The sequence below is a fragment of the Delphinus delphis genome, chromosome 2, assembly GCF_949987515.2.
Source record: "Delphinus delphis chromosome 2, mDelDel1.2, whole genome shotgun sequence".
In the NCBI taxonomy this organism is placed as follows: Eukaryota; Metazoa; Chordata; class Mammalia; order Artiodactyla; family Delphinidae; genus Delphinus; species Delphinus delphis.
Genome location: NC_082684.1, coordinates 178,199,856 through 178,271,944, shown reverse-complemented (window position 1 = coordinate 178,271,944; position 72,089 = coordinate 178,199,856). Strand labels below are relative to the sequence as shown.

At 38.1% G+C, this 72,089-nt stretch overlaps 1 protein-coding gene across 1 annotated transcript; it reads left to right on the top strand.

Annotated features, from left to right (window-relative positions):
* Positions 1-22,288: 22,288 nt before the first annotated feature.
* RAB18 (RAB18, member RAS oncogene family) lies at positions 22,289-53,724 on the top strand. The gene is made up of 7 exons (XM_060006384.1): positions 22,289-22,511; positions 27,054-27,109; positions 44,716-44,777; positions 48,661-48,733; positions 50,049-50,167; positions 50,241-50,307; positions 53,474-53,724. The coding sequence occupies exons 1-7, from the start codon at positions 22,444-22,446 to the stop codon at positions 53,647-53,649; spliced, it is 621 nt and encodes a 206-aa protein (XP_059862367.1). The 5' UTR covers positions 22,289-22,443; the 3' UTR covers positions 53,650-53,724.
* The last annotated feature ends 18,365 nt before the right edge of the window (positions 53,725-72,089 follow it).

Sequence of the window (72,089 nt, the reverse complement as noted above, 5' to 3'; positions counted from 1 at the left end):
TATGGAAGGGACAAATTTAACATTAGAAAATCAATAGGGCTTCCCTGGTGGCGCAGTGGTTGAGAGTCCACGTGCTGATGCAGGGGACACGGGTTCATGCCCCGGTCCGGGAAGACCCCACATGCCGCGGAGCGGCTGGGCCCGTGAGCCATGGCCGCTGAGCCTGCGCGCCCGGAGCCTGTGCTCCGCAACGGGAGAGGCCGCAACAGTGAGAGGCCCGCGTACCACAAAAAAAAAAAAAAAAAAAAAAAAATCTATAAATGTAATTAATTGACAAATGAAAGAAATCCTATAATAACCTCAACAGATCCAGAAAAATGTATTTGATAAAATTCATTTCCATTTATGATTCAAAACTCCCAGCAATTGTGGAATAGAAGGAAAATTATTTGTAGACCCAAAAACTTTCCATAAGCTTCAGATATAATGGTCAGTCACTGGAAGTTTCCCTTGAGTTCAAGAAAAGACAACGATGTTCATTATCACCTCTTCAGTTCAGCATTTTAGTAGTGCTCCTAGGCAGAGCAATAAAGCAAGGGAAAGACACAAAAGTCTGATGGTTGGAAAGGAAGAAATAAAATTGGCATAATTCACATATGACATGGTTGTGTTTGTAGATAAAACAATATAATAAGCAAATAAAATATTAGAGTTAATAAGAGAGTTTAGCAAGGTAGCTCTATTTAAAATCAATACACAAACTCCAATTGTATTTCCATAAAGCAGCAAATTCTTAAAATCATGATTTACAATAGCATCAAACAAAGTCAATTATCTAGGAATAAATCTCACTAAGGATATACAAAACCTTTAGAGGAAGAAATGAAAAAGTTAAGAGACATTTATAGATTTAAATGAATGAAGAGAAATACCATGTTCATGGATTAAAAGATTCAATAATGCAAAAATTTTAATGTTCACAAATTGATTTGTAGATTCAAAACAATCTCAATAATATTTTTTTCAGTGAAATCTCATGAAAAGTTCCAACAGGTTGTTGTGTGTGTGTGTCTGTGAAAATTGACAAGTTGATTCCAAAATTTACACAAAAAAAGAAAAAAGCCTAAACTTAAAATGTATATGAAATTTTAAAAGGCCAAAAGTAGCCAAATATTCTTGCAGTAGAAGTGTAAGGTGTCAGGATTTCCTCTGCTAGATATCAGGACCATTTCCAAAGCTCTACTAGTTAAGAAGCCTGCTATTAGTGCAGCAATAGATGAATAGTAATTGAATCAAAATAGAGAGCTCGTGGACAGTCCTATGCATATGTGGACCTTGCTGTATGAAAGTGGTAGGCAGAATAGAAGGAAAGGAAAGTTCTTTCAATGAAAGTGCTGAGGTAATTGGATATCCATATGGAATAGAATGAAATGAAGCTGAATCTCTAACCTCACATCATATACTAAAATTGAACTCAATCTGATTAAGACCAAAATGGGAAAGGTAAAACTATAGTTTTAGAAGACAGTAAAGGAGACTGTCTTCACTGCCTCAGGAAAGGGAAGAATTTCTTTTTTTGTTGTTATTGTTTAATTTTAAATTTTTTAATTGACATATAGTTGATTTACAATGTTGTGTTTGTTTTTGGCATACAGCAAAGTGATATATATAGATATATAGATACTCTTTTTCAGATTCTTTTCCATTATAGGTTATTACAAGATATCAAATATAGTTCCCTGTGCTATACAGTAGAACCTTGTTATTTATCTAGGGAAGAATTTCTTAAACATGAGAAATAACAACAAAGCACCTAAAGTAAAATATTTATAAGTTCAATTATATTGAAATTAAGAATTTCATTAAAATAAAAAATAAAAGAAGTGAAAAACAAGCCACAGTGTGGGAGAAGACTTTTTAAAAACGATACAACTGACCAAGAACTAGTATTCAGAACATTTAGAGAACTTCTACCATGAGAAAAGGACAGAAAGCCCTAAAAATGGACTTATCCCTTTTAAGTATCTAGACACATGGTATGTGGAGCTCCACTGGTTGAACATGTGAGCTGGGATTGAGCATAGACAGCTTTTTAATAAAAACTTTGAATTTCCAGAAAAGTTGCTAGAATGGTACCCCTCCCTTCCAACTTTGTTTTTCCTTGAACCTCCTGGCTGCAATATATAAGTTGCTACATGATTGAAAATTTTTTAGTCTCACAATACCAAGAGTTGGCAAGGCTGTGGACCTACAAGAACTCACACGTAGAATGAAGGAGTGTTTAAACCGGTACAACAATTTGGGAGATGGTTTAACGCTGTATGGTTACGGTCAGGATATGCCTACCAGGTATGACTCAGAAATTTCACTCCTAGCTATGTCCTGGATACATATTCAAGAATGTTCACAACAGTGTTCATAAAATTACCCCAAACTGGAAACAACACAAATGGTCATCACTGAGAGAAAGGAGTAAGAAATTGTGGGATTTTATGAAGTAAAATATTCATAGCAATGAAATGGGATGAATTACAGCTGCACACAATATAGGTGCATCTTATTTTAAAAATTAAGAAAAGAGCAAGACAAAATATATCATCCCACTTAAGAAATTTAAAAACAAGCAAAAGTAAACATTATTTATGGATGCATTCATGTACGATAACAATATAACAGAAAGCAGGAGATGATTAGCATAAAAGTCTGGATAAATGGTGTCCTCTCATGGAAAGGAGGGGTTGGGGATAGGAAAGACTACACAGGTGGGTTGCTGCTGTGTTAGAACATTTCTGTTTCCCTGCGTGATGGTTGCACCGGCATATGGTTTTTAAGTATTTGTTAAAATATACATGTACATTTTAGATGTAGGTAATAGTTCACAATAAAATGTCTGTGTGTGTGTGTGTGTGTGTGTGTGTGTGTGTGTGTGTGTGTGTGTGTGTGTGAAAGAGGGAGAGAAAAAGAGAGAGAGAGAAAGAGGAGAGAGAGATTGATTGATTCTTGGTTTGGTTTATGTGGTCCCAAGAAACTTACTGTTCACTGAAGCCGCATCTGCCAGCAACAATAAAATTTTTGCTGTCTTAAAAAATGGATTGAAGATGAGAAAAGAAACATTCAGTTATAAGAAAAGCAGTGCATATTTCAAAGATAGACAAGGATTAAAATGCTAAAAAGCTGATGAACTTAAGCAAATCAGTTTCATCCGGTGACATTCTTGTCCCTCTTGATCTGTGCTATTTCTAAGTTCATAGTGACTCTTAAAATAACTGTCTCCCTAGGGCTTCCCTGGTGGCGCAGTGGTTGAGAGTCCACCTGCCAATGCAGGGGACACGGGCTCGTGCCCCGGTCCGGGAAGACCCCACATGCCGCGGAGCGGCTGGGCTCGTGAACCATGGCCGCTGAGCCTGCGCGTCCGGAGCCTGTGCTCAGCAACGGGAGAGGCCACAACAGTGAGAGGCCCGCGTACCACAAAAACAAAAAACAAAAAACAAAAAACAAAACTGTCTCCCTGTGTTCTCCTAGAAGCTGTTGACTGGAAAAATAAAAGCACAATCTAAAAGTTGAGAGTTGTTTTATTTGATGGATATTCTGAGGACTTCAAGCCTGGGAGACAGGACTCTCCCATAGCTCCGAGGGACCACTCTCAAGAGGTAAGGGAAGAGCCAGGATATATAGGAGGTTTTGCAACAAAGACCAGGTAGTTGGAACTTCAAAGGATGGCCATCAATTAAAGACAACAAGACATCTCAAGTTAAAATTCAGCACTTTTCCATTCATGGGAAGCTGCAAGAGTCTGGGCTCGCTGAAATCATTCCTTTGAGGTGCACAATTGTCCTGTGCTCTCTCATGCGGGGGGGTTGGGGGCGTGCAGCAGGTGACTGCTGGATGGCAGCTTCCTGTTTCCCTTCTGAGCTCCCTCGGGGCGCACTGTCATTGGCTGTAATGTGATGGCTGTGATACCCCTTGTTTACTGATATGGCAGGCAACACCTTTTTCACGGACAAGGTAGATGATACTAGAACAGAATAGTTCTGTTTTCTCCCCAGCTGAAGCCTCTCTCATTATGGATGTAGTGAATGAATCATATCTATTTACTCAGACTTTTGGTGTATCTTTGAAGCTATGAGTCTTCAAAGTACAGTAGCAAAAAGGAGTAACAGGATAACTCTGAGATGTGTTTCTAGAAGTTAGAAAGTACATATTTTTAATTCACGGCCTCTCCACTGCTGCAGGAATACTACATTCTTGGTTTTGTTCTTCATAGTTATAAAGACAACCTATAATTTTGTAGCTATATAAAACAATTCATAACTTTAAATAGCACTAGGAGTTCACTGTGAAACTTTTAACCCCTCTGAAAACAAACAAAAAATAAAAACTAAAACTACCTTTGAACACATGAACACAAAAGAACCCTCATCAAAATGACTTCCTATAACTGGAACACGTGTGACTCCACATTCTCAGAAAGAAAGACAGATCTGTACGTTCTCTATGAAAACAATCATATTGAGTAAGAGGAAGTTAAGGGGACTAAATATCCTTTCAGGGCAGAATAAATAGCTAAGAGAGTTAATGAAGGGAATAAGTCTATGCATTCAGGCCATGGCATTGCTAATTTAGAACAAGCCATCTTCAAATGTTTAAAATCATCGTCCTGAAGGGAAACATATTAAATCACAGGAATATGGTTTAAATTAGAGTAATGGAGTAAAATTAGGCAAGAACAAAGTTATTTATTATTTTATTTAAAGGCTAACTTTGAAAAATCTTTCCAGGATGATTGATTATGATATGAAAATGACTTTTTAGGAAACAAACGATTTTCTCAAAGATTTTTGTAAGGCTGCTCCTTTTCTGGTTTGGAGAACACCAGCGAGTTAACATATATTTGCTCTAGTGAAGGATTTCTGCCCCATTTCTGCACCCTGCAGGCCCTGCTCTGCCAACCTCGTACCTCCAGTTCTCCTTCACAACTAGGATAAGCAAATCAAATCAAGAGAACTGAAAGGAAAGGACCATAAGGTTGAACTTTAAATTTTTGTGTACAGAAGTCTAGAGTAAGAGCTGGAAGATCTAGACACTTAAGAGCTGCATGATCTAGAATAAGACACTCAAACTTTATAGGTCTGTTACTTTGATCTGTAAGCTAGGGATAAAATTACTTACCTTGCCTACATCATTGGGTTGTTAAAAGCATCCAATAAGTAAAGCGTTGTGAAAATACAAAGTAAAGGAGAGGGTCATTATTACTCTAGGACAACCCCGTGATGCTTGTTCCAGTGCACTTTCCTAGGAAGCTTTTCCCCGACCCAGCTCTGGTCTTGCTGTTGGACCGCCAAGCTCTGTCACTGAGCCAGTGATAGGGCAGAAGCAGTAGTGGTCTTGAAACCACACTCTTAGGATGGGATTCGAACCCAGTCGCACCTCATATGGGACTTGAACCCGCAATCCTGGCTTAGGAGGGGACTCAAACCCACAGTCTTCTGATTGAAACTGCACACCTGGTCTCAGGACTTATTGAAGCTCAGGTTCTTTGTGTCTTCACGAAGAAAGAATTCATCGAGAGGCAAAGTGATTGAGAGGTAAGAAGTGGATTTAATAGTATAGGATGCTTGTGAGAGATACAAGTGGGCAGGCAAGAGGGTGCTGCCCCAAGAGCTGGGTGAACTATATTTTTATAATCAAGGAAAAGTGGGGAGGGGTAGAAAACCACCTTCTTCCTCATTCTGGGAGTCTTCAGTCATTAGCTCCTCCTACATGTTGGGCAGAGGAGTTTTCCACCCTATATGGCTCAACCAAGACTGTCATGGCACTATGGAAATGAGCAAAAAGGTGTAACTTATACTAAAATATGGTAAACAATCTCAGGTTTCAGTATAATGTCACCTTTCCCCTATATTTCTGCTCTTAATGCACGTAGAAAAAAGCCCCTTCTGAAGGATCATTAACTTGCAGACTTCAGTGGGCTGGCTGTAGGTCTCATTCCACCATTGTTTTATTGTTTGAGGGCATGTCTCCTGCTTCTACTGCATGGTTTTGTTGCCAAGCAAGCCTGCTTTCTTGAGTGACCATTATACAGGGTCTCCCATGCTTCTCTCTCTACTTACGATTCGCTAGTGGGATTAACGCTATTTAATCACCTACTTTGTCCCTTTACTCTGTCCCTGTCAGCCTGGACAAGGGGAGGTGAAGAAGCTACACAGAGCGGTCCTAATGGCTACGCCCTCTGTTATAGTCATAGCCAGGAAGAACATTCCTGACAACTATTCTGTAATAGAAATGTTTCTGAACAATTTTTTTCTACCTTAGAGTCATCTCATTCTGATCTCTAAAATGAAGATTTGAATTGGTATGAATAACAGATCTTACTCTGAAGCGATCACCTTCTCTACCAAGAAGAGCTCCATCCTCGTTGTTGAATCATGAAATGAGTGGAGGATGGTGGAATTTGGTTTACTAAGTATTGTTTGAGATAGGCAGCACTGTTCAGGTCTACAAAAAGGTGACACTCTACAAAATAAAATATATCTTTTAGTGGGTCGTGAAGAAGAATGTCTAATGGCAGTGTTTTCTAGACTTTTCTGGGCACAACACAAGCTTTGCATTGATATTACAGGTGCATAATTTATGTGTCTAAATACATAATCATAGGGGTCAATTTAGAAAGGAATTTTCCCATTCATTATGAGAGTTCACAGGCTAAGGAAGGAATGCGCTAAGTTTAAGGAATGCTAATATGTATGTGGGCATCAACAAAGTTGAAACCAAGACTAACCAGACTCACTTGCCTTACCACAAAAACAGGGTTTCTCAACAGTGGTGTCATCCACATTTTGAGCTGGATATTTCCTTGTTGTAGGACACTGTCCTGTGCATCGCAGGATGTTCAGCAGCATCCCTGGCCTCCACTCACTAGATACCAGTAGCACCTCTCCCACTTAAGACAACCAAAAATGCCTCCGGACACTGCCAAAGTCTGCTGGGGTGCAAAATCAATCCTGGTTGAAAATCACTGTACTAAAACTATTAATTTAATTTACTGCATAAAAATACTGTGTCTGGGCTTTGCTGGTGGCGCAGTGGTTGGGAGTCCGCCTGCCGATGCAGGGGACGCGAGTTCGTGCCCCGGTCCGGGAGGATCCCACATGCCGCGGAGCGGCTGGGCCCGTGAGCCATGGCCGCTGAGCCTGCGTGTCCGGAGCCTGTGCTCCGCAACGGGAGAGGCCACAGCAGTGAGAGGCCCGTGTACTGCACACACACAAAAAATATACTGTTTCCACTTCTGGAAATTTTCTCTTATAAAGTAATATGCTTTCCAAATAATCAACAAATTTTAGTTCCCACTAATTTTACCAACAATGTTTTTATGGCTTTATGAGTTACAAAATAGTTCTACATACAATATTATGGAAGTGGAAGAAGGAAAGGAGGTAATATTTATTGAGTATTTACTATATGCCATTTGCTAAAGGACTTGCTTCAAATACATTCTTCTATTTAGATCTTGGATAATGTCTACAGGAGAGTTATTTCCCTCCATTTATAGATGAGGAAACAAACTTACAGATGTTCAGTATCTTTCCCAAGAAATCTAGCTTTTACCATCTTGACTTCCAGTTTTACCTGCTCTTGTCCCACATAACAGCTGCCAGTGAGACACTGATCTTTTATACTTGGAGGTAAAAATAGCAACTATAATCTATGTGTCAGAATTAGTTATCTCCTTAGGGGCCCAGGTCATTTCTTATGGGGTGTCACACTTTTCCATTTTACAATTTAAGATTCTGGCCCCAAAGCACCAAGTTGCAGGCATGTAGCATCATTAAAAGAAAATTCAATGCAGTGTTCTGCACCAGGCCAGTTAAAATAACCAAATCAACCCACACTCTCTCTGGGTTGGTAAGTTACATTACCCTTCCATGCGGCTGGTTTGTAATATTAGACGGCAGGTGTAGCTAGGGTAGCAGATGCTAGTGGGGATTTGCAACAGTGGAGGGAGTTTTCATTGCAGCCACATGAACAATTGGGCATTAAATATTAGATACCTCTTATCTTAAAAGTCCTTTGCCCACTGCATCTCAGAATTCATCCCATTCTTTCTGGTCATCTCTTCCCCAGGCTTCAATCTGTCATCACACAGGTTAATCAGTCCTATCCCTCAGGTATCCCCTCTTATTCCCTGATTCTCTAGGTCCCTTCACCTTTGGCTCTCCCCTAAATTAGATTCCCTTCATTTACAGAGCAATTAGCTTTCCACTCTCTCAGGTTGGGGTCCACCTCTGCGTATTCAAAGATGCATCTATCATTTTGCCAAACGAAAATCCATCTTCTCCGGAGCTCACCCCTGTGCAGCTCTGAAGAAATGGCAGACCTTGCAGTTTCTGTCTTTCCTATGTCCCCACTCCACCCCCATTTTCCTCATCCCAAGCTCTGTGAGCGGAAGAGTTCAACACAGACATTTGTTTTCCCATTGATAAGAAATATCAAGCCACCCTGATACACATCATGAAAGGAAGCAGTGGTTAGTCGGTTTTTTATTTTTTTAATACTTTGTATTGAAGTATAAAATACATACTGAAAAAAGCACACAATTTATACGTGTACATCTCTATTAATTCTTATAAGCTGAACACTCCTGTGTAACCAACATCCAGAACAAGAAACACAACATCACAAGCTTTCCAGAAACCTCTTTGTTCCCTCTACCAATTAGGGTAACATTTTCTAATGACAGCGTTTGTATATGCCAGCATATGCTCTCTAACCAAGAGCACTGCAGTGAGTAACTTGGTTTTATTACTGTGTTGCATTCAATCAGAAGTTCACCACATGAAGCAGAATTGTTCACATTATTTGTACACAAGTCATTGAACATGTAGTGACTGTTTTAATATTGTGGTTTAAAGGTTCAAGAGGAGAGAGAAACCTCCCAGGTCCTCTTCCTGGGATTTCCTAGAGCCCGTGAGCCCTCCCTAGGTGAGGTTCTCTCCTAGTCACCCAAGAACTCCCAAATTTCTTTGTGTTCCATGGGTATTATCTATTCTGATAAGTGATTACAGCTCTCCCAGCAGAGCTCACACTAATTCCATGTGAAGCTATTGCTCCCAGAATCACCAAAACCACCACTTTACACTGTCTCAATGCACACGAGACCTTGAACTCAGAGAATTCTCTACCCCAGTGGAACTCATCCCTGGTAGCATGTGAGAATTATCTGAAGAATTACAACCCTCCCCAAACCACCAAAACAAACAAAAAATACGCCCACCCTAAACCAATGACATCAGAATCTCTTGAGGGGTAAGTAAGGTCCAGCATTGATAGTTTAAAAGTTCCATGTGTTTCTAGAGGGTTGAAAAGCATTGCAACTTCCCAACCTCTCCTTGGAGCTCCCTTCCATTTCAGTTTTAGGCATCTCAGAAACTCCAATAATGTTCTGAATGTGTCCAAAAATACAGTCCAGGGCTTCCCTGGTGGCACAGTGGTTGAGAGTCCGCCTGCCGATGCAGGGGACACGGGTTCGTGCCCCGGTCCGGGAAGATCCCACATGCCGTGGAGCGGCTGGGCCCATGAGCCATGGCTGCTGAGCCTGCGCGTCCGGAGCCTGTGCTCCGCAACGGGAGAGGCCACGACAGTGAGAGGCCCGCGTACCAAAAAAAAAAAAAAAAAGAATGATGAATACATAGCTTTATGGAATTTAGAATACAGCACTTTAAGTGAACTAGAGCTACATCTCATAACACAGTTAGATTTCCAAAACATAACATGGAATGAAAATGTCAAGTTGAAGAAGTATCTGTATAATTTGATAAAATTATGAAGTTTAAAAATATGTAAAAAAGTTTAAGGATAGATAGGTAGTAAAAATATAATGTCATGTATGGACATGATAAACCCTGAATTTATGACAGTAATTGTCTCTGGGTTGAGAGGAGGGATCAGGGTATCTCAAATCTGTCTTTAATGTTTAATGCTTTCTTTTAAAAACATCTAAAGTATGGATGCTTAACAGATTTGATAGAACTGGGTTTCACTGTATTATTCACTACTCTGATCTATATGTTTAAAATACTGCCTAATTTTCTTTAAAAGGGGAAACTTCTGGCTTACGTAACAGAAAGATCTGTGCGTAACTGGCTCAATCAGGTTGATCAGGAGCCCTCTGGCTCCACATCTTGGCCCTACTTTCTTCCTCTGGGTTCTGGGTTCTATTCCATTCAGGTTCCTTATCCATGATAGCTACAGGGCTCCCAATAGCTCCACTCCCATGTTCTAACCTCTCAGCAGCTCTTGTAAAATGCAATTCTCTCTTCCGACAATTTCAATAAGAGTGTTAGAATTTCATCCCATTGAATCATGTGTCCATCCATGAATTAAATCACTTTGACTAGGGGACTGAGCTGATGAGCCAGGCCTTGGCCGTGTGCCTCTTCCTAAAATTAGTGATATGGAGATCGCTTCCCAAATGACACTGAGGGAGGCATTTCCCGAGGAAATTAGGAGAGTGCTAGCAAGATGAAGGGGAAGTAGAAGAAACAGCAGATGCCACCACAATAAGCCCTTCCACAAAGAATTGCCTGTATGTACACTCTACCTGTGATCATCTTAGAGCGATGCTGTTGTGCTCTTTCATCTCTAAGTGAAAGTAAATCAGTCTCACTTAGGAATATATTTATATAAGCCAACTCATAAGTGAAATACCAGAAAATATCATTGAACAGTATGTAAAGGAATAATTCACCAAAATCAGTCAAGATTTATCTTGGCATAGGATAATATAACAAAATCCATTATTATATTACATTAATAAGTTATAACAAACAATAGGTGAAACTCTATAGGTAGTCCCATTAAAATTAAGAACTAGAAAAAAGTGATGCACATTATTATCATTATTATTTAATATTTTTTTCCGAAATGCTAGTCAGTGCAATAAGACACAAAGCAGATATAAAAATATCATAAATAGAAGGTGGGAGGATTTTTCTAGCAATAAAAGACCAAAACTAACAAAAGTGGACAGATTCAGTCCAGTTTATCAACAAGGAGAACCTGATCTAAAGGACAAGGGACACAAACCTGCTCTGGAATGAGGCCAGTGGGAGCATAGATACAGAGCCAGGTTGTTCTCAGAACTAGCGAAAACCAAGAACAAGACCCAGCCTCCAGGAAATAGGGCTGGCAGGGATGAAGTGGGAAGCAGTTTCCAGCCAGCTGGCTAGATGTCCAGAAGACACTGACACCCTAGCATTGACAGTAGGGAAGACCTGTGCTCTCAAGAGCTCCAGGTAGACAAGAGTCAGGTAGGGGCCCAGACTTGCCATGTTCTGTATTTGACAGTGCCTCTTGGTATACTGGAACTATAGACATACTTAACACAAGCACACTGAGGTGAGAGCAAAGGGCAAGAGGCTTTGAAGTGGTGCTGGGCTGGCAGCCTATTCCTAAATAGACACTCCTTTGACACTACAACTGGGTTGAGAAGTTATATTCTCGTGGGACAAGTCCTGACATCTTCCATGTGTATCAAGGATGTGAATTGCAGGTAGGAAGTGATATTGTGTGGGTTTTAGAGTCAATTACAGCACAAGGCCCTCTTCCCAGTCTGAGCTTTCCCGTCCCGTGGGCCTTGAGACAGCACTGTTTGTGTCAAGCAACAAAGCCTCTTCTGGCTACTCCAGCTCTTGACCTTGACCTCTCTTATCCTAGGGTGAAATCCCACCCACGGAGCCAAGAGGGCAGGCCAGCTACCTCCTCCAGAGACTTTCCCTCTCACCCATCTCTCCCAAGTCCCTGGGGCCTTAGTAAAACAGCCACACAAGGGAACAACTCCTCCTGGACTGCAAACCCAGGCTCCTGTGCATATCTGCAGAAGCTGGAGATGTCTGGAAGGTGGGGGTTGTTGGAGCCTCTGCTCAGCCGGGGCAAATGGGCTCGGGTGGAGGGAGGAGAGGGATACTGTATGGCTCTTCTCACCAGGAGCACCCGAGCTGTAGCCACAAAGGCCTCTTACGCTCGGATACAATTAGCCCCATATAAGCCATGAGTCACAACGCTCGTGTTGGTGCCTGTTCAGAGCATGTGAATTCTGCCAGCAGCATTTCTAGTCTTCTCTGCACTGATGCTGAGAGAAACAGCAAAAAGGTGCAGAAAAATCAAAGGTCCAAATTTGATCTTTTTTCTCCCTTGCTGTCCTGTCCCTTTCTGGGGCTGCTGCTGTGGGCATGTTGCAGACAGCACAGACTCCAGAAGCCCTCCCATCACACCTCCAGGTCATTTCTTAATTACAATCCCTACCTCCATACTGGGCTTGCTCATAGGTCATCCCAAGCTTCAGGTCGTAAAAATATTCCCTTAGATGTACCTTTATGAGCTGATCATATCTTCTCAATATGGCAGAAAGACTTAATACTAGAAGATGGATCCATAAAGAAAAGGACAATGTCTGAAGCCTGAGAAAAAATGACTATTTTTTTTCTAGGGATTTAAGGATAATAGTGCATATGAGGCCCCCTCCCCCCTACCTCAGCCCTTCGTACCGGGACATTGGGGAGGGAGTTGTGCCAGGCGGAGAGAACTCAGCAAGGATTCTGAGCAGTGTGGCTGACAGGGTCTTAGTTCTCCAGCCGGGCACCAGGCCTGAACCTCTGAGGTGGGAGAGCCAAGTTCAGGACATTGGACCACAAGAAACCTCCCAGCCCCATGTAATATCAACTGGCGAGAGTTCTCCTAGAGATCTCCGTCTCAATGCTAAGACCCAGTTCCACTCAACAGCCAGTGAGCTCCACTGCTGGACACCCTATGCCCAACACCTAGCAAGACAGGAACACAACACCACCCATTAGCAGAGAGGCTGCCTAAAATCATAATAATGTCACAGACACCCCAAAACATACCACCAGACACGGTCCTTCCCACCAGAAAGACAAGATCCAGCCTCAACCACCAGAACACAGGCACCAGTCCCCTCCACCAGGAAGCCTACACAACCCACTGAACCAACCTTACCCACTGGGGGCAGATGCCAAAAACAACAGGAACTACAAACCTGTAGCCTGTGAAAAGGAGACCCCAAACACAGTAAGTTAAGCAAAATGAGAAGACAGAGAAACACACAGCAGACGAAGGAGCAAGGTAAGAACCTACCAGACCAAACAAATGAAGAGGAAATAGGCAGTCTACCTGAAAAAGAATTCAGCGTAATGATAGTAAAGGTGATCCAAAAACTTGGAAATAGAATGGGGAAAATACAAGAAACGTTTAACAAGAAACTAGAAGAACCAAAGAGCAAACAAACACTGATGAACAACACAAAAAATGAAATTAAAAATTCTCTAGAAGGAATCAATAGCAGAATAACTGAGTCAGAAGAACGGATAAGTGATCTGGAAGATAAAATACTGGAAATAGCTACTGCAGAGCAGAATAAAGAAAAAAGAATGGAAAGAAGTGAGGACAGTGTCAGAGACCTCTGCGACAACATTAAACACACCAACATTCGAATTATAGCGGTCCCAGAAGAAGAACAGTAAAAGAAAGGGTCTGAGAAAATATTTGAAGAGATTATAGTTGAAAACTTCCCTAACATGGGAAAGGAAATAGTCAGTCAAGCCCAGGAAGTGCAGAGAGTCCCATACAGGATAAATCCAAGCAGAAACACACAAAGACACATATTAATCAAACTATCAAAAATTAAATACAAAGAAAAGATATGAAAAGCAGCAAGGAAAAAGCGACAAATAACATACAAGGGAACACCCATAAGGTTAACAGCTGATCTTTCATCAGAAACTCTGCAAGCCAGAAGGGAGTGGCAGGACATATTCGAAGTGATGAAAGGGGAGAACCTACAACCAAGATGACTCTACCCAGCAAGGATCTCATTCAGATTTGATGGAGAAATTAAAACCTTTACAGACAAGCAAAAGGTAAAAGAATTCAGCACCACCAAACCAGCTTTATAACAAATGCTAAAGGAACTTCTCTAGGCAGGAAACACAAGAGAAGGAAAAGACCTACAATAACAAACCCAAAACAATTAAGAAAATGTTAATAGGAATATACGTATCGATAATTACCTTAAATGTAAATGGATTAAATCCTCCAACCAAAAGACATAGACTGGCTGAATGGATACAAAAACAAGACCTGTACGTATGCTGTGCACAAGAGACCCACTTCAGACCTAGGGACACATACAGACTAAAAGTGAGGGGATGGAAAAAGATATTCCATGCAAATGGAAATCAAAAGAAAGATGGAGTAGCAATTCTCATATCAGACAAACTAGACTTTAAAATAAAGACTATTACAAGAGACAGAGAAGGACACTACATAATGATCAAGGGATCAATCCAAGAAGAAGATACAACAATTGTAAATATTTATGCACCCAATATAGGAGCATCTCAATATATAAGGCAAATGCTAACAGCCATAAAAGGGGAAATTGACAGAAACACAATAATAGTAGGGGACTTTAACACCTCACTTTCACCAATGGACAGATCATCCAAAATGAAAATTAATAGGAAAACACAAGCTTTAAATGACACATTAAACAAGATGGACTTAATTGATATTTATAGGCCATTCCATCCATAAACAACAGAATACACTTTCTTCTCAAGTGCTCATGGAACATTCTCCAGGATAGAGCATATCTTGGGTCACAAATCAAGCCTTGGTAAATTTAAGAAAACTGAAATCATATCAAGTGTCTTTTCCGACCACAACACTATGAGACTAGATATCAATTACAAGAAAAAAAACTGTAAAAAATGCAAACACATGGAGGCTAAACTATACGCTACTAAATAACCAAGAGATCACTGAAGAAAGCAAAGAGGAAATAAAACAATACCTAGAAACAAATGACAAAGAAAACATGATGACCCAGAACCTATGGGATGCAGCAAAAGTAGTTCTAAGAGGGAAGTTTATAGCAATACAATCCTACCTCAAGAAACAAGAAAAATCTCAGATAAACAACCTAACCTTACATCTAAAGCAATTAGAGAAAGAACAACAACAAAAACACCCCAGAGTTAGCGTAAGGAAAAAAATCATAAAGATCAGATCAGAAATAAATGAAAAAGAAACAAAGGAAACAATAGCAAAGATCAATAAAACTAAAAGCTGGTTCTTTGAGAAGATAAACAAAATTGATAAACCATTAGGCAGACTCATCACGGAAAAAAGGGAGAAGACTCAAATCAACAGACTTACAAATGAAAAAGGAGAAGTAACAACTGACACTGCAGAAATACAAAGGATCATGAGAGATTATTACAAGCAACTATATGCCAATAAAATGGACAACCTGGAAGAAACAGACAAATTCTTAGAAAAGCACTACCTTCTGAGACTGAACCAGGAAGAAATAGAAAATATAAACAGACCAATCACAAGCACTGAAATGGAAACTGTGATTAAAAATCTTCCAACAAACAAAAGCCCAGAACCAGATGGCTTCACAGGCAAATTCTATCAAACATTTAGAAAAGAGCTAACACCTATCCTTCTCAAACTCTTCCAAAATATAGCAGAGAGAGGAACACTCCCAAACTCATTCTACTAGGCCACCATCACCCTGATACCAAAACCAGACACAGATGTCACAAAAAAAGAAAACTACAGGACAATATCACAGATGAATATAGATGCAAAAATCCTCAACAAAATACTAGCAAACAGAATCCAACACATTATAAGGATCATACACCATGATCAAGAGGGGTTTATCCCAGGAATACAAGGATTCTTCAGTATATGCAAATTAATCAATGTGATACACCATATTAAAAAATTGAAGGGTAAGAAACATATGATAATCTCAATAGATGCAGAAAAAGCTTTCGACAAAATTCAACCCCCCCCCCCATTTATGATAAAAACTCTCCAGAAAGTAGGCATAGAGGGAACTTACCTCAACATAATAAAGGCCATATATGACAAACCCACAGCCAACATTGTTCTCAATGGTGAAAAACTGAAACCATTTCCTCTAAGATCAGAAACAAGACAAGGTTGCCCACTCTCACCACTATTATTCAACATAGTTTTGGAAGTTTTAGCCACTGCAATCAAAGAAGAAAAAGAAATAAAAGGAATCCAAATTGCAAAAGAAGAAGTAAAGCTGTCACTGTTTGCAGATGACATTATACTATACATAGAGAATCCTAAAGATGCTTCCAGAAAACTACTAGAGCTAATCAATGAATTTGGTAAAGTAGCAGGATACAAAATTATTGCGCAGAAATCTCTTGCATTCCTATACACTAATGATGAAAAATCTGAAAGAGAAATTAAGGAAACACTCCCATTTACCATTGCAACAAAAAGAATATAATACCTAGGAATAAACCTACCCAAGGAGACAAACGACCTGTATGCAGAAAACTATAAGACACTGATGAAAGAAATTAAAGATGATACAAATAGATGGAGAGATATACCATGCTCTTGGATTGGAAGAATCAACATTGTGAAAATGACTATACTACCTGAAGCAATCTACAGATTCAATGCAATCCCTATAAAACTACCAAGGGCATTTTTCACAGACTAGAACAAAAAATTTCACATTTTGTATGGAAACACAAAAGACCCCGAATAGCCAAAGCAACCTTGAGAAAGAAAAATGGAGCTGGAGGAATCAGACTCCCTGACTTCAGACTATACTACAAAGGTACAGTAATCAAGACAGTATGGTACTGGCACAAAAACAGAAATATAGATCAGTGGAACAGGATAGAAAGCCCAGAGATAAACCCACACACATATGGTCACCTTATCTTTGATAAAGGATGCAAGAATATACAATGGAGAAAAGACAGCTTCTTCAATAAGTGGTGCTGGGAAAACTGGACAGCTACATGTAAAAGAATGAAATGAGAACATTTCCTAACATCATACACAAAAATAAGCTCAAAATGGATTAGAGACCTAAATGAAAGGCCAGACACTATAAAACTCTTAGAGGAAAGCATAGGAAGAACACTCTTCGACATAAATCACAGCAAGATCCTTTTTGACCCACCTCCTAGAGAAATGGAAATAAAAACAAAAATAAACAAATGGGACCTAATGAAACTTAAAAGCTTTTGCACAGCAAAGGAAACCATAAACAAGACGAAAAGACTATCTTCAGAATGGGAGAAAATATTTGCAAAGGAAACAACTGACAAAGAATTAGTCTCCAAAATATACAAGCAGATCATGCAGCTCAATATCAAAAAAACAAACAACCCAATCCAAAAATGGGCAGAAGACCTAAATAGACATTTCTCCAAAGAAGATACACAGATTGCCAACAAACACATGAAAGGATGCTCAACATCACTAATCATTAGAGAAATGCAAATCAAAACTACAATAAGGTATCACCTCACACCTGTCAGAATGGCCATCATCAAAAAATCTACAAATAATAAATGCTGGAGAGGGTGTGGAGAAAAGGGAGTCCTCTTGCACTGTTGGTGGGAATGTAAATTGGTACAGCCACTACGGAGAACAGTATGGAGGTTCCTTAAAAAACTAAAAATGGAATTACCATATGACCCAGCTATCCCACTACTGGGCATATACCTTGAGAAAACCATAATTCAAAAAGAGTCATGTACCGCAATGTTCACTGCAGCACTATTTACAATAGCCAGGACATGGAAGCAATGTCAGTGTCCATCGGCAGATGAATGGATAAAGAAGATGTGGCACATATATACAATGGAATGTTACTCAGCCATAAAAAGAAACGAAATTGAGTTTTTTGTGTGAGGTGGATGGACCTAGAGTCTGTCATACAGTGTGAAGTAAGTCAGAAAGAGAAAAACAAATACCATATTCTAACACATATATATGGAATCTAAAAGAAAAAAATGGATCTGAAGAACCTAGGGGCAGGACACGAATAAAGACGCAGACATGCAGAACGGACTTGAGGACACGGGGAGGGGGAAGGGTCAGCTGGGACGAAGTGAGAGAGTGGTATGGACATATATACACTACCAAATGTAAAATAGATAGCTAGTGGGAAGCAACCGCATAGCACAGGGAGATCAGCTCAGTGCTTTGTGACCATCTAGAGGAGTGGGGTAGGGAGGGTGGGAGGGAGACTCAGGAGGGAGGGGATATGGGGATATATGTATACGTATTGCTGATTCACTTTGTTATACAGCAGAAACTAACACGACATTGTAAAGCAATTATCCTCCCATAAAGATGTTAAAAACAAAACAAAACAGTGCATATGGGAAACAGATCCCCCAGGCCAGACTGTTGGCCAGGAATGTCATCTTCCTGAAACTTCTGTTTTGGTGTCTTGCTATCTGGCCTGAATTTCAGAAGCACAGCTCTAAAAGGGTTCTGAAAAATTTTGCCTCCAGGGTGTACCTTCACATAAAATTCAACATGGTTGAAATGTAACCCATTTTCGTCACCATTTCTGTCATAAGTTTGCCTGCTTATTGGTGGCACTGAGACTTACAATAGTAGAGAAATTCTTGATACTTTTCTCACCGTTTTCTTCTCCTCATCCTTCACTGGGCATGGGGCAATTGTTCCTTGCGTCGTTTGTATATATGCCTCCATTTCCAGTCCCCAACCCCCATCACCACAACATTCAGGTCTTCCCCTAATTTCCTATGAGGTCTCCATGCTGTGGACTAAAAACAAAATGCACAACCTAAAAGTTGAGAATTATATTTTATTTGGTTGACTTACCAGAGGAGTTAAGCCAGGGATACAGTCTCTCAGATAGCTCTGAGGGACTGTTCCAAAGAGGTAAGCAAAGAGCCAGCATATATATGAGTTTTTGGAAAAAAACATAAAACAGGTGGTCAAACATCAAAAGATTACTGCTAATTAAAGAAACAGACATCTCAATTTAATGGATTTAGCATTTTTTCTATGCACGGGAAGATGCAGGAGTCTGGGCTTATTGAAATCATTCCTTTGATATGCATCTTCACTGTCTACTGCCAGTATCCTATTCTTCCATTTTGAGCCCCCTCAGGGTACACCTCTGGGTGCGGCTGCAGTAGCTGACAGCTTGGTGGTGGCATCCTTTGTTTACTGATATGGCAGGTGACATTCTTTGTCCACAATGTCTTTACTCCTGTCTGTTCCCTAATTCTTCCTGTACATAGCCAGATTTATCCATCTGAAAGGTTATATTTTACATAGAGTCCTGATGCCTTTGTTTATGCTAGATTCATTCTGCCTGAAGCGGTACCCCCTTTCTTGCACTTGTCTAAACTGTACCCCTTTTCAAGTCCTGCTTCCTTCCTGAAGCCTTTTCTGGTGGCCCTAAGCCTCAGTGATCAATTACTCTTGTCTGAATTTTCAGAGCATTTACTTTCTGTGTCACCTGTTTAGCACAAACAATACTCCCCTGCCTTACCTGTGCACGATGCTTGCTTCCTTTCTGGCAATACCTGGTAATGGTTGTGCATTAAGAGTTACCGAGGCTTTTCTTCCCCTAATGTTCAAGACAGAGATTCAAGAGACACTCCAACCCATATAAGCAACAAATAAAAAAGAAGACCTCACTGTTCCAAATTTCTGAAGTTGATTTGAGGTTTTTATATTTACAAATATTTTTTGAGCAGCTACTCTACGCTTGGCATTATACTGCATGCTGGAGACAGAAGAGTGAACAGGACACTAATCAATTCTGCTTTCAAGAAGCACACATTCTGGTAGGAGAACAAGCAATTATAATACTGTGGAGTACATACCACAATAGACGCATAGGACACTATCGGAACACAATGTAATGCTGACCTGGGAGGCCTGAGAAATCATTCCAGAGAAATAGATCCAAAAGCTGGAACATGGAGTATGAGTAGGAGCTGCCCAAGCAAAAGTGTGTGTATGTGCAGGGACTCGGGGCAGAGGAAAGAAGAGGACTCCAGGCGGAAGGGATGACAAGGTCCTGGAGACTGGCAAACACAGCTCACTGGAAATATGAAAGGAGTTTAATTTGGCCAGAACACAGAGTGCAAGGCGTGAGATAGCAAGAGATGAGGTTGGAGGGATAACCAGGGCCTATGATAAAATAATAAATACTTGGAAGGGCAGTGAGCAACAAAAAGAAGGTGGGATGACTGGACTGGGTTTGCACTTCAGCAGCGCCACTTTGGCTGCAGGGTAGAGAAGAGCCTGAGGGGAGAGAAGAATGAAGGCAGGAAGGCCAGCGGGGCAGCTAACAGGGCAGGTGATCCAGCAAGAAACTGAGGTGCTGACCTGACATTAGCAGTGATGGTAGAAGTGAAGAAAGTGGATACATTTCAGGATGCTTAAGGGATGTGGGTAGTGAGGCTGAGGAAGGTGAGTGGCTGTTAATGTCATTCCTTAAAAAGGAAATCAGGAGGAAAAGCTAGTATAGAGGAGAAGACGATGACATCAGCATGATTCATGTTTAGCTTGGTTTTCTGCACCTGGACAGACCCACGTGGAGACATCTTGGCAGCTGTGCCATGCAACAGTTCTCAGAGTTTTCGGTTGTACAGATTATTGTTCACTGTTACAAATTATTGAGGACTTGAAAGAGCTGATGACTATTCATATTTACTATTCAAATTAGAACTGAGAAAATTTTAAACATATGTATTAAACCATCTTAAAACATAATAAACCTATTACTAGTTAGTATAAATGTTTATGAAAATAATTATTTTAAAACAAAAAAATAGTGAAAAAGTGGCACTGTTTTACGTTTTTGCAAATCTCTTTAATGTCTGGCTTAATAGAAAATAGCTGAATTCTAAGATCTGGTTCTGCCTTCAATCTGTTTTGCTATCACACTGTATATAGCCTCTGGAAAACTCCACTGTCGTATCAAAGAACCAGAGTGAAAAAAGTAAACAGCATCTTGAATAACTGTGAACATAGTTTGATCTTGTGTTCGCCCCTGAAGGGGATCTCTAGGGATCTGGGGACTACACTTTTAGAATCACTGCCCCAGAGCAGGAGAACTTGACAATATTGTGAGTCTCACTAATAAGCTCTTGATGCCATGGCCAAAAGTAGGCTGGATAGTCTTGATTGAGGTTTCAAGTGCTATTTTGAGAGGTTGAGGTTGCCTGGTTGACATCACCTTCCAAAGTTAGGAATGGAAGAACGTTCATTCAATTAATTCATTTAACAAATATTTATTTAGCACATATTATATGTCAGGAACTACTCTAGACACAGAGGGTAGAACGAACAAAACAAAACAAAATCCTTGCCTTCATGAAGCTTCCCTTTTCTTTGGGGAAGATTAGACAGTGAACAAAGTAGTAGAATATATATCGGAGAGCAGTAAATACATGCAGAAAAACAATGGAAAGAGGTATAGGGAATGTTGGAAGGATTTGCAGATTTCGAGTAGTGTGTACAGGGAAGCCTTCATTAAGAAGGCAACATTAGAGCAAAGACCTGAAGGAGGAGAAGGGTATCGGCGGGTGGGATACCATTTGGTTATCTAACACAAGAGCTTTTCTGGGTATTTAAAAAGATTATTCCTTAATTTACTTTAACTTTTATTAACATGTATTCTTTAATTAAATATCTATTGTATCTGGCATTAGCTGCAGGTAAAAGAAGATAAGATGGGAGGCTAATGTTTATTTAGTGTCTGCCACGTACCAGGCACTTTGTTAGTTACTATACATGAGGTTTGGCGCCCTCACTAAGGTTTACAGCTTGCCAAGAAGACAAAGCATGTACATACATTCCTGCAGTTGTGGTGTAGCAGCTCTTATGAGTAACAGTTGGCTTGAGTTGCACCACCAGAGATCTGTATGCACCTGATCTATGTGAGGTTTACATCTCTCTGAATATGAAATGAGGTGTGAAGGGTATTTGTCAAACAGCCAGGAAGTTAATAATACCAGATCACACCTTTTATAGAGCACTTGAGTTTACAAAGTGCCATCAGAAATTAACTCATTTAATCTTCATAATAATTCTAAGACGCCGGTCTTGTTCTTAGAAGTATAATTGTGCCGACTGAGGGGAACAGGCTCAGAAGTCTAGGTAATGCAAAGCGGTTATACGGTGGCTGGGACCTAAAACTAAGATAATCTGCCTTCGCGCACAAGACTCTTGCCACTGCAATGCAGCTGTTTTGAGCAGCTATTGAAATCAAAGAGAACCATACTCCCCTGACTCAGTCCTCTTCCGAGTACGTGCACCAAGGAAGGACGGTTAAATGAGGGCTGGAGAAAGGGAAGAGCCTGCGAACCGGGTGAAATCACACCCGGCGCTCTCCCTCTGCGCTTGCGCAAGGGAGGAGTTGCCCTCCCCGGAAGGACACCTGGGACTTGGGTTTGCGCCGACGCAGAGCTACCTCCAGGCGGAACCCGGGCGTGCGGGGCTCCTGCAACCTAAACACCCGGTGTGAAAGGAAGGTGGCCCCGGCGGGGCGGGGCGCATGCGCGGCAGCTCCCCCTGGGGAAGGGCTGAGAGGCGGAGCGGGGCGGCCAGCTGTGAGCCGAGCGGAGCAGGGTCAGGATGGACGAAGACGTGCTGACCACCCTGAAGATCCTCATCATCGGCGAGAGTGGCGTGGGCAAGTCCAGGTGAGGCGGCTCTGCGAGCCGTGACGAGGGTGACAGGGCCCTTTCCGTCTCGGTGGCCGCTGTCCCCTGGGCCGCGGCGGGAACGGTAAACGGCGACGGCCGGGCGCGGCCCGAGCTGGGGCGGCCTCCGCCCGCGGCCTCCGGGCCTTCTCGCTGCGCGGCCCCGCGGCCCCGCCACCCCGCCGCCCGGTCCACGGCCTCTGCCAGGCCCGGCTCCCTGGATCGCTTCGCCTCCTGTCGCACCCAGAGGAAAACAGTTCCGGGGCCGCCGCCCGGCCGGCGGTTTGCTGTAGAGGAGCCTAGGGCGCGGCGGGCGGGCTTGGGCCCGAGTTCGGCCGAGGGCGAGGCCTCTGGGCCCCCGGGCCAGGCTCCCTGCACCCCGCGAGTTGAGAGGTGTAGCTCTACCGCTGGGGTTTCGGCCGGCCTGCCTCGTAATACGTCAAGTTCTGCACGGGAAGTTTCGCGACGCCGTAGGTCGCATTCCTGGCCTATTACGGTGCACCCATCAACCGCTTTCTTTTTCTTTTTTCTTTTTTTTTAAATGAGTCAGCTGTGAAAGAACTCTTCAGTTTTCTGATTGCTTAAATAATTCACTTTAGCCTGAGAAGGTAGAGCTTAAGCTGTGGGCCGCTTTTGAAAATCAAGTGTGATTGTTACTTGTCATTGTGCCGCATCATATAGAGGTAAAAGAACACATTAGCATGTGTCTCTTCTTTCTTGGGGGAAAGTAACGTTGACAGTAGTTAGAGTTGAGTACAAGGGAAGACGTGGAGCCTGGGGCGTATCGCAAGAGGGCTGTCATTTCATCCACATCCTGGAACAAAGTTCTCCAGGTGAAGGTATCCTCGCCGTATGATTACGAGCTCCTTGTATTCTACGCTGCTTTGATCTTCAAATAATATACAAATTCCAGGAGCTGCAAGCAATTTCATATTTTAGCTATACCTCCTGATAAACTTATCTTTCACATTACTTCGTGAAGTCTTACTTTTTTTTTTTTAAATACTTGAGGGCTTCCCTGGTGGCGCAGTGGTTGAGAGTCCGCCTGTCAATGCAGGGGACACGGGTTCGTGCCCCGGTCCGGGAAGATCCCACATGCCGCGGAGCGGCTGGGCCCGTGAGCCATGGCCGCTGAGCCTGCGCGTCCGGAGCCTGTGCTCCGCAACGGGAGAGGCCACAACAGTGAGAGGCCCGCGTACCGCAAAAAAAAAAAAAAAAAAAGAAAAATAAATAAAATACTTGAGTATTTGAAACCTTACTCTGTAAATATATTCTGAAACTATGTGTTTTTAAAGCATGACAGTACATTTTCATAGTTTCTCTCATTTAATGTACTCTGTATGTTAGAGTGAGGGATTTGTACCTAAGAAGGAATAACTTAATGAAACACTATGGGCTAAAAAGATAAGTATGATTTGTGTGTGTGTGTGTGTGTGTGTGTGTGTTACTTAAAGGGCTGAATAAAATCATTTTCATGATCACCATCTATTGTATTTGAGGGTTAAAAAGCTAGGTAATATATAAACATTGTCTTAATAGGAATTCCTTGGCCTTGTGACCGTTTTCTTCTTGAGATGTGACCCTCATTTAGGTTAAGACATATGAAATTGCTGATTTTGAAGTTAGGAATGGTTGAATGTCCTTTCATGTGGTTCAGCCCCAAACATGGTGGATTGGCACCTTTTCTAAATGTGTTAGATGGGTGATTACTTGAAAGCTAACTGCAGTGCAGTGTTCACATAACTGAAGTTCTTCCTCTAGAGTAAAATCTGTTAAGTGGATTTACTGGTTTCCTTGGTTCCCTCCCCTCAAACAAATTTATTTGGATCTAATATGCTCCAGACTTTTTCTCAATAGTTAGTGGTGAATTATCAACTACTCACTGCAAAATTTTAACACCTTTACCTCTTTCAAGAAAGGATTGCATTTAAGGAGAAAGTTGGCTTATTTTTCTGGCTAGATATACATTTTTGGTGTATGTCATATGCTATGGAAAACACTTTGAACACTTTCTGGATAAGATGAGAATAAATGACTTTAGAAGCCTATCTTTTTAAGGTAAGTACAAAAACACTTGTCATGGATATAATCTTACAGGGTTGTTCTAACCAATGGTTTCTATTTCTTTATAAATCTAGAGTTAGTGGAAGTGATGTATCACTTGTGTTGTTGAGAAATCATTGCACAACAAAGGACATCTTAACTAATTCAAACTAGTGGGTTATTTTTCCAGTTTATTCCGTACTTGGAGTGTAATGAGCATGTGTGAGAGGAGCCAGGAGATGAGAATGATGAAACTGGTGCTGCCACTTGTGTGACCTTTGTCACTCAGACACTCCAGGCCTTCATTTCTTTGTTCAAAAAGTGAGGTTGGGTAGAAATCTCTCAGACCCTATCAAGTGTTAAATGTGTAATGGTCTTTGATTCCGTGGCTAGCCATAGGGAAGTGAAGAAGTAGCCAGGTGTTTCAGAAACTGGGAGGGATTATAGAGACCTTCTGTTATTTAAGTTGCTGTCCCTCCTGTGCCCCTTATATCCCATCCTTTTTGACCAATTTCATTTGTAAATTGAGAAATGCGTGTTAGTTATAATCGCACTGATTAATGACAGATTTGGTCTCCAAGTGGATTGGTGGTCTCCTTCCATCTGTAGCTCTGCGTGGAGAGTATTTTGCTCCTTTAACTTTGAAAATATGAAGGCTTAAACGTACATCCTTTAGAGCAGTGGCTCTTAATCATTTTCGGGTTGTGGGTTCCTGTCAAATCTAATAGAGAAATAGACTCCCTGCCTAGAAAAATGTACACATAGAATTTAGAATACATTTCGAGCTAATAGTTTACCCCTGGCTAAGATCTGCTGCCTTATACTCGAAGTCTGTATTAAAATTTGTTGCTTTACACCTTTGTCTTTCCTGACAAAATACCATTAATGACAAGCAAAGAAAAATGGCTGGCTCAGTGTCCGCCACATTGTCGATGTTTAATAAATAATAGCCAATACCATTGTTATTATTTATGTTATTATGGTGTTATTATTACTACTCAACAAGGTTCTACGTTTTTGTAATAATATTTTCTTTGGTGACTGAGTATAGATGCACAACCTTTCTATTCTTAAATTGTGAGTAACTGAAATTTTCAGCGAAATCTTCACTTTTATTGATTTGAAGTTTAATGCTGGGCAGAGAAGAAAATTCTTATGAGTAGTGTTTTAAGATTCTTATTAGTGCTGTCACCTAATTCATGTTGGAGGTAAGTAAAATGAGTTATAGTCAAGAGTGTTCAATGTTAAGTAGAAAAATCTACAATATGATTCTTTTTACTTTGCTTTTGTGGTGCTGGTTTTATGATCAACAAAAAGCAAAACCAGGAAACGGAGAGTTAATCCTTCAAATAGAATTAATGACACTGGGTTCGGGAACTACCAAGAGGCCATTACGTTTTGCAACCCTGTGGGCAAAAAAAAATCTTAAGCAGCAATAATTATAATCTATAGAAATATTCATACATTTTTTTGCTGCAATTCAGACATGAGATAGGGCTTGTCTTGATTTTATTAATGCAAATAGGTCAATAGAATGGTCTCGTCCTACTTAGGAGATAACGTGAGGGGCAGTTGATTAATTTTATATATCTAGGGCTTTAACAAAAGCTTAGATTTTATTTTGAAGAGCTAATAACTGACACTTCTGCCTTATGTTAAACAAAATAATTCTGGGAGACAAAATCTTGGAGTACTCTTACGGTATCTTTTCATTTCATGCCTTCCTTTCTAGTTTCTTTACCATTTCCTAGGTTTAGTCCTTCATGATCTCTTACTATAATCATGGCAGTTGTCTTCTGTTGTTTTTCTTGCATTTTATTGCTGGCATTAAGTTTTCAAGATAAAGAGAAGTTCCTGCCATTCCTTTCGGTGAAAGCTTTTGGTAGCTCCATGTTGCCTCCTTGATTTCATACACCCCACCCAGCATTTGCCAGAGGCTACCTGCTCTGGCCATCATGTGACCTTTCTGCCTTCACTTTTTATTATATCTCTTTCCACTTGGGTAATAGTCTTAACTACTTGTTTCAAAATGCTAGACTTTACACCTTTCTGTTTTTACCTGAATTCAGAGTGAATTATGCATTAGATTTTTTAAAAAATTAATTTGTTGCATTCCAAAAGACTTACTTTTCCCCTTTTTGTCCATGTCAGTTAAAGTGTCACATGTTTGCTAATATCATTTTCTCAGAAGCACATACCAATACAGTTATAAAAAAGCAAAAAACACAGTCGTTTTCACACGTGGGGAATTGAGCAGGGGAGCATAGGGAACATATTTTCTACTAAAAACTACTTTGCTTTTGGGACTCTTTAATTGCCGTTCCAATAATTTAATTCCTCTGTGTATACCTGCCCTGAGGCTGTATTTCTGGGAGCGGACTACATCAGCTATTCTTATCTGCATCTAACTAGTGACGAAATAAAACAATCAGGAAGATTTATCAAGTGATTAGAAAGAAAAGACAAATTACTAATCTGTCTTTTTAACATCTCTTTTAGCCTGCTCTTGAGGTTCACAGATGATACTTTTGATCCAGAGCTTGCAGCAACAATAGGTAAGCCTATGTTTAAAAATTCAGTAGAAATGCCAAATATTTTCTTGCTTCAGGCTGTTTCATCTAACTCCCCCTACCCATCCTCTCACCACCCCATTGCTTCCATGTCTGTCAAAATCTTATTTGTCTTTCAAGTCTTAACTTTGGTAGTCATTAAATTTCTGAAGCCTTTGTAGATCTCACCAAGCAAAAAAACGTCCTTTTCTGTTGTCTCATGGTACTTTTTTGACACTGTGGATATTACGATTATCTGTATACACATTCCTGTGCTATGGGTTGTCTGTTATTTAGCAGCATACAGTCATTTGAATGTTTATTGCATGCCAGGCACTGTCCTGAGAGGTGGGTTATAATGTTCAATAATGCAGACTTGGTCTCTGTCATAATGGACCTAGCAGTATCACCCAGCAGTAGAGTGTGTTAATTTTGTATTTTTAGCACTCAGTACAGTATCTGGCATGTATTCTGGCAGCATATTTATTGATATTAGTTATTTAAGACTGTTAGAAGCAGTAATACATAACTGCCTTTTAAAAATGAAATTTAGATTGCCTGAAAGTGGTTTATTAGGATATAAGCTTATTAGATAGATATAAGGATATAAGGATATAAGGATATAAGGATATTAGGATATAAGCTTATTAGGATAGAAAGCTTATTAGGATATATGAGAAGATAGAGCTAAATATTCTGGTGTCACATGTTTAGGGAGTAGGTGACAATGTAAAGGAACAAGAGACAGCTTGCAGCACTAGGAAGAGCTGAGTCAGAGCAGGATAATAGTCTTGGCTCTGCCTTGAACGTTGTCATCTTGAGCAAGTCATTCACTTCCTTCCTTGTCTTCTGTAAGTTGAGGAATTTTGGTGAGAGAATACATTTTTCTTCCAGCTCTAAAATTTCATGATCTGATGAGTAGAATGTAGTAAAGATGATCCTTGTGTTTCTATTAACTGGGTTGATTTTTTTTCCTTTTTATTGTTAAATAATTTCATACTTAGAGAAAAGTTGTAAAAATAGTTCAAAGAATTCCTGTATATCTTAATCAAATTCCCCAAATGTTAACATTTATCACATATGCCTTATCATTCACTGTCTACATACACATACACAGTATTCTTGCTTTTTTCAAATTGTTTGAGAGAAAATTGCAGAGTGTCTTCAATGTCTTTAACCTCTGAGTACTTTAATGTGTATTTTCTAGATGAACATGGATAGTGTTCTCCTGTATACAGACAGATTTCATCAGTTGTCCCACTAATGTCTTATATACCAAAGAAAAAGAATTGTTTCTGGTCCAGAATCCAGTCCAGCATCACATATTGAATTTTTTTTTTTTTTTTGCGGTACGCGGGCCTCTCACTGTTGTGGCCTCTCCCGTTGCGGAGCACAGGCTCCGGACGCGCAGGCCCAGTGGCCATGGCTCATGGGCCCAGCCGCTCCACGGCATGTGGGATCTTCCCAGACTGGGGCACGAACCCGTGTCCCTGCACCGGCAGGCGGACTCTCAACCGCTGTGCCACCAGGGAAGCCCACATATTGAATTTTGTTGTCATTTTTCCTTAGTCTCTTTTAATCTGAACAGTTCTTCACTCTTTCTATGTCTTTCATGGCCTTGACATTTTTGAAGAGCACATACAGGCCAGTTATTGTAGAATATCCTTCAATTGCATTTGTCCGTGTGTCCTCCTGGTTAGACTCAGGTTATGCATTTTGGTCAGGAATTCCTCAGAAGTGCTTGTCAGAGCATGATGTATATTTGTGCCATTACTGGTGATGGGACTTGCTTCCTTAAGATGATGTACACCAAGTCTCTCCACTGTAAACTGTCATCCTGTCATTCCAACTATGGTGGTTTTTCAAATTCCATCCTTCCATTTCCATTTCTTATTTAGAATTCTGTAAAGGAGAATTCTTTGTTTCTTTCTATCAGTATGAGCTCACAGTGCCTCTAAATGTTTAACAAATTATATCAGGCATTACTTAGCTTTTGGATGATATGTTAACATTGACAGATTTACTGTTATGTGTGTAAAAGGGAATCATTTAAAACACTAGTAATTCAAAATCTATTTAATTTGGTTTTGGTATATCATTTGCTCCTTTAAAAAATCAGTTATTAATAAAACTTGATTTTGTTCAGAACATACCTGTTATTGGATAAGCGAGGAGTAGAAGAATAATAACTGGCAGTAAAATAAACTTGCCTAGAGTTAAAATTTTCCTAAGGGAGTGATCTTATATAAACTATAAATTATCTGTCTTCATTTCAAACCCAAATGTAACTGGGGACTTGCAGATTGACAGATCGTTCGTTGTCTTTATTACTAAAAAGGCTTTGCTTTAAAAGCAAATACCAAGATTGTAGCATACTGATGAGAATATACATAATTTGTTCCCCTTATGGGCCTTGGGTCTTGAAAAGTATCTTTTGCATTTTGGCATCAGATAATTTTCTGCCTTAGGTTATAACCAATATACATGAGTTTTTGAAATAAAAATAATTAGCCCAGTTGTTACTGGCCATATGAAAATTAGTATTTACCTCACAGTATAATAGTAAGGAAAGCACACCTTTATCTTTCAGTAATACAGTGAGACACTCAAGTTTCTGTCTTGTATAACATACTCTATTAAGGTAATTATTGGATTTGGGGCTTGAAGATGGTACTATAGAGTTGGCATTTTCATCTTTTGCTTTCTGGCAATTGACTAATAACAAAGAGAGGGAGAAACTAAAACCCCAGCCCCGTAGACCATTATACTAGAAGGCAGCTAAAACACCAAGCCACAAAACAGGTGGAATGGCTGCCAAGAGCAGTGGGGACAGACAGGCCGCCTGCAGGAGAAAGTAGGCGATGCCAGGGCTGCAGAGCTCGGAGCCAGCAAGAGGTGCTTCGTGAGGTTGAGAGGCCCACTGTGAGGTGCAAAACCTATAACCCTTGTTTGTGAAAGCGAAATGGCTTCTTAAGCTAATGGCAGGAGTTGCCCTGCATCTGGTTTGGTTTTAAGAAGTTGGGAAGGTGAAGCCAAACAAGGAGTCATACAAACCAGCCATTTTTGCATTTTGTCTGTCTCTGTAGCAGTCGGGGAGGAGATAGATGCCTTTGAAAAACCTCAAGGTTGCCTATCTCCTCTGAATGTTGAGAAATAAAAAACTAACTGATTCTCATGTAAAACCCTGAATCAAGACAAAATTTTTCCAGTGCAGAACTGATCCACTATGGCTTTCTGCATGAACCTCCTGCAAATAGCTTGTCCAGGAAAACCTCACCACTTTCAACTATGACTTAGTAAAAAAGAATCCAGCTCAAGGCCACTACCACCATTCAAGAATCGAAAAGGAAGAAAGGAATGGAAAAACAAAGGACAGTTGAAGAATCCTCACCAGAAAAAAATATTGCTGTAAAGAAGATGAAAATAATGACCAAACATTTTGCCATGAATTTAAAAGGCTTAATGGAAATATTTATCAGTGAGAGCACAAAACAGTGATATAAGAGGTCGGGGAAGAGATAGTGCGACTACATGAGAAAATGCAGTGTGAGCTGACTGAGTGGAAAGAAAGAAAAGATAAGAAAATAAAACCATCACTGAAATGAAGGTGAGATTGGAAGGATCACAAGGGACAGTAGAAACTGGGAAACACAATAAAGAACATAGAAGCTAGGAATGGAAAAGTGGGTAGAATTTACCAAAATGAATAAGAATATTAAATTAGAGTGAGAAAATGATAGATATGGAAATCAGAAAAGGAGATTTTACATAGTATGTTTGAGTCTTAAAAGAAGAAACATAATGAAACACAACCAATATTTAATGATATATAATCCAAGGTAACGTATCTGACATAAAAATAAACACACAGACAAAATTGTAAGAATATTTTGACCAGGTTTTTGTTTGTTACATGGGAATATTTGGGGGGGAAATAATAAGCATTAGATTTCTCTTTGCTATGGTCAGGCCATAAGATGGTGCTTAATCAGGTCTTTACCTGAGGTATTTAATCAACTGCATAGATACAATTGGTTGAAATTTAAGCATGGATATAGAAAGTAGTTACATTAACTTTATATAGTATGATCAAATAGGCAAAATTTGCTTTTTGTTTTTTTAATTTACCCTATTTTAGGTAACCTTTGAATACAAAAAGAGCACTTTAAGTAAAAATTTTCAAGTAAAAAAATTAGAAAATTTAAAACTGGCTCTCTACTTAAGACAGGCTCACAAACTATTTCTTAATCTTTAAGACTTATAATTGTTACAATATGTGAAAGTGTTTTTTGAGGGTTGATACATTTCAACTAAAGTTAGACAAATTTTACTTGTTGTTGGTTGACTTTAGATCAGTGATTCTTATCACTCCCTTGGTAAGTTTTTAGAAATACCCATGACTGTTTGGCTTCTAAGGGCAGGTGTCAGATAGATTTCATATACAAGTTACCTTATAGTTTGGGCTTACTTAACAGAAAGATAATTTAATTAAAATGCAAAGTAGTTTATACATCTTGTTTAATGCCACAACATAAACTTGTTAAAATACTTGGGAATATGAGATAATTCAGAAAGTAAAGTAGAACTATTCTATTTCATAATATTTCATTCAATTAAACATGTTAAAGTAATAAAAATGGCTCTGACATTTCTTTCTTTAGAATAATGACAAATGGTCTTGATCATATATAGATTGTTTCTTTCTTCCATTCTACTTACAGGCTTTATTAGGAAAGGTTGTGATGTTCTTTGTATGCCTTTTCAGCACTGACTAATGGTTGATAGACCTTTTTATACTGAAATGTCCTTGCTTTCCTAGATAAGCCTTCACTCATTTTGTTTGATGTATTTCTGGATTCTGTTGACTAATTTAGAATTTTTACATCTATTTTTATATGTAAGATGGACTCTCCTTTTTTGTATTTTTAAAAAATCAGAATTTGGTATTAAAGTTGTATTAGTTTATACAATGAAGGAGCTTTCCGTCTTTTTAAATTGTCCTTACTTGCTTAAATACTACTGGAATTATCTGTTCTATGAAGGTTATATTTCATCTGAGTCAGTCTGATCCAGCTTCTTCCTCACTGTTACAACCTCTTCATGTTCTCTGTTTCTTAGGACAGTCTTAGGAGTGCAGCTAGGAAGGAAAATCCCAACTCACTTGTTAAGTTAGTTGCATGTAGTATCTTTTTTTTTTTGGCCAGAATCTTAGTTCTTGGTTCCCGAGCAGGGGTGGAGCCCGTTCCCCCTGCAGTGGGAGCACCAGGCCACCAGGGAAGTCCCTGTCGTATTCGTTTAAACTCTTCATTATCTGTGTTCACGTTCCCTCATTTCTAAACTTGTACATTTTTTTGGTCTGTCTTTTCCTTAAGGAATGTATCTATTTTATTGTTTGAGGAATTGCTTTATTTTTCCCCTCTTTCTCCTTCCTACTTTTATTTTGGTTTATTTTGTTAGTTTCTTAAGATGAGTATTAAGTTCCCTTCTTTTTAGTCTTTATTCTTTAATAAAGATGTCCTCTAAGAACAAGTTTTACTGTGTCCCATAGGTTGTGATAGGCTGTTTGTTTTTCATTGCTCTCTGCATAGTTTAAATTTTCAGTTTTGCTTTCCTCTTTGAATATTTGAAATCTTTGATTTAGGAATGTGTTTCCTAATTTCCAGGCTTGTTTTGGTCATTTTATTTCTTATTTATTGGATAATGACTTCCATTTGGAGTAAAGCCACCCACCCCTCTGCCAGCCTCATGTCCATCAGCAAGAGTCAGGTTAGCCTCAGAATTTAGCCTACTTCTGACAAGACCTTCCTCCACACTCCTCTTTCCCCTCCAGATGTTCTTATCTTGCTACTGCTAGCCGCCATAAGACCATCAGGCACCATAACCATTTTTCCCTCTAAGTAGTCTTCACGGAAAGCCCTGGTGTCTCTTCATTTCCCAGACTTGGATCTTTGTAACCTTGTTCACCGTCTTTCCTCGCCTCCAGTGCTCACTCCTTCTCAGCTCTGTCTTCTGGGGGAGCAGAGCACTTAGCACATTTCATTGTTAATACTTTTTAGGTTGTTTGTAAACTGAGACTTGGGGATCTAGGTCCTCCTAATCTTGTTCTCCTTGGATCCTTAAAGGTTTTATCGTATCTGTCTTGATGCCCCCTCTCCTGTTATCCTCTACCCCCTCCCCCAAAATAACTAAATAGCAGATAAACCAGGAATTTTTATATTCTTTCATGAGAAGGGGGAAATTGACTTAAAGAGATTAATTAATAAGCTGTTGGCTATCGAGACCTTAGTAAGAGGGCTGAGACTAAATCCAGCCTCCTGACTTGGTATTCTTTTAATTACAGCACAGAATTACAACTCAGCAATGAAAAAGATCAAACACAGATTTGAACAGAATGTCAGAAATGCTAAACATAAGAGGGAAGCAGCAAAATTAGATTTATCAGTTAATTAAATGTAAATGGGTCCAATTCTCCTAATAATTCACATTGCCAGATTGGAGCTGAAAAGTACTTAAAAGAAATATGGAAAGGTTGAAATAAAGGGATGCACCAGTATAGAAGCAGAGGTGGTAATATAACATGATTTAAGGTAGAATTCAGGGCTAATGCACTGGACAAAATCAAATAGGATATTATGTAATGATGAAAAGCCAAATTAATTAACAAAACAGCTATAATAGTCATAAACAAGTAGGCACCAAACACAGAAATGATATATAAAAGCAAATCTGTTTAAAACACAAGAGAAGAATTTGATGAAAATACATTTATATTAGGAAATTTGTTATGTCTCTTTCATAATTAGATAGATCCAAAAGATACAGATAAGGTCATGGGAAATAGAATAACACAGTCAAGAAATATTTTGAATGAAGAACTAATTATTTTAAAAGCCCATGGAACAGTTTTACAAAATCCATCTTTACTTCGGCAGCAAAATAAATTGGAAAGAAGCAGAAATTTTACATGTTCTCTGATAATTTATTCTTTCAGAAAGTATTTTTGATCTATTATGTTCCAAGTAGATAGCCATTTTTTTTTAATTATGATATAGTAAAATTGACTTCTTTGGGGCTATAGAGTTCTTTGAATTTAACATGTGTTATAACAAATGTATATGGTTATGTAATCGCTACCACAATCAGGATACCAAACAGTTCCAACATCCAAAAGAGTTCCCCTAGTGCCATCTTTTTTCAGGCACACTTTTTCCCCGTCTCTATTCCCTGGCAGCCACTGCTAGGTCTTTATCACTATAGTTTTGTGTTTTTGAGAATGTCATATAGATGGAGTAGCGTGTGTAACCTCCAACCTGAGTTTTTTCACTTAGCATGATGCCTTTGAACTGCCTCTGAGTTTTTGCGTGTCAATAGTTTGTTCCTTTTTATTGGTGGGTTGTATTCCATTTCGGAGCTGGTTAAGTCATCTGCCCATTGTAGGACATTTGGGTTGTTTCCAGTTTTTGGTGATAATAAATAGACGTGTTAAAAACATTTAAGTACAGGATTTTACATGAAAATTAATTTTTATTTCTCTAGAGTAATTACCCAATAATGGAATTGCTGGATCATATGGTAAATGCATATTTAACTTTGGAAAACAGTCTGTCCATTTTTTTATAAAGTGGTTGTGTCATTTTACATTCCCACTAGCAGTATATATATATATATATATATATATATATATTTATTTATTTATTTATTTTTTGCGATACGCAGGCCTCTCACTGTTGTGGCCTCTGCCGTCGCGGAGCACAGGCTCCAGACGCGCAGGCTCAGCGGCCATGGCTCACGGGCCCGGCCGCTCCGCGGCATGTGGGATCTTCCCAGACCGGGGCACGAACCCGTGTCCCCTGCATCGGCAGGCGGACTCAACCACTGCGCCAAAAGGGAAGCCCCTTTCCTGTTCTTCTGTAGCCCCATCCATTATACTTAGTATGGTCAGACTTTTACATCGTAATCATTCTAATAGGTGTGTATTGGTAATCTCATTGTGATTTACTTTGCATTCTCTAATGACTTATGATGTTGAGCATCTTTTAAAGTTCTTATTTGCTATCCATATGTATATATTGTGTGTGTGTGTGTGAAGTGTCCAAGTCTTGTTCAGTTTTCAGTTGGTTTTTTCTTATTGTTGAGCTTTGAGTTCTTTATATATTCTGCATATAAGTCCATTATTAGATGAAATATGCTTTGTAAATGTGTTTTTCTTAGTCTGTGGCTCCTCCTGTCATTCTCTAAACAGGTTATTTCTAAAAGCAGAAGTTGTTTATTGTGATGAAATCCAACTTACCAATTTTTTTCTTTTATGGATGATGATTTCAGTGTTATATCTTGTGCTCAACAGATGATTGCAATGATTTTCTCCCGCATTTTCCTCTAGAAGTTTTATAGTTTTTTATTTTACACTAGGTGTATGGCTCATTTTTTTTTAAATTTTCACTTATAATGTTCTTTTTTAAAAAAAATTTTATTGGAGTATATTTGATTTACAATGTTGTGTTAGTTTCAGGTATATAGCATAATGATTCAGTTATACATATACTTACATTCATTCTTTTTCAAATTCTTTTCCCATGTAGGTTATTACAGAATATTGAGTAGAGTTCCCTGTGCTATACAGTAGGTCCTTGTTGGTTATCTATTTTATATATAGTAGTGTGTATATGTTAACTCCAAGCTCCTAATTTATCCTTCCCCACTCTATGTTTCCCCATTGGTAACCATAAGTTTGTTTTCGAAATCTGTAAGTCTGTTTATGTTTTGTAAATAAATTCACTTGTATCATTTTTTAAAAATGAGATTTCACATATGAGTGATATGATATTCGTTTTTCTCTGTCTGACTTACTTCACTCAGTATGATAATCTCTAGGTCCATCCATGTTGCTGCAGATGGCATTATTTCGTTCTTTTTTATGGCCAAGTAATATTCCATTGTATATATCTACTACATCTTCTTTATCTGTTCCGCTGTTGATGGACATTTAGGTTGCTTCCATGTCTTGGCTATTGTAAATAGTGCTGAAGTGAACCTTGGGGTGCATGTATCTTTTCAAATTATGGTTTTCTCCAGATATATGCCCAGGAGTGGGACTGCTGGATCATGTGGTAGTTCTATTTTTAGTTTTTTAAGGAACCTCCATACTGGTGAGCTTTCCCATTCATAATTTTCTTGTTTCTAGCTGTGGCCTTTTCTTTTCTGCCTAGAGAAGTTCCTTTAGAATTTTTTGTAAAGCTGGTTTTGTGGTGCTGAATTCTCTGACCCTTTGCTTGTCTGTAAAGCTTTTGATTTCTCCATCAAATCTGAACAAGAGCCTTGCTCAGTAGAGTATTCTTGGTTGTAGGTTTTTTCCCTTTCATCACTTTAAGTATATCATGCCACTCCCTTCTGGCCTACAGAGTTTCTGCTGAAAAATCAGCTGATAACCTTATGGGGATTCTTTTATATATTAATTCTTGCTTTTCCCTTGTTGCCTTTAATATTTTTTCTTTCTGTTTAATTTTTGATAGTTTGATTAATATGTGTCTCAGCAAGTTCCTCCTTGGGTTTATCTTGTATGGGACTCTCTGTGCTTCCTGGACTTGAGTGTTTCCTTTCTCATGTTAGGGAAATTTTTGGCTATAATCTCTTCAATTATTTTCTCAGGCCCTTTCTCTCTCTCTTCTCCTTCTGGCACCCTATAATGCAAATGTTGGTGGGTTTAATGTTGTCCCAGAGGTCTCTAAGACTGTCCTCATTTCTTTTCATTCTTTTTTCTTTTTTATGTTCCACAGCAGTGATTTCCACTACTTTATCTTCCAGTTCTCTTGTTGTTCTTCTGCCTCATTTTTTCTGCTATGGATTCCTTCTAATGTATTTTTCATTTCAGTTATTGTATGGTTTATCTCTGTTTGTTCCTTAAATCTTCTAGCTCTTTGTTAAACATTTCTTATATCTTCTTGGTCTGTGCCTCCATTCTTTTTCTGTGATCTTGGATCATCTTTATTATTGTTACTCTAAATTCTTCTTCAGGTAGATTGCCTATCTCCACTTCATTTAATAGTCCTTCAGGTTTTTATATTGTTCCTTTGAAACATATTTCTCTGCCACCTCATTTTGTCTGACTTTCTGTGTTTGTGGTCTCCATTCTGCAAGCTTCAGGATCGTAGCTCTGCTTGCTTTTGGTGTCTGCCCCTGATGGGTGAGGCTGGTCATGGGGTTTGTGCAGGCTTCCTGGTGGGAGGGACTGGTGCCTGTCCACTGGTGGGTGGAGCTGGGTCTTGTCCCTCTGGTGGGCAGGGCCGTGTCAAGAGGGTGTATTTAGAGGTGGCTGTGGGCTCAGTATGACTTTAGACGCCATCTGCTGATGGGTGGGGCTGTGTTCCTGTCTTTCCAGTTGTTTGGTCTGAGGTGTTCCAGCATGGGAGCCTGTAGGCAGTTGGGTGGAGCTGGGTCTTGGGGTCGAGCTGGACATCTCCAAGAGAGAACACACCGATTAATATTCCCTGGGCACAGGAATTCTCTGGTGGTCCAGCATCCTGGACTCAGTGCTCCCACCCCAGAGGCCCAGGCCTGACCCTATTTCCTGGCTTCTGGGGTCTCCTGAGGCCACAGTGCTGTAGGTGCTGCAGCAAAAACACCTGAGACCTTTAGGTGCAGGTAAAATGCCTCAGAGTGCCTCATACCTTTCACATCTTTTGTGAGATTTAGCCCTAAGTATTTTATAGGTTTTTATGTACAATGGTAGTAAATTTTTAAAAAATATTGTTTCTTTTCATTACTATTATATAGAAATAATGTTGATTTTTTAAATGTTTATTTAGTGTCCTCCAACCTTGCTAAACTTGCTTATTCGTTCTAGGTGCTTTTTTAATCCCATAGATTCCATTGGGTTGCTACATTCTTCCTTTCCAATCTGGATGCCTTTTATTTCTTGTTTTATTGCCTTGGCTGAAGATCTCCAGTGCAGTGTTGTGATGAGAGCTGATATCCTTCTTTTGTTCCTGATATTAAGGGGAAAACATTCAGTCTCTACCACTGAGTGTGCTGTTAGTTGTATCTTTTCATAGATGCTGTTTATCAGGTTGAGGAAGTTTCCTTCTATTTCTGGTTTGCTGAGAGGTTTCATTAGGAATGCATGTTGGATTTTGTTAAATTCCTTTTCCACATTTGTTGAGATGTTCATATGAAGTTTCTTTTTTGGTTTAAAATAGTAAAATCCACATTGATTTTTTTTATCCCCATGTTATTATCAACCTTTCATTTCTGAAATAACGTCACTTGGTTGTGCTGTACTGTTCTTTTCACCTATTTGGATGACTTATGGTAAAATTTTGTTTAGGATTTTCATCTATGTTCATGAGGGATAGTAATCCGTAGTTTTCTTTAATTATAGTGTCTTTGTCTGGTTTTGGTATCATGGTACTATAGAACTCATAGACTGACTAAGGAAGTATTCATTCCTCTTCAGTTTCCTGCAAGAGTTTGTTTGTAATGGATTATTATTTAAATGTTCAGTAGAATTCATTTGGGGCCTGGAGTTTTTTCATGGAAAGGTTTTATCCACAGATTTAAATTCTTTCATAGATATAAGATTCTCTGGTTATCTATTTTTTATTGTGAAAATATATATAAGATAAAATTTACCATTTTAACCATTTTTAAGTGTATGATTCAGTGGCACTAACTATGTTCACATTGTTTTGCAACCATCAATACTATCCATTTCCAGAACTTTTTCATAACCTCAAACAGGAACTCCACCAATTAAGCAATAACTCCCACTCCACATTTCCTCTCAGTCCCTGGTAACTTGTTCTACCTTCCGTCTCTATGAATTTGCCTGTTCTAGATACCTTGTATTAGTAGACTTATACAATATTTGTCCTTTTGTAATTTGCTTATTTCACTTAGCATAATGTGTTTAAGGTTCATCCATGTTGTAGCATATATCAGAATTTCATTCCATTTTATAGCTGTATGTATTGGAATTTCATTCTATTTTATGGCTAATAATGTTCCATTATATGTACATACCACATTTTGTTTATCCATTCATCTGTCCATGGACACTTGAGTTGCTTCCACCTTTTGCCTTTTGTGAATAATGCTGCTGTGAACATTGTTGTACAATTATTTGTTTGAGTTCCTGTTGTCAGTTCTTTTGGGTATGTACCTGAGTGGAATTGCTACATTATATGGTAATTCTATTTTTAGTTTTTTGAGGAACTGCCAAACTATTTTTCACAGTGACTGTGCCATTTTACATTCCTACCAGCAATGCACAAGCATCCTAATTTCTTAATGTCCTTGTTAACACTTGTTATTTTTCACTTTTTTCTTTAATTGTAGCTGTTTTAATGGATATGAAGTAGTGTCTCATTGTGGTTTTGATTTGCATTTCCCTAATGGATAATGATGTTGAGCATCTTTTCCTGTGCTTGTTGGCCATTTGTGTATATTATTTGGAGAAGTGTCTATTCAAATCCTTTTCCCCATTTTTGAATAAGGCTTTCTGTTGTTAAGTTATAGGCATTCTTCATATATTCCAAATACTAATCCCTTATCAGATAACTGGCTTGCAAATATTTTTTTCCCATTTTGTGAGGGTTTTTTTCCCACTCCCTTGACGTTGCCCTTTGATGCATGTAAGTTTTTAATTTTGATAAAGTCCAGTTTATTTTTCTTCTGTTGCCTGTGCTCTTGGTGTTATATCCAAAAAATCTTTGCCAAATCCCATGTCATGAAAAATTTTTCCTATCCTTCTAAGAGTTTTTAAGATTTAGTTTTTACATTTACATCTTTGATCCATTTTGGGCTAACTTTTGTATATGGTGTAAGGTTAGGGTCCAACTTCATTCTTTTGCATCTGGATGTCTAGTTTTCTGAGCATCATTTGTTGAAAGGACTGGCCTTTTCCTATTGAATGGTCTTGGCTTCCTTGTTGAAACTCAGTTGGCTATATATGTGAGGGTTTATTTCTGGGTTCTCTATTTATTACATTGGTTTCAATGTCTGTACTTAATGCTAGTACCATTGTTTTAATTATTGTAGTTTTGTAGTAAGTTTTGAAGTTTGAGTCCTCCAACTATTCTTTTTTTTCAATATTGTTTTGTTATTTAGTGCCTCTTGTAATTCTATACGAATTTGAGTGTCAGCTTTTCCATTCTGCAAAAAAAGCTCTTAGAATTTTTATTGGATTGTGTTGGATCTGTAGATAGCTTTGGGTAGTATTGTCATCTTCACAATATTAAGCCTTCCAACTCATGAACACAGCATGTCTTTCCACTTATTTGTGTCTTCTTTAATTTCTTTCAGCAGTGTTTTGTAGTTTTCAGTGTATAAATATTAAAGCTCCTTGGTTAAATTTATTCCTGAATACTATTATTATTATTATCATTGTCATCTATTTTAAAAGCATTTTATTCTTTTTGATGCTATTGTAAATGAAATGATATTTAAAATTTTTCTTTTTGGATTGTTCATTACTAGGGTATAGAAATGCAACTGAGTTTTGCATGTTGATTTTATATCCTGCAACTTTGCTGAATTCACTTATTAGTTCTAACAATATTTTTGTATGTGTATGGAATATAATCATTAGGATTTTCTACATATAAGAAATGTTGTCTGTGAACAGAGATAATTTTACTTCTTCCTTCCCAATATGGATGCCTTTTATTTCCTTTTCTTGCCTAATTGCTCTGGCTAGGACTTCCAGTACTCTGAGCATAGAAGTGGTGAGAGTATGCATCCTTATCTTGTTCTGATCTGTGGGGAAAAGCTTTCAGTTCTTCACCAATGAGTATGTGATGTTAGTTACAGGTTTTTCTTATGTATTCACTTGTGTTTTCTTCTGCATTCTCTAATCTGCTGTTAATCCCATCCTGTGTATTTTTTTTTTTAATCTCAGACATTGTCGTTTTCATCTCTAGATGTTTGGTATGGGTTTTTAAAATCTCTCTCACGTCAGCTTAACTTTCTGAACATGTGATATACAGTTATGTGTTTTTAATATCCTTTTTTGCTAGTTTTAACATCTTTGCTAGTTCTGAGTCAGTTTCTCTTGATTGCTGGTTTTTCTTTTGATAAGGCAGATGATTCCATTGATATGTTCTGGTTTCCCATTCATTGGTATTTCTTTACAGTGTAGTTGATATTACTTCTGGTAAATTTTCATGTCTCACTTATTGCTTGTTTCAAAGGCTTTATTGGTTATATTATCTAGTTTTAACTAACTTAACCTTCATAAAATAGGCGTGTGCCTATAAAAAGATTCCTGCAGAGGAACAGAATTGAATATTGTATTAAAAATGCAAGCCCAAATGAACAACTAGAGAAAAGCTGAAGTGACAGTTCTTCTATGATTTTGTTATTTATGATAAGAAATATATGTTTGGTTCCTAGCACTGAACTCCGAAAACCCTTGGATTTTCTTAAGTGATAAGAATCATTAAAGATGTCTTTTGTTTTTTTCTTTTTTTTTTTCTTTTTTGGCTGCACCACGTGGCTTATGGGATCTTAGTTCCCCGACCAGGGACTGAATGAACCTGGCACCCAGCAGTGAAAGCACCGAGTCCTAACCACTGGACGACCAGGGAATTCCCAGCATGTCTTTTGTATTTTCATAACAAGCCTTTTTCAACCACACCTGAGTTTATGTTAATGATGTGACTTCTAGAAAGCCCCTAAGCATAGAGGCTGGTTGCCAGGAGAACCAACCATGTATTGGGTTGGCCCAAAATTTCGTTCAGGTTTTTCTGTAAGATGCTATGGAAAACCCAAACAAACTTTTTGGCCAACCCAATAATTAGAGGGTTGGAACTTTTCAGCCCTATCTTACCTCCCTCACTTCCAGGGTGCGGAGAGGGGCTGGAGGTTTTGTTTAATGACCAAAGGCAAATGATTTAATCAGTCCAGCCTCCATAAAAAAACCCCAGCGGTTCAGAGAGCTCTGTGTTGGTGAACATGTGGAGGTACTGGAAGGATGGCATGCTTGGAGAGGGCATGAAAACTCTGTGTCCCTTCCCCATACCTTGCCCTGTGCCCAGATCTCTTCCCTCTGGCTGTTCCTGGGTTGTATCCTTTTATAATAAAATGATAATCTAGTAAGTAAACTGTTTTCTTGAGTTCTTTGAGCTACTATATCAAATTAATCTAATTGAGGAGGGATTATGGGAACCTCTGATTTATAGCCAGTTGGTCAGAAGCACAGGTAACAACGTGGACTTCAGATTGGACTCTGAAATGGGGGTGTGGCAGTCTTGTGGGACTTCGCCCTTACCCTGTGGGATCTATCTCTTAACTTCAGGTAGATCGTGTCAGAACTGAATTGAATCGTGGGACACCCAGCTGGTGTCCCTGGAAAGTCAAAGAATTGGTAGTTGTGGGAAAAACCCTACGTATTGGGTCACAGAAGCGTTCAATGTTGTAGAGGAGAAACACAGGAGTGTTTTTTCCTGAACAGTCTGCTTCTATTATGAGCTCCTTGTTTGTCATCCACATGAGAAGGTTGAAAAGATAGTTTAATCAAACGTAGTGAGAAGTTGGCAAAATAAAATTTATCAGAAATATTCCCACTGCTGCCACCAATAAGGCAAATTAACAGCCACTTGCAAAACAGAAGACCCAGACTTGGTGAAGAAGCAGTTTGAGCATCTAAGAGCTAAAGAGATCAATGTCTGCACACGAGATCCACCAGAGGAACCAAGGGAGGATGAATGAGAACTGAAGGTCCTGTGTCCAGGAGAGGTACCCTTTCAGGTTGCCTGTCTCTTGACTTTGATGGTAGGACTCCAGGGGCAGTGTTTCCTGAGGGTGTTATCTGTAGCTTTCAAATCTAACATGTCAGAAGAGTAACTTGGAGACAGTTATTGACATGCAAATTATACGTATGACAGAGAAAGTCATTAGACTGCCAAGAAATATATGCAGGAAATTATAAAAGAGAAAGAGGATATTGGGGGAGGGAAGGAGAACACAAACATTCCGGGAACATTGAGTTTCTTTTCCTGGGTAGACTAGCTGGTAGCAGTCTGCCCTTGAGCAGATTTGTCTTAGGTGTTTAAGAATAGAAAAGTTCTTTCTATCTTCTCTGAAGAACCTTGAGAATTTAACTGTGGAGCATGTGTGACAGGCCGTCTCTTTGCGATGTCTACCAGTGGCCTTCATTTAGTACCTCTACCAAGTCAGAACCATTTCTTCATCCACATTTTCTCAAGTTTGGGTGTCTTTTTTTTAAGCTATATGAGTAAAATGTAAATAATTTCATATTTTTTATAAAAATGGTGTGGCAGATTTCTTTATCTAGACCTGGTGAATACAAGATTACTTAATATATAGAATTTTTTGTTTGTTTTGCCTCAAAGAAACTGCACTTAGGTTTTCCTTGGACTGTGCAATTGGCACTGTCCTTTAACTTGTGGTTGCCTGACATTCTAGGAATGACTTCATCAACTTCTTTATCACCTTAGCCCAAGACACCTGTTTTTTTTTAATCTTTGGCATGCAGAAAGACCTGGTGTAATGCATGTTTTGAAATGCGTTTTTATTACCTAATTTGTGTGTGTAATGGATTATCAGAAATCATCCAAGAATTACTAATATATTTCCATATTGGCGACAGGTGTTCTAGGAAGCATTTAGTATTTGAGCATTTACATATATCATCTTAGTTGTGGCTGTTTTGAATTAATTGTGATAAGCTAAAATCTCTTGAAAGTTTCTTTCCAAGTGTCTTGAGTTAATATTTTCCCTCTGGCCAGTGGGATAGACTGCATATTATTTCTGATACTCTCTTAAGACATGTGGGCAGTTACTGTCATTTAAGCCAGATGGCATGTGTCAAGTCCTTTTCCAGGGCAGGGAGAGGTTTTGGGGGCTGCTGTAGTAGAGCCCAATGTGACTTCTTACGGAACTTGTCTTCTCTTCATATAAATCAGTGCATACAGATTTCACTGCTCTTCGAGCACTCCTCTTTAACTTATGAAGATTCTTAAAGGATTGGGCATAAACGTTTTTGTGTGTAAATTCTCTTTTTGCAATTGTGCAGTAGCAAGTGATTATTGATAAGGTTATATAAAATGAATACTGTTTTTTAGGATAAAAACAAACAAAAACAAAGAATTCTTAAGGCGAGAAAAGAGGGGCCCCTTTATAATTTTACCAGTCTTCCAAGCTGCCCACAGCCAGAATCTGACTTAGGGTGTTGGCAAGCTGTGAACAACGCTCCTAATAATAGCTTAGGGGGCCCTGGGAAAGTGCCCCAACCCACAGTCAGCCAGAGATCTCTACATCAGCACGGTGAACTCTAGCTCTTGGCTTTTAATGTGCCGGGTCGATCACCACCTTACACCTTACACTTTCATTTTTTTCAATAAAACGTTTGCTTTTTCAAGAAGTACAGGTAGGTGAATAAATTTTACAAGCATTTGGTTTTCATTTTTCTCGATTAAATTCTAAGCTGCTAAACTTTAGTGACACTTTTTCTTCTATCTTCACATCCATAACTCTAAGAATTCGGATGTGAATTTGGGCATTTAATAAAGTGGCTTTTCTATTTCTTCATTTTCTTGGTAATTGATTTAAAATGTATGTTTTACTGGAATTCTTATCAAAATTTTCATTTTTCCAAGGTGTTGACTTTAAGGTGAAAACAATTTCAGTGGATGGAAATAAGGCTAAACTTGCAATATGGGTAAGAATTTTTAAAATGTATTCTGTGTAAATATTAAACTTGTACTTTTTGAAGAAGCAGAAATTGATGTGTGTAGTGTTCTAGAGGTGAATGAACAATGTGTGTTTAATAACTTGGGAGATTTGATGTTGATTAAACGATAGACATAAATAGTTATATCTTATAATTCTGTAATCAGGCAGAGACTTGTTTTACTTACTCAGATTTTTAAAATATATAATCCCTTCAGAATATTTGAAAACAGAGTATTAAAAAAATCATCGTCTGCCAGAGAGAATCATTGTTATTGAATGTGTTTCGTTAAAGTTTTAAAAAGACAACCTACTCTGAACTAATGCTAAAGACAGTTGTTGTGGAGAAGGGAATGAAGCGATAGAAAAAATGATTTTTCATGTTTGTTAGTGTAAATATCTATAAAATTTGAGCTTGCCAACTTTGGATTTTTTTTAAATACTGATGCTGAGTGTTTACTTACTAGCATCTTTTCATTTGCCTGGTAACCCAACTGTTCTGATCCGCATTCTCTGCTAACTAGACCTCTTCCTGGTAGTGCTGAATAAGGTAGCATTAGCTGCCGGAACGTCCAGGTTACTCAGTCTGCGTCCGTCTGCTCCTCTTTCCGCCTCTCCTTCCTTCCTTCCTATCTCTGTCTCTCCATCTAAGTACGATTGCTTATATATTAAATATATTACATATAAAAATATACTCATAAGCTAATTCCCACATATGCTATAGTTAAATATCTAAGTATATTTTTATAACATGATAATAATATTAGGACTGGTCTGCAGTCATCAAATTGAGTCATACTTCGGTGGCTAAGTAGTAAATGCTGGCTGGGTGGGTGTCAATTACAGATTGAAACAGCAAGTGTTCATGCATTGTATGATCTCATTCACGTTAATGGCATTCTCTGAATGGCACACTATTTCTAACACACACTTTATTCCAAATGACTGTGTGTCTTATGTTTTTTTTGTGTTTTTTTCTAAGATACAATGCTTTACATGATTGGTAGCCTGTTTGTCCCTTCCCCAAAATATGTTTAATATCAATCAGTACAGTAATGTCTAACAAGAAACAATTTGGAAAATGTTGGACTAGACCATAGTAAAATATATATTGAAGTTTAAGAATGCTCCCTTCTTTCCGAACTGAAGTGGAGCCTGATTTTCCGTGTTTTTCTTGTTTGATTTATTACCTCTTCTGCCCTTGCTCCTGCTGTGACATATACAATTTAGAATAGGATCTGAGGCTTGATGGTTGCTGTGAGATCTTACTTTCATACAAGAGGTTTTTTGTTTGTTTGTTTTTAATTTACTTTCTAGTTCCTGCTCAATAAAAAGGTTGGCAGGTATTACTGAAGTGACATCTTTATCGTAGGCTTATAAATATTTTTTAAATAAGAGAGGCTTCTCCTGACTGCAAGGATAATATAGTTTCATTCTAAAAAGTATAATCAAAATAGTATGAAATTAATAGAGAAGTTCATCTTTAACCAATGTCTGCATTTTAGTGAACATCCTATAAAATATGTCAGACACATGCACATTGTTACACGTGTTGTATATGCAGCTTTCTGAAAGAAAGGATTCACCTGCTTGTCACCCTCCCCCCAACACACTATGTACATTGTTCTGTGTCAATAAATATAGAAGTACAGCAGTTTAAATGACCATCTTAAGATATTTACACCGTTAATAGTTTTTCACAAAGATCAGAAGTGCTGTGATGAGCATACTAATTTTTACATCTGTGTGTACTTGTCCAGTTACTTTACAGTGTATACTTAGAAGCTGAATTACTGTCTCAAAGAATATGAAGACTTAACATTGGGGTATAGGAAAAAGGTCTTCTGTACTATATATTGTTAATCTTTCTCATTTTTGCCTTTCTGAGTAATAATTTTTCACTTATATTGCATTTCTTTTGATTAGTGAGCTTTTTTCTTGCATATTTATTGATTATATTTTAATGAATTTTCTTATATGCTTTGCCCTTTTTATATTAGTGTTCATCTTTTTCATGATTAAAGTCTTTATATAATAAAAATACTAGCTTTTTGTCATGTGCCACATTTTTTCCACTCTGTCATTTGTCTTTAAAATCTTATTTAAGAGGAGTATACATTAATGTTCTTGTGTGTAATACTAACTCTGTCATATGCTGCAGACTTTTTCCCCTAGTTTGTCATTTACTTTCAAATCTTGTTGAGGATGAGTGTGGGGGGCGCGGGGAGAGAGCATGGTGTTGGGGAGGGGTGTTCTTGCCATACCAAGGGTTCAGTATTTACATGATTAAATCAGTTATTTTCTTCATGCATCTGGGTGTCATGTCATATTTAGGAAGGCCTTCTCACTCAGGATTAGAAATATATGAATCTACTTCATGTAAATAAAATCAGCTCCTCTCCCACTTGGATGCTCCTTCTAGGATTATTCAAACAGAATAGAGTCAGGCCCAGCCCTGCCTCCTGTGCGCCCGAAAGTGCGGCCCACACATCATGACCTACTTGGCACCCACCTCTGAGGTGGTTCTTCTCTACATCCTTCCCTCACTTCTACTCCCCACATTCTGTCATTTAGCCTTTCTAGATCCTTTCCAGCTTTGTCCGTTTCTGTCTTTAATAATCCTCTCTTCTTCCATCAGAAAATAAAACCACATATAATAAGCTCTGCTTCCTTTATCTTACAAAGATGTTATTACTTACTGCAAATGCCTGTTTTGAAGGCAAGCAAAGATCTAACTTCTGACTATTTAAACATATAAATTATATAGTTGTTATAAATTCTGATCCATCTGAGCTTCTGCTTGCCCCACAGCTGAACTCACACTTACAGCCATGGGATGGCAGTTGTTGACATTCGATGTACGTCTTTCCTTTTCTTCAGGTTATTTTACATTAGCAGACTGCAAACTTTTTCTTAAAAGACTGGAAGATATTTAGTTCAACCCCAAGGTGGGCCGTCCAGCAGTACATAAGTGAATGGGTCTGGCTGTGTTCCAGGAAAACTTTATTTAATAAAAACATATAATGAAACAGGTGGTGGGCTGAGGCAGCAGTTTACCAACTGCTGCTTTGCTTAATCTTAGGTAGACTTGAGCCACAGTCCGAGGATGGTAGAAAGAAGACAGAAGGAACCAGGCCCAGAAGAAGAGACTTGCTAATTAGTTTACAACAAAAGTTGAGCAACTATTCTATGGCAGGAATTTCTCCGGGTTCTGGAGTTAAACTGGTGATTGAGCAGATGTGGTCCCTTCCTTGTGAAATTTACATTTCCTAGCTTGTGTACGTCTTATATTCATTACCCCTAATATGAGTCAGAAATGTAATAAGGAGTGGTTTGGTTTTAATGCATTTTCCTGAAAGAAGATACATAGAAAACATTTTTTAAAGTACAACCTAAAAATTGCCTACTTAAAATAAAACACCCCTGTAATTCTCTTTAAATCATTGGTTCTCAACCTTGATTCTGTGTCAGAATCACCTGGTGGGAAGAGTATTAAAACTTCTGTCATACCCTAGTTAAGTCAGAATCTTCATGGGTTCAAGCTAGGCGTCTGTATTTTCATTTCCCAGGAAATTTTATTGTGCCACTGGAGTTGAGAACAATGGCTTTCAATGAAATGAGTTTCATGTGTGATAAAAATCTTAAATTCAAAATTGTAGAAAACCTATACTTTGTTACATTTTTTCTAGAGATGAGGCAGTATTTGTTAGTTTTTATGTTACACTTGTCAGTAAAAAAAAAATGTCTTATTTAAGTTTTAAATGAGCTTGATATTTTAATAATGCTGTTCAACTTTCTGCTTTTAAATTAGTATGTTGAAGGTTTTTATTTATACTTTGTTTTGTTTAATAATAATTTATTGCCACTTTTAGGATACTGCTGGTCAAGAAAGGTTCAGAACATTAACTCCCAGCTATTATAGAGGTGCACAGGGTGTTATATTAGGTAAGGTTTTACTTTAATATACCGTTTAAAAAATATTGTTTTATTACTGGGGAATTTCTAATTTTCCTTGTTTGTGAAGGTCAATAAGTTTTTCTTTCATTTTTCTTTAGGGCTACTTTTATGTGACTTGAAGTTACATTAACTTCATGTAATATTAATGAATATTTACACTTTTAAAATTTTGTTTCAGCCCTTTGTCTAGCAATTAAAAAATAAAGATCAGACACATGTACTAAGGAGTGGTTTGGATTTATGCATTTTTCTGAAAGAAGATACATAGAAAACATTTTTAAAAGTACAACCTAAAAATCGCTTACCTAAAATAAAACACCCCTATAATTTATCTGGTTTAAAAGCGCGTGTTGCTGAGGACATAATTGAGGACCAGTCCTCCTGTCATTGGTCTGTCTTAGAGTATTACCAGAAACCAATCTTTAGTCAGCAGCTTACAAATATTAACTGCCAGATTATAAAAGAAGGAGAGTGTTGGTTGCTTAGCAGAATCTGTTTTCTTAGTCTTGAAAAATAGCACAGAGCACTTAGTACTATTGATTTATAATCGCACAGAACTTAAAAGCCAAGTGTGGATTTTCAATGTAATTTATTGAAAAGTGCTTGTTCTTAATATTCCTGAGAAACTGTTTAAAATGAATATTGATCAATTGTAGGGAGAAATCTCTTCTTATATATCATGACTTGTGAGGCTTTGGTTTCATTTCTGTTAATTTGACAGTGACTCTCATAGTTTTGGTTCAGCATCTCCTAAGTTTAGAAAACACTTTAAATTAATAAGCTCTTTAGTAAAATGCAGAGTGATGGGAGATGAAAGTGAAAGCAGAGGAAGACGATCAGGATTCCACCCACTAACTTTACATATTTTTTCAAATTTTCAAATTCCGGTCCTTGTGAGAAATAAAGTAACAGGGTCATAGATACTGAAATTTATGTAAAATTTTTTGGTATTTTGCCACAGATTTGAATCTAAACACCTTTTGGTTTTCAGACAAACTTTTTTTATTGTTATAAATGGAGACACAGCTGTTGTTTTGCTTAATTTTCAGTTATCACATAGGATATAATTTCATTTCTCTCACAACATATGTAAATAAAGTTGAAGTATGTATGTAAATGCATATATATTTTTTTTAAATACACTTGTTTCTTCCATCTGGATCAGTAGGCACTGATTTTTAAGCATTGAAGGCTTAAAAAACAGACTTGTCTGTATAGTAATGTCAGTTCCTAGTACATATCAGAAATGTAATGCCATTGTTTCTTACTTTTCATATTTAATAAATGATTCTTTTTATTTCAGTTTATGATGTCACAAGAAGAGACACCTTTGTTAAACTGGATAATTGGTTAAATGAGTTGGAAACGTACTGCACGAGAAATGACATAGTAAACATGCTAGTTGGAAATAAAATTGATAAGGTGAGAAGTCAGACACTTGGCAGTTTGGCTCTATATTTTGGTAGCTTTTCTTAATCTTTGATTTATCTTTTAGGAAAATCGTGAAGTTGACAGAAATGAAGGCCTGAAGTTTGCACGGAAGCATTCCATGTTATTTATAGGTAGGTGTGTGAATCTTTATCTTTTCATTATTAATGAAGAGTTTTTAAATGGAGTTTCTGTTACATTGTTCTCTTTATGAACCATAAAATGTGTGTATATAGCTCATGGTTGTCTTGTGCTATAAAACTAACCAACTGTAGAACCAGGTTCCTTATTTTTCTTTCTGTGAAAAAGAATAGGATCTCACATCATGTGAAGCCTTACAGAAGAGTCACACCATTCCTCTCCTTCAGGAAAGCCAGGGACCCAGCCCTGCAGTCGCACCTGCTGGTTCATGTGCTGGCAGCAGTGGCACCACCTGAGAGCTTGTTAGAAATGCTTCATTTCAGACCCTAGCCCAGTTTTTCTGAATTAGAATCTGCATTTGAGAAAGATGTTCATGTGATCTGTATGCACGTTAATATGTGAGAAGCACGGTAGAGCTAGTGTTGGCAAATACAGCACGGGCCAGATGTGGCCCCACTGTTTGTATGGGAACACACCATGCCCGCTCATCTGCGTTGCTGTCTGTGGCTGCCTTTGTGCTTCATGGCAGAGTTGCCATTACAGTGCGAGGCAGTATGGCGTCAAAGCCTAAAATATTTACTCTCTAGCCACTTACAGAAGATGTTTGTTGGCCCCTTGTCTGGCATAGTGGACTGGCTCTACCAGTTGGGAGCTTTTAAAAGTTACACTCTCTGGGCCTTACTTATCACGGGTCTGAAACAGAGCCTCGAAGGCAGTTTATAAGAAACACCCTAGTTAATTCTGATGTGAAGCCAGCCTTAGGAATTACTGTTTTAGCTATTCCACTGTATTAGAACCCAGTAGGAATCAGGAAATGGAAATGGGAGAACATCACATATAAAGAGAAGTGGGGTAGTGTAAGTGGAAGGTGTAGGGAATTTTAGACAGGGATTGAGTAGTATCTCTACTGCTTACTTGCTAGGTGTCTTTCATTTCTATATGTTAGTTTGTTCAATTAATATTTATTGAACACTGAGGATACAACAGTGAACAAAATGGTCCAACTTCCTGTCCTCAGGGAGTTTACATTCCAGGCTGGGAAACAGACTCGTATAAGTAAGTAGTGCTATGCAGGAAATAAAACATAGTAAGGGAAGAGGGAATGACCAGGGTGGGAGGTAATACGGAAAAGTTCTTTGAGAGAGTGCCATTTGAGCAAAAATTCGTGGTATGAAGATCAAGACGGAGAGTGTCTCAGGCTGAGAGAATAACGAGTATTTCCTGAGGTAGGAACCAGCTTAGTGTGTCTGAGCAACAGGAAGGAAGCTTGTGGGCTGGAGCAGAGCGTGTGCTGGAGGAAAGGGTGGTGATGATGGGACAAGAGATCTTAAAAGGTCATGTTGGACCTCCTAGGATATGGGAAAGAAATGAATTTTATTCTAAGCAAGGTGGAAAGCAAGGGAGTAGTGCTGTGACTTGATATTCTTTTAAAGAGACTCATTTGTGTAGCAAATGGCCCGTGAGAAGCAGAAGCAAGAGGGTGCTTATTCTCTTACAGTGGCCTAGATGAGGGGTGCTGGTGGCGCTGACTGTGGTGGCAGTCATGGCTGGTGGGAAGTTGGCAGATCCAGGAGACGCTTTGAGGGTAGAGCTGACAGCACATAGGTTGGGTGTGGAGGATAAGGGAAGAGAGCAGTCAGGATAAGTTCAGGTCTCTGGCATGAGCAGCTGGGTGAATGGTGGTGCCGTAACTGAGATGTGGAAGTTAGAGATGAGAACAGGTTTAGGCAGAGGAATAGGGAACCAAGAGTTCTGCTTAGACGTAAGACCTGTCTTTCAGACAACCAGTGGACATCGTGGTCACTGGCATTTAGGTGGCGTTTAAAGTCATGGGATTAGAGCAATCACTACAGGAAAAACTGGATAGAAAAGGGCTGATGATTGAACGCTGGGGCACTCCAGCAATCAGAAGTCAGCAGAAAGAGGAGTGCCCTCAAGTAAGGCTGCGAAAGTTACGCCAGTGAGAGAGGAGGTGCCGGGAGTGTTCAGTGTCCTGCAGGCCACGTGAACCAAGTGTTCAAAGGAAGAAGGCGGTCGGCCACATCAAATGCTGCAAGGGGTCAAATGAGAAAAGGACGTTGGATTTGACAAGGCACAGGCTTTGGTAGTCTTGAAAAGAATAGTTTCCATGGAGTGGTGGGAACAAAAGTCTAATCAGAGTAGTTTGAAGAAAATTTTGAGATAAAGTGGAAACAACTTATATGGACAACTCTTTGTGACAGTTTTGAGAGAGTAGAGAAACTAGGTGGCTACTGGAGGAGGTGTGGGCTGGAGGGCAGGTTGTTTGGTTGGGCGGGTGGGTGTTTAATGAGACGGACAATGGGCTTTGAAGCTGACTGGTATAATCCAGAAGAGAGGGCACATGATTTTTCAGTGAATGAGAAGGGATGGGATCCCGGGAACTAGACAAAGGGGGGCCTCAGACGGCAGCCGGGATGGTTCACCTGTTGTAACAGGAGTGAAGGCAAAGCCTAAGGATACAGATGTGGGTGGGCTGGGAACCCTGTCAGTGGGATGATCAGGAGTTCTTGCCAGGTTGTTTCGGGTTTTCTCAATATAGAGCTAGATCATCAGCTGAGGTAGAGGAGCTTTAAGATGACGGAATAAATAGTCATCTCAGACTGGAAAAAAAGGTAGTCACTGGGGAAATACAGGATTGGGGAGCAGGGCTGGATTGGGGAGCAGGGCTAAGTGTCCACATGCGTCTCATAAGCATAAATTTAAAATGGGACTAGTGTTCGTGGTTGTATGTCATTTATCCAACCACCTATAGCTGCTGGGTCCCAGGCACAGAGCAACCAGATTGTTTAACTTAGAGCCTAGATTTCCTTATTCTAAAACGGGAATGATACCTGCTTCAGCGGCTAATATTAAGAACTAAAAAAATTAAGGAAAGAACTTTGGCGTAGTATTTGAGTAGGGCTTTAAAATTTACAACTCTATCACAAAATCTTGGGCTTATATACCGCTAGTCTTATAGATAGAACTTAAATAGCTCAACTTTGAGAGTTGCAGGAAATTCGCTAATCTTAAACCTGTGGGGAGAGATTTGGCTTTTTATATATCATCAGCTGATATTTCTGCTATAATAGTTTTCCAGAAAAACGTAGAAATATGATCAGAAGAGAATATACTCTGACATTTTTCCTTGAATTTCAGAGGCAAGTGCAAAAACCTGTGATGGCGTACAGTGTGCTTTTGAGGAACTTGTTGAAAAGATCATTCAGACGCCTGGACTGTGGGAAAGTGAGAACCAGAATAAAGGAGTCAAACTGACACACAGGGAAGAAGGGCAAGGGGGAGGGCCCTGTGGTGGTTACTGCTCTGTGTTATGAACTCTGGGGAGCTCCATCTCTTGCATATTTGATCGGATAACGTCATCTTTCTGTATATAAACTCTTCAACTGCTATTTTAGGGTCCTTGCAGTTTGCACATATTTGTTTTGTATCATGGCAGTAAATACTTGCGAGAAATCCCACTTATCGACTGTTTCCAGGTAAAACATTATGGTAAGCATGCATAGTTTGCAATCTGCAGTTTTTTATGTAACATAAAATAGGTGTACCTTTATAAGTACATTTGATTTTATGATTTACATTCATCATGTGATTTTTTAAAAATCCACTTATCTAGTGTATGTTGATACAAGGTCTATTTCTGGTGTCCTTTTCATTTAAATACTCATCAATTACTGAATTAATTGGTATGTAGAACTCCTAGGACCACTGAGAGACATACAGGTATCATCAAACCTGGCAAATTTCCCTTCAGAAATAACAAAGAGCATGATTCCATAACTTTTCTAGGATGTTTGCTGATGGATTCTCTTTTAGTACTAAGCAAATTTCTCTTTACAGGATGTAGTCCAGGCCAATTTATAATTAAATCTCTGTTTGTTCTGATGATGCTTCTAAAATAGCATCGATATGTTAAAGAAGTTTGGTCTTACTTTTAATTTAGTTCACAAGTAGCTCAGTTGCTTAACTGGAGTTTTAATTCTGTGATATGTACATGGGATTCATGACCCTTTGTGCAGCATTTTTGCTTATGTGGTATTTGACAGGATGGCAATAAGGTTTCCCCCCATTTTGTTTTCAGAAGGACAGGAATGGTGTGTTTACGTAACTCATGTAGTACTTTGACCACTTTTAGAAACAACACCTTTTTCCATAAATGTTGGTGGTGTTTGTGCAAGCACTTCAGTCGTAGCTTGTGTAATGTTAATGAATATCTGTATCTTATGACTTCCATAAATGGCTAGTTGATACTCAAAAGCCTACTTCTGTGTTTTGAGGGTTGGGGGAAAAGACACTAAATTATAATTTGAGAAAGGCATATTGCTTCCAGATTTTGATGTGTGTGGGAAAATACTGTTGCAATGAAAATCTTGGTAATTTACTGTAACAAGTAGCCAATAGTTTATCAAAACCAACTTGTACAGACTAATAAATCTTTTCCACAGTATTCAGTTTTCTAACCTCTTGCTGTTGTACACTGTGTATTTTTTCACTCATATATTTAATTTACATTGATCTCTGCTATTTTAAGCCTCCAGATAAGTAATTTGTCCTTTCAGGCGGGTTACTCTAATACCCCTCAGTAAGATTAATAAGAAATATTAATTTCTAGGCAGTTTGTTCTCTGTATACAGGTGCAAATGATAAACATTTTTGTGGGTCACCTTTGCAATATATGTGATAATGGGCTGAAATGTACATCTTCACATAAGAAAACCTTACATTCTACGTGGTTCACACTTGTTAGACTACATTACATTTGATTAAAGGTTTTCTGCATTATGTATGTTTTTACTAAATATGAAACATATACTACTTTAATGTTGGAGAAAGATAGCTAACACATGTACTTAACGACTTGTTGTTACATTAAAACTGTAGATTTGTATATTTATGTAGTTTCTGTATTGACATTTCTGTTTATTGCTTTTTGCTCCTTGAACTATATAATACTCTTTCTGTGCATTGGATTGTCTTGATTTGGTCAGAATTTGGATACATATGAGTCACTTAACTTTTAACAACTAATTTTGTTTGATTTATATTGTAACCTTTATAGTTTTTAAATAAATATAGCCTGCTTTCCCTAGATGCATTTGTGCAGGAAGTATTATACATTTCCCTATTACTCTCATCAGCTGAGGAAGTCCTGAATACAGTGTTATTCACATTGTCACTATTTTGTTGCAAGCTTCTTGTTTCATAGTGTAGGTTTTCTAAGTGAAGTAGTAGTGATATCTAAAATTAGTCACTTAACAGGATTTTGTCAGTTCTTCATTTCTCAGTCATTTGTAGTAGTTTTAAAGTGCCTTTTGCAGATGGAGAAAATCAGAACAATTAGAATATAGTGTTTTGAGTCTGGGAGTACTGAGATAGACCTAAACAAAAAAATAACTTCAATTTATATTAACAGTAATAGTTAACATTTATTGAAAGCTTACTGGGTGTCAGGTCCAGTTCTAAGTGCTGGATTATGTCATTAAACCTCACAGCAACCTTAAGAGATTGGTTGGTACTGCCATTATGCCCATTTTAAAGATGAGGATAATGAAACATAGATAGGTTAAGTAACTTCCCAAAGATCACAGAGCTAGTCAGTGATGGAGCTGGATTCCAGTCAAGGCATTTTCACTCCTGAGTCCATACTCTTAACCACCGCTCCCTCTGCTACGGCTAGTTTTTGTTTTAACATAGCAGGCTTATCATTCTTTTGTTATGTGTAATAGAAGATTTTCAGGATTTTTGGTTATAGAGTAAATCCCATTGATATAAACCAACTGTGTAAATCATTTGACCTAGAAGTTAAGGTAGTAGAGTAGGTGGTCTCTTAGTGAAAATCTTTGACTTAGTAAAGGTACAAAATCAGGAGACTTAGGGCACCTTAATTTCCTATTTGTAATTGGATATGGGAAAAGTTATTAAATCTGGGAACAGCCTTTCAGCTCAAAATTGAAATCTAGGGGATGTTTTCATTTCAAGTACTCAGTTGCCATCTATAAATTCACACTTGGCTTTCTAACTGAATACAGTGAAATTGGACTTGATTTTGATTCATTGTAATTTGCATACTTGAAATATACATGATTACATGATTCTGTTTTAAGTGTGGGATAGCACAAACCTACCTCATATCTATAATGTCTTTAAATACAGTTTAATATGTATTTTTTCTAACTGATTTTCAAGTGAACTGGGATAATCCTCCAGATCCAACAGCTTGTAGGTCTTTTCAGTATTCAAGCATTATGCTTCTATATTTTGGGGTCCATTTCATCAGTCATACTTATGAAGTTTTTGCGTCCTTCATTTATTTTCCCTTGTTAGAGATAGGAATAAAAGCATTTAATCAGTTTTAGAAGATATACTAGTTCTGACCCCAGCTATGCTGAGGGTAATCAACTATAGATTTCATCTTGGGTTTTGTCTGGAAATGTTGAAGGAAGAGAACAGAAAGAAATAAGCTGAGTCAACACTTGGAGCTAAGGAATATAGATTTACCCAGGAATCTCCGTTTTTATTTTTTATTATCATTTTTAATGGGAACATCTATCAGGTTGGAGGAAAAGAAACATGCTCAACTTCTGTTACATTATGGGCTTTAAATTTTACTGTTTGTTGCTAGCTTTTTGTTTCATATTTAGGAATCAGTAACATTTCTGATAGTGGTATAAAGTTTGCTTTAGTGCCTCTTAGTTACAACTGTTTTGTCACAAACGTTTCCAATAGTACTGTGAGCTTCTGTTCTCACAGGAGCTGCCCCCTCACCATCTCTCTCTCACACACAAAAGCAATGTTTCTTTTTCTTTTATTAACCTGATAAACAATAAACTATGTAATTTTATTTGTATTTCTTTGATTACTAGTGTGGTTGGGCACTTTTAATATTTTATTGGATATTTGTATTATTTTCTTTTATTCCTTGTTCCTGTTATGTTGTGCTTGCCCATTTGGCATCCACCACCCACTTTTTCTTTGGATAACTGCCCTCCATCATCACACATGCAGTTTGGATGGGATTGTCGCACCTTCAGCTCTGGAGCTGACGTGGTTATCTTTAACCAGTGCCACTTCCCCCCAAGTCCCCACAGTAAATGGTTCAGATGAGGCTACTTAGTTATAAGATGTTTGCTGAGGCTTCCTCAGGAACTGCAGAAGAAGACACTTTCTTGGAGATGTGGTGTGATAATTCTGAACTTGCTGCAGCCAGCTTTTCTATTTAAAGGAGCCAGCCTGAGGGCGGTACTAAGAAAATAAAAGTGTGTCCAAGTTGGACCCTTGATGCAATCTGGAGCCCCTGGATCAAACTGGACCTGAAGTTAGCTACACTTCTGGACTTTTCACTTATGTGAGCCAATAAATTCCCTTTTGGTTTAAGCCAGTTTGAGTTGGATTTTTTTTCTTGTAACCAAATGTATGCTCTGTGAGTGTATATGGTCTTTGTAGGGGCTCTTTGTACATTGAATTCAGTATGTTGATGACTATCACTTGAAAAACCATTATTCTTAAGTAACTTAATATTTTAGTGAGGTTATTTCGTATATTTATTTGTGGATATATACATATATATAATTTTTAAGGACTCCTTATTTTATAGGGTCTCATGTTTTTTGGTTTAATTTCCTCTGTCATCCCAACACTCACTCTTCCCCCTTCCCACCTGAGATAATCATCGTTACAACCTGGCATGTATACCCTTTCTGTATTTCTCCATGCCTCTTTAATCGTATGCAAGTATGTATATATACATTATTTTACTCTTGTTATTTTACAAGAATGAGATTGTCTGTATAATCATCTCTGCATGTTGCTGTTCTTACCTAACAATAGACTGTGAAAATACCTCTAAGCCAACTTGGATGCATCTATTCTCTATTTCAATGCTTGTACAATGTTAATATTCCATGGTATGGATTATCACAGTTTATTTAACCATTCTTCTAGGAATGGGCACTTATATTGTTTCCATTTTGGCCTTTGCAGATGGTGCTGCAATAAGTATCCTTGAACACATATCGTTTTGTTTCTATGGGATAGATATTTAAGAGTTGGATCTATGGGCCAAAGAAAGTGTATATATTTTCTAGTTTTGATAGATCTTATAAATTGCTTTCCAAAAATCTGTAACAGGGCTTCCCTGGTGGCGCAGTGGTTGAGAGTCCGCCTGCCAATGCAGGGGACACAGGTTCGTGCTCCGGTCCGGGAGGATCCCGCATGCCGCAGAGCGGCTGGGCCCGTGAGCCATGGCCGCTGAGCCTGCGCGTCCGGAGCCTGTGCTCCGCAGCGGGAGAGGCCACAACAGTGAGAGGCCCGCGTACCGCAAAAAAAAAAAACAAAAAAAAACTGTAACAATTTACATTTCTACTAGCAATATGTAAGGGTATTGTTTTTCCCCCTGCATTCCCCATCAGCAGTAGGAGGTGTTCACAAAATTTAATTTTTGCCACTTTGATGTACATTAGTTTGCATTTTCTGCAGAGCATTTTTTCATGTTTGTAGGCTATTTGGAGTTACTCTTTTTTGAAATGGTTATTCATATCGTTTGTCAGTTTTTCTGTTCAATTTTTTTCCTGGTTTTATTATGTTATATGAGCTCTTTGTATAGTACAGATACTAACCCATATATATGTAAGTTTTAAGCATTTTTTTCTAACCCAGTGTTTGTTTTTCAGTTTGTTTATGCTATATTTTTTCTTACAATTTATTTTTTAATATTTTATACCTTTTGGGTTCCTCGGCTCTTAGACTGTACATGCAATCTCCTTAACCTCTTCTGAGACTTTTGTTTTACTTTCTTCTTTTTAAATCCTTAATAACTTAGAATTCACTTTTGCTTATGACACAAAGTAGGGAGCCATCTTATTTTTCATATGGGTAGCCAGTTGTGTCAGTACTACACATTAAATAAACTTTCTTTACCCCACTTACCCCAATCTTGCCCTAGATAAAATTCCCGTAAGTACTAGAATCTACTTTGGCCTTCTGTTTTGGGCTCTCTTCACCTTAGAAGGTTATGGATTTCAGTGCAATTGGTTTTCTTTAGTCCCGTGTGTTTCATTTATGTTTAAAAAACGTTCTTAGAAGGGCTCTGTGGGTTCCATCAGACTGTAGCAGAGGCCTGGCAAAACAAAGGTTTTGACGTTGGTGGCTCTATAATATGTTCATGGCTGATAAGGAAGTCCTTTCTCACTGTTTTCAATTTGTTTTTCACATATGACTCTTTCACTTTGTCCTTTGCCCACTCTTCCCTTTTGTGGTCCCTTTTTTAATAGAGTCTTTTATAAAATGTGATATGGATACTAGTCTTTTGTCACTAATATATATTCCTGAAGTCTTGTCACAATTAGTGGTTTGTCTTTTGAATTTCTTTGAAATAGTGCATAATTAAAATTTTTAAACTCAGAATTTAATCATTTCAGTCTGTAAAAACTAGAATTCTAATTGGAATCACCTGATAAATATTTCTATGTTAATTATGAGAAAACTGATAATTTAATGGTAAGACTTGCCATTAGGAAATGAGATATCTTTCTGTCTATTCAGATTTTATACTGTTTTTATATTTATAGTTTTCTTTACATAGGTCCTGAACCTTCTTTTTCAAAACTATTCCTAAGAACTCGTGTGTGTGTGTGTGTGTGTGTGTGTGTGTGTGTGTGTGTGTGTGTGTAGAGTTGGTCTTCTCATTTCAGAATCTATGAACTTGTTGCTAATAAGGAAAAGCTGTTGACTTTTCTGTCTATCCAGCTGACTAATCAATTTGGTACTTTGGTTTAAAGTAAGGTTTCTTGGGACATCCCTGGTGGTGCAGTGGTTAAGAATCCACCTGCCAGTGCAGGGGACATGGGTTCGAGCCCTGGTCCGGGAGGATCCCACATGCCATGGAGCAACTAAGCCCGTGAGCCACAACTACTGAGCCTGCGCTCTAGAGCCCACGAGCCACAACTACTGAAGCCCGTGTGCCTAGAGCCCATGCTCCACAACAAGAGAAGCCACTGCAATGAGAGAAGCCTGCGCACCGCAAGGAAGAGTAGCGCCCATTCACTGCAACTACAGAAAGCCCAGGCACAGCAATGAAGACCCAACGTAACCAAAAATTAATTAATTAATTAATTAATAAAATAAAATAAAATAAGGTTTCTTTGTTTTCTAGGTAAAATAGAAAAAATGTAATTTGTAATTTTAATACATATATTTATTCAGAGGAAATTACAGCCATCTGTTTTGTTTCTAATATCATTTTGAATCTCTTTTTGACAAAGTGTTTGGAGGGAGCCCCCCATTTCACAACTGCTGTTAGGGTCTGCGGCCTTCCAAAGAGGCAACTAACATGCAGCTAGCTCCTCGACCAGCCCTCCCAGCCTCTCCAAGGCCAGGGGTCTTCTTAGAATTCCACAGGCCGAGCTCTCCCTAGGATCCACCGCTTTCTGCTTTTTTCTTACGTAGTCATAGTGAGACTTGGCTATTGTTTCTGTTGGTGCTAACCTCATGTTTTGCAAGATTCATAAAATTGGGGATTCTATCTTTTTCTACATGCTGGAATACTTAATTTTAAAAATGGGTATTGCCTGTTTGTTGTAAGTTTCCTAGACTTGGTTCTCAGTTTCTTCAAATTGAAAATGGGATAATAATAGTCTCAATACTTTGTAGGGTTGTTCTGGGCATTAAATGAATTAGGGGGTATAAAGCTTGACAGAGTACACTTCAATAAGCTTAGCTATTATTAGCATATCATGATTATTGGTCTTCTTAGTTTTTCTATTCTTAAGTCAGTTTTTATAATTCACATAGAGAAAACAGTGGGGTTTTTTTCCTTTTGAGATTTAAATTTTTTCTGGAACAAAATTGGGTATACTCATTTGAAAATTATTTTTCTAAGGTTATAGTTTCTCATTCCATACGTGTATATGTGAATTTTCCTTTTTTCTTCTGCAAGCAGTTTGTCTCTTTGGTCTTTTCAACAGGCAAAAACTAGCATAGAAGAGTGAACTGGAAATAAATGATACAGTGATTTCTAAGGAGAGCCAATAAGTGCAAATGAGGCACCTGTTGAGGATGCTGCCAGGTTCCCTGCGTTGTGAAGACCTAGATGTTGACAGCCAACCCCACGTCAGGCTCTAAGGCATCCTGCATGTCCCAGCCTCTGAAGTCTGCACCTGCCACCGTGTCAGGAAATAGGACAGGCTCCTGGCCACGAGGCAGCTGTCCTCTTGAGATTCACGTGCCTTTAGCCATATTTCCTTCACTAGGAATTTTAAGCTACTTAAATATTCCTGTGTGTCACACTCATACCACCTTTTTTCGGTTAGAAACACAAACAACATCTAAGTTTTCTGTAAAACAACACTAATAAATCTTGCAGTGCTGGATAGAGAGCATAAATAACCATGTACATTAAGAAACATGTCTGTTTACACGTACCTCTTGCACAGTTCACTTTTCATTAATAGAAATACGAATAAATCACTCTTTACAAAATGACTTCAGAGTTATAATACCAGTAGATCTACCAAGCATGAACCTGCTAAGAAAACGTCAAAATTCACTTGCATTCTTTTTAACCTTAAGGTGTTTATCTCACTACGGATGTATAGTCAAGTGTTCAAATTACTTGAATACATATTTTTCTATGTGGTCTTACTATCTATTTGATATAAGTTCATTTGTTCCTGCATATATTCAATTTTAGGGTTACTTTTTTCATCCCTTTTAATTTAGTCTTGAATAATTAAAACATTTCACATGGCTCAAAAGTCAATACCATATAAAAAGCTAAATCAGACAAGTCACGTTCCCAAACCTATTGACCCCATTGTGATCTTGCCTTCCCCATATGTAGTCGTTATCAATAGGTTCTGGTTTATTCCTCCTATGTTTGTTTTTGCAAAAATTATGCAGTATTCTTTTTTTCCATTTCTTATACAAAAGGTAGCATCTGTAGACACTCTTGAATCTTGCTTTTTTACTTAACAGTGTAACCTGAAAAATCACTCCATGTATCCTCAGTTTGTAGCGTTCTTCCTCTTTTTTTTTTTATGGTTGCAAGTCCTCCATTGTCCTGGGTTGCACAGTTTATTCAACCAGTTGCCTGTGAATGGGCAGTGAATAACCGTATGTGTTGTTTCGTATCTGTGGAGGATAAGTTCCTAAGGCAATTTAAAAAATCTTTATTGAAGTATATTTTACATAAAATAAATTCACCCATTTTAGGACTGTAATTTGATGGGTTTTAATAAATACATACACTTATGAAACCGCTATCACAAGATCTGGAACCTTCCTATTACCAGGACATCCAAAAGTTCCCTTGTGTACAACGTTTGGTCCCCTTCTTCCTCCCATCTCCACTATGCCTGACACTGCCTGGGGCTTCCTCTGTGACCCCCGGCAGAATGGCTCTGGCCTCTTGTATTCTCCACCTGCGAATTCTAGACCTACAGTTTCTCCTCTTTTATCCAATAGAGCCATTCACCTTTTCTCCATTTTGCATAAATCTAGAATAATAATGTTCCTCACTGCTAAGAAGATTTGTTCTTCAATTTCTTTAATATACTTTTAACATGTTTTTGGGAGGACATACAAACAAACTCACGTGCTTGGGGGTACCCTCCTACGCTGGAGCCATTTTTTTAATTGAAGTATAGTTACTGTACATTATTATATAAATTACAGTTGTACAATATAGTAATTCACAATTTTTAAAGGTTATGCTCCATATATAATTATTATAAAATATTGGCTATATTCCCCATATTGTATAGTATATCCTCATAGCTTATTTTATACCTAATAGTATGTACCTTGTAATACCCTACCCTTATACTGCCCCCCCCACTTTTCTCTCCCCACTGGCAACCACTAGTTTGTTCTGTATATCTGTGAGTCTGCTGCTTTTTTGTTATATTCACTAGTTGTATTATTTAGATTCCACATATAAATGAACAGCCATTGTTAACTAGCAAGGTCAACAAGAAATTGTTGATGGGGGGAAACTGTAGAACCAAAGGATGGGTGTTCCCAGTAGGGTCAAATATTTTGGAATGGATATATCAAGGCAAGTGAGCTAGAAAGACAGGCACCAGTGGAGAGATGCTTGCTAGTGAGATTCTGAGAGTAGATCACAGTTACAAACATGTATGAGTGCCTGATGTGGCGTGAAGAGGCCTAAGTACTAGACGGGTCATGGATGTTTCTTCAATCAATAGATACACAGTTGAATTAGTTCTAGATTCTATTCTGTTCCACAAATGTAGTCCAAATAATGATTTGATTTGCAATATATTTATAAATCGTTTTCCCCCTTGCAATTTTTTTTAACATCTTATCTCAGCAATCATTTTATCCAGTTACAAAATAAAGTTCTTTGGAATTCTGACAGGAGCCTCGTTATATTTATGTATTAACTTACAAGCTGACATTTTAAAAAGTCTTCCCATTCAGAAACATGGCATATCTTTCCATTTACTGAGTTCTTGCTTTATGTCTTTCAATAAAATTTTAGAATCTCCTTCATATAAACCCCCTAGCTATGTTTGTTAATATATTCCTAGGCATTTTATTCTTACTATAGTATATCATGGGTTTTTTTCTTATTTCTTTTTCTCTGTAATAAAGAAAAATTAGTTTATATGTTTCTTATAAACATCATCTTAATGAATTTATTAATACTAATCTCTTTAGTGTTTCTTATTATCTAGGTTCATAATAACATGTGTGAGTAAAGATAATTTTATCTGATCCTGATTTTATGGCAATAGTTTCAGTATTTTGCCTTTTAATGTACTATTTGCTTTTTTCTTTATTTCAATAAATAGCCTAATTAGAATATTGGTTTACATTCCTACTTTTAATATTTGAATTCAGTCTTATTAGGAATGGCAGCTGAATTTTTTCAATTTTATTTTATTTTTTGCCACCTATTGATACAAGCAAATGGTTTCATTGTTTTGTTTAATGTAGGAATCATGTTGAAGATTTCTTGTTGCAAAACCATCCTTACATACTAGGAATATACCTTACTTGTCTGAATTGTATTTTTTAAAAATATTCTACTGGATTCAACTTACATGTTTGTAGCTCTTGCATCTATAAGCTATCTCAAGGGAATCTTGTAAATTGATCTGTCCTCAGCACCAAGAAAAGGGCAGCTCATGCATACAATTGTGTTTCCCCCTCCACCCTGTAGACTTCTGGCGTCTTTTGTGGGAGTGAATTCAGTGAGCACAAGCTGTGTGGCCATCCAGGGAGGCCCTAGCTAGAAAAGTGGCCTATAGTAGATGAGTTTACCATAAATTTTCAAATTTACTGCCATATATAAACAGATGAATATATAAGGTCTCCTAATTTCTTCTGTAGTTGGGGTTTTACCTTGTTTCTTATCCCCTAACTATGTATTGTCATTTTCTCTCTTGTATGGTCAGACTTGTTGGGGTTTAATATGTTTTATTTGTATTTTCAAAGAACAAGATTTTATTTTATCAATATTTTAAATTCTACTTAATAATTTTATCCTTTATTTTTAAAAAAACCTTTTTATTTTGGCATAATTATAGATTTGCAAGAAGTTGCAAAGATAGTACAGAGAGGTCCCATGCACCCTTCACCCAGTCTCCCCCCGTGGTTACATCCTACATGACTATAATATCAAAACCAGGTGATTGACGTTGGTCCAATAGGTGTGTGTATTTCTACATTTTATCACATATGTAGATTAGTGTAACCTCCACCATATTTATGATACAGAATAGTTCCATCACACAAAGCTCTCTCCTGTTCTATCCTCTTATAGTCATGCCTCCCCTTTCCCCCATCATCCCTAACCCCCAGCAACCAGTGTGTTCTCCACTATATAATTTTGTCATTTCGAGAATGCTCCTGGGTTAGCCAAGAAGTTTGTTTGGTTTTCCGTATGATGGCTCTAGTAGTACTTGGCTGTCTTTAACTTCATTCGAAACGTTTGTTAGATTGTATTGTGACAGCTGTCATAGCGTGCATTAAAAAAAAACATCAAAACTGGTGAATTTTTGTGTAGCAGTTTTAATATTGAAGATGCAAGAAAACAACATTTTTGGCATATTACGCTTTATTATTTCAAGAAAGGTAAAAACCCAACTGAGACACACACACAAAAGATCTGTGCAATGTATGGAGAAGGTGCTGTGACTGATCAAACGTGTCAAAAGTGGTTTGCGAAGCTTCGCGCTGGAGATTTCCCATTGGAGGATGTTCCACGGTCGGATAGACCAGTTGAAGTTGGCAGCGATCAAATCGAGATACTAATTGAGAACAATCAATGTTATAACACACAGGAGGTCGCCAACATACTCAAAATATCCAAGTCAAGTGCTGAAAATCATTTGCACCAGCTTGGTTATGTTAATCACTTTGATATTTGGGTTCCACATAAATTAAGCAAAAAAAACCTTCTTGATCATATTTCCCCATGAATTCTCTACTTAAATGTAACAAAAATGTTCCATTTTTAAAACAAATTATGACAGGTGATGAAAAGTGGTTACTGTACAATAATGTGGAATGGAAGAGATCGTAGGGCAAGTGAAATGAACCACCAGCAACCACACCAAAAGCCGGTCTTCATCCAAAGAAGGTGATGCTGTGTATATGGTGGGATTGGAAGGGAGTCCTCTATTATGAGCTCCTTCCGGAAAACCAAACAATTCATTCCAACAAGTACTGCTCCCAATTAGACCAACTGAAAGTGGCACTCGATGGAAAGTGTCCAGAATTAGTCAACAGAAAATGCATAATCTTCCATCAGGATAACGTAAGACCACATATTTCTTTGACGACCAGGCAAAAACTGCTACAGCTTAGCTGGGAAGTTCTGATTCATCTGCCGTATTCACCAGACATTGCACCTTTGGATTTCCATTTATTCTTTACAAAATTCTTTACAAAGTTCTCTTAATGGAAAAACTTTCAATTCCCTGGAAGACTGTAAAAGGCACCTGGAAGAGTTCTTTGCTCAAAAAGATAAAAGTTTTGGGAAGATGGAATTATGAAGTTGCCTGAGAAATGGCAGAAGGTAGTGGAACAAAAGGGTGAATACGTTGGTCAATAAAGTTCTTGGTGAAAACGAAAAATGTGTCTTTTATTTTTACTTTAAAACTGAAGGAACTTTTTGGCCAACCCAATATGTAACTAGAATCATACAGTATGTGACCTTTTAAGATTAGCTTTTTCTCACTCAGCACAATGCCCTTCAGATGCATCCAAGTTGTTGCATGTATCAACAGTTCTTTTATTTTTATTGCTAAGTAGTAATTAATAATATGGCTGTACACGGTTCATTTACTCATTCACCTATTATAGGGCATTTTAATTGTCCAATTTGGGGCTTTACAAACAAAGCTGCTATGAAAAATTTGTGTGATGCCCAGAAGGGCTGGGCATCATTAAGGATGATGACCCAGACCCCCAAGGAGTGTGGGGGGCTGGGTCATCCTTGATTCTTAATTCTCCGGCTTTCTTTTGATTTATTATAATTTTATAAAGTGTTCTTTAGTTGCATACTTATTTATTGTCAGTCTTTTTTAGTAATAGAAACATTTAAATATTCTCTACTGTATATAGTTTAGCTATGTTCCAGATATTTTGATATCAAGTATTCTTTTATTTGTAATGTATTTTAATTATATGTTTGCGTAGGAAACTATTCAGAGTGTCTTAATTTCATATTGTAAGGACTTTGTTTTTTTCTCTTTAGGTTAGTTTTTCTTCTTGTAAACTTCTAGCTTACAATTCAGTTATGGTTAGAGAATGTGGAACATAAAACCTCTGTATTTTGGGGGATTCTTTAAGGTTTTCTTGGTGGCCAAGAATTTTTTTATTACTGTTTGGTTTGTTCATATTTTATCATTACTTATTTTAGATTTGCAGTTGTATAGCCCAGGGCAACCAAGGGCAAGAGCAGTTTACCCGGCACACTGTTGCAGTGTGTGGGGTTGCTGAGTTCAGAGCATTTAAATTTCCCAAGTAGAGGAGAGCTGTGATGTGAATGAAAAGGACTAGTATGCAAGTTGGGGAAGATGGTACCAAGAAGAGAGATAATTACAGAAAGAAAAAAAACGCTATTATTTACCATCTCCTAGGTGCCAGTTCCTGTGCTTGGCTTTCACTCATTAATCATTAAACTTCAAATGCATTCACCACACTGTACTGCATGGAATACATTATGTAAAGACACATGTGTTACAGATGTCTCTAAGAGTGGTGGAAAGAAATTATTAAATTGTCACAACAATCCAGTGAGCAGGTGTGACAGTTTTTATTTTACAGAGAAGGAAATAGAAACTCAGAAAAATTAAGTAACTTTTCCAAGGTCACACAGCTAATAAATAATAGGGTTGGAATTTTGATTCATTTTTTAAAATGCTTCATGGATATTAGAAATTTAATACACATCATTTACAGAGAACAAAGTTTGTTTGTTTGTTTTTTGCGGTACACGGCCCTCTCACTGTTGTGGCCTCTCCCGTTGCGGAGCACAGGCTCCGGACGCGCAGGCTCAGCGATCATGGCTCACGGGCCCAGCCGCTGCGCGGCATGTGGGATCTTCCCGGACCGGGGCACGAACCCGTGTCCCCTGCATCGGCAGGCGGACTCTCAACCACTGCGCCACCAGGGAAGCCCCATATTTTACTTAACAGATATATTTGTGGGAAGATCCCACATGCCGTGGAGCGGCTGGGCCCGTGAGCCATGGCCGCTGGGCCTGCGCGTCCGGAGCCTGTGCTCCGCAACGGTAGAGGCCACAACAGTGAGAGGCCCGCGTACCGCAAAAAAATAAAAATTAAAAAAAAAAATGTATCTTTCACATCTTCTATAACATTGTTATTTTGTGTATTTCAGCTGTCAAATTCTGAAAGAGTTAAAGGATATTATCATGATAGATGATTTTATCAAGTTCCTGTAGAGCTACATGTTTTAGCTTTATGTTATTTAGTCCATAAGGAAACAGAATGTACATATTCTTTATGCTTGAATCTTCTATCATTACATAAACGCCCCTTTATCTTGTTTAATTCATTTGGACCTTGAATTTTGCTTAATCTGATAATATTGCAACCCTGTACTCTTGTTTTCATTTCATTAATTTTTTTCACGTTTATAAGAAAATATGGGTAATGTATATATGTTATAAAGAATAATATGACGAACACTCATTGAAGTTCTACTGTGTGTGTGTGTATAAAATTTATTTTTGGAGATTTCTTCAATTTCTATACTTGGAGATAAAATCAAAAATAGACTTTTTCCTTTAGATTTTCTCTTCCAACTTTGGAAAAATTTGAAGAATGTGCACAATACAGGAATTCAGATTTGTTTTAAAACCATGTTAATGTCTAAGTGCAAGCTCAAAAGAGTACAGCACTGGAGTGGGGTCAAAAGTAGGTGAACGAAGTTAGAAAAGCCTTACTTTTTACACAAATTTGATGGAGAAGAGTTCCTTATTGAAGCATTCAGAGAGGATATGGAAATACCAAAACTCACTTAGTTTCTAAGTGATTAAGATGCAGCTATTGGAAATCCCATTTCAAGCTCCAGTGATAAATATCATTTGTATAAATTACATGTTAGATTCGTCATTTAACTAGATGGGAGGAATCCTTTCACAATGTATATTTATATCAAATCATCATGATCTACATTTTAAATGTCTTACAATATCTAATATATTTCCAGTAAAACTGGATAAAAAGAGCTTTTCTTTTTTTCAAGAATGTGTCTTATAAAGGATAAGTATTAGGTTAGTATTTGAAAATAGAGACTGAAGTAAATACAGTAGTTTCTAAAACTTTATCCTCTTTGAATTTAAATTTAAAAGAAAACCAATCTTATTTTGTGGATGGATGGAGAAATTTTTATCCACATGGCATCAACTGTTTTGAAAAACTTAGAAATGCAACCAAGGCACAAGTGCTAGTGGAAAAATGATGGCTGTCATTGTGTAAACCAGTGTTAATTTTCTAATTCACACAGAAGTATTTCAAATTGCCTAACAACCTAGAACAAGACAGACAAGTTCCCTACTTTTCTGGAATTTATATTCTATTATAGTAGAACAAGACAGACAATTTAAAAATTAGATTTTGAGGTCATTTTTTCCCTTGATCAAAATGCACACTATAGCATATTATCCTCCCCTGCAGAAAAAGGCATGTTGCTTTGCTCTGCTACTAAGATATGAAAGTTCCTTGGAAGTGAATTTATTATTGTACTTTAGGTCTTGAGCTTGCCCATTTCTATTGCTAGGATCGCATGGCTTGAGATAAGACCTGAAATTGGGAAGGCAACAATACAAAAGATAAGAAGGAAAGATTTTTGATTTTTCAATCAGGATGTTGCAGGGAAGGTGGACATGGGGCAAGAAGATAACCTTCAACTGTGCTGCTCTCTAAACTTTGAAATTTCACTGTTAGATTTGTAAAGTGTGTGTTCAGGGCAGAATTGTAACCTGTCACGTCAGACTGTTTCTCTCCACAGTCGTGTGTGGGGCAAAGAGTTTGACATCTAAATCCAAGTAAAAAAGTGAAATTCTATATTTTAGTGCTTTCATATGCCTATGCTATATAATACCAGGGTCATCAAAATTTAAATTAATTATTTTTAAAGGAAAATTATGTATCAAGAAGAGTGGGCATTTTCTATAGAAAATGTTTGTGCCTTTTTTTTTTTTAATAGTCCAATAAAAGAGAAGGCAGGATGTAAATGTGTGATTGCAGAATCAATGCTTCTAAATGAGATCTTTCAGTTCTCCATGAGGGGGCAGCAGCTCTTCAGTTATCTGAGAATTTCTGCAGTGAAGGTCACCATCAAAGCCTTGACACTGTCCAATTTTTTGAGAATTTTTACAGCCTGTGGGGTTTTTGTTTTTGGTTTTATTTTTTGGTTGCTGGTGTTTGTTTGTTTTGGGGTTTTTTTTTTTTTTTGCCATCTTCCTCCTTTCTCTGTCTGTCACTGTCTCTTTTTTTGTTTCTTTTCTTTTTTGGCAAAGTTCAGCCACATCACATTTTTATTAGATCTGAGCCTTTCTGTTCTGAAATGGCCTATTTATACTGAAGTCAACAGACAGACTGCACAACAGTGCTCAGGACCAAATTACAGTTCAGCACCCACAAGGGTTGATTTCGCCGGAGGCGGAGAAAATGGAAGCATAGCTGCTCTCGCAGTTTGGAAGAGGACTGCTTCCTTCTGTGGTATGCCTTCATCATTTTAAAGAGAAGTTTGGAGGACTGAATAGAGGCATTACAGATAAAATGAGGATGCCACAAATAGTTTGTGAAGCTGAGTTAATTTAAGGCTTTAAAATTATTTACTTTTATGTTTTTGATTTAAAATCAGTTTAGAGCTTAAAGATGAGATTATATTAGGCTTCTTTTTGTGAGGAGAGAGAACTGTTTTCTGGAAACACTCAGTTAAAATAAAGGATTTTAAATTGCACTTCATTTTCCACCAAACTTTTAAAACTAAATTGTTCGATGATTTTGACTCCAGTATATTGAATACATTTAATTCTCATAGGCTATTTTTCTCCAAATGTTTCAAATTATAAGACAATTCTGTCATTGTATTCTTCATCAGAGTCTGGCACTACCTCTCTTTCTCTGCTTACTTTGCTTAAATGGCACTGTTTCTGGACTGAGTAATAGCAGACATGCTTGATATAAATATATGTTTATAATGTTAGTCGTTTTAAGAAGGTTCAGAAATCTTCAGCTAATGTTCTTGATCACACTTGCTACTTTTAAGATGTGGGTTTTATTGATAATATGTCTACATTTTTATTGGTAATGTTTCTATTTAATTTTTGCTTCTGTATTAATTCTTCCCTCTACTTAAAGAAATCGACTTTATTTTTTATAGCAGTTTTAGGTTCACAGCAAAACTGAGCAGAGTTCCCATATGTCCCCTGCCCTACATATGCACGGCTCCCCCCAGCTACCAGCATCCCACACTAGCTATTTTTCCAGCTATTTTTTGTTATTAATTTGTAGTTTAATTCCAATGTCATCTGAAAGCATGTATGATTTCTATTCTTTCAAATATGTTATGGTGTGTTTTATAGCCTAGAAAGTGTTCCATCTTAGTGGAAGTTCCATGTGAGCTTGAGAAGAACGTGTATTCCGCTGTTGCTGGATAAATGTGTCTATAGACGCCAGTTACATCCAGTTGATGGATGGTGCTGTTGAGTTCAACTATGCCTTATTGATTTTCTGCCTACTGGATCTGTCTACTTATGAAACAGGGATGTTGAAATCTCTCACCATATAAGTGGATTCATCTATTTCTCCTTGCAGATCAGTGTTTGCCTTATGCATTTTGATGCTGTGTTGTTAGATGTGAACACATTAAGGATTATTATATCATCTTAGAGAATTGACCCCTTTATCTAATGACCCTATTTATCCTTGAGAAACTCCTTGCTGTGCAGTTTGCTCTGTGTGAAATTAATAGAGCTACTCCTGCTTTCTTTTGATTAGTGTTAGCGTGGTATATCTCTCTCCATCCCTTTACTTTTAATCTATATGTGTCTTTGTATTTTAAGAGGATTATTTGTTGTCAACATATAGTTTGGTCTTGTTTTTGATCCACTGGTAATCTGTGTAATCTAAACGTCAATTGGTACATTTAGACCATTGACATTCAAAGTGGTTATTGATATAGTTTGATTAATATCTACTATATTTGTTACTGTTTTCTGTTTGTTGCCCTCGTTCTTTGTTCTTATTTTTGTCTC

Bases quoted from the DNA above. Each gene is read 5' to 3' on its own strand.
- RAB18 (XM_060006384.1), top strand. From the start codon at position 22,444: ATGGACGAAGACGTGCTGACCACCCTGAAGATCCTCATCATCGGCGAG. The intron at 22,512-27,053 runs GTGAGGCGGCTC...CATCTCTTTTAG, and splicing joins AGTGGCGTGGGCAAGTCCAG to CCTGCTCTTGAGGTTCACAG. The intron at 50,168-50,240 runs GTGAGAAGTCAG...TTTATCTTTTAG, and splicing joins TTGGAAATAAAATTGATAAG to GAAAATCGTGAAGTTGACAG.